This window comes from Trichechus manatus, unplaced genomic scaffold (genome assembly GCF_000243295.1).
Source record: "Trichechus manatus latirostris isolate Lorelei unplaced genomic scaffold, TriManLat1.0 scaffold00040, whole genome shotgun sequence".
Classification (NCBI taxonomy): Eukaryota; Metazoa; Chordata; class Mammalia; order Sirenia; family Trichechidae; genus Trichechus; species Trichechus manatus.
In genome coordinates this window covers 4120165-4192253 of record NW_004443976.1, presented here as the reverse complement: position 1 = coordinate 4192253, position 72089 = coordinate 4120165, and positions in this window count along the sequence as shown.

The window sequence follows — 72089 nt, the reverse complement described above, 5'->3', positions numbered from 1 at the left end:
AAAGTGAGTCACACGAGTTTTTTGGTTTCCCAGTGCATACAAAAGTTATGTTTACACTATACTGTAGTCTATTAAGTGTGCAATACTGTATGTCTAAAAAAATATACATACCTTAATTTAAAAAATACTTTAATGCTAAAAAATGCTAAGTATCATCTGAGCCTTCAGCAAGCTGTAATCTTTTTGCTGATGGCAGGTCTTGTCTCGATGTTGATGGCTGCTGACTAAACAGGGTAGTGGTTGCTGAACGCTGGGGTGGCTGTGGCAATTTCTTAAATGAAGTTTATCACATCGATTGACTCCTCCTTTCATGAAAGATTTCTCTGTAGCACATGATGCTGTTTGACAGCATTTTACCCACAGCAGAACTTCTTTCAAAACTGGAGTCAATCTTCTCAAACCCTGCTGCGGCTTTTTTATCAAGTAAGTTTATGTAATATTCTAAATCTTTTGTTGTCATTTCAACAATGTTCACAGTATCTTCACCAGGAGTAGAGTCCATCTCAAAAAACCACTTTCTTTGTTCATCCATAAGAAGCCAACTCTTCCTCCGTTAAAGTTTTATCATGAGATTGCAGTAATTCAGTCACGTCTTCAGGCTCCACTTCCAATTCTAGTTCTTTTGATATTTCCATCACATCTGCAGTCACATCCTTCACTGAAGTCTTGAACCACTCAAAGTCATCCATAAAGGTTGGAATCAACTTCTTCCAAATGCTTGTTAATGCTGATATTTTGACCTCCTCCTGTGAATCATGAATGTTCTTAATGGTATCTGGAATGGTGAATCCTTTCCAGAAGGTTTTCAATTTACTTTGTCCAAATCCATCAGAGGAATCTCTATCGATGACAGCTATACTCATGAAATATATTCCTTATATAATAAGGCTTGAAAATTGAAATTACTCCTTGATCCATGGGCTGCCAAATGGATGTTGTATTAACAGGCATGAAAACAATGTTAGTCTCTTTGTACATCTCCATCAGAGCTCTTGGGTGACCAGACGCATTGTCAATATTTTGAAAGCCATCTTTTTTCTGAGCAGTAGGTCTCAACAGTGAGCTTAAAATGATCAATGAACCATGTTGTAAACATATGTGCTGTCATCCAGGCTTTGTTGTTCCATTTATAGAAAACGGGCAGACTCGACTTAGCATAATTCTTAAGGTCCCTAGGATTTTTGGAATGGTAAATGAGCGCTGGCTTCAATTTAAAGTCACCAGCTGCATTAGCGCCTAATGAGAGAGTTAGCCTGTCCTTTGAAGTTTTGAAGCCAGACATTGATTCTCTAGCTATAAAAATCTTAGCATCTTTTTCCAATATAAGTCTGTTTCACCTACATTGAAAATTTGTTGTTTAGTGTAGCCACCTTTATCAATTATCTTAGTTAGATCTTCTGGATAACTTGCTGCAGCTTCTATATCAGCACTTGATGCTTCCCCTTGCCCTTTTATGTTATAGAGATGGCTTCTTTCCTTAAACCTCATGAGCCAATTTCTGCTAGCTTCAAACTTTTCTTCTGCAGCTTCTTTACCTCTCTCAGCCTTCATAGAATTGAAGACAGTTAGGGACTCACTCTGGATTAGGCTTTGGTTTAAGGGAATGTTGTGGCTGGTTTGGTCTCCTATCTAGACAACTAAAACTTTCTCTATTATCAGCAATAAGGCTGTTTTGCTCTCTTATCATTTGTGTGCTCACTGGAGTAGCACTTTTTAATTTCCTTCAAGAACTTTTCCTTTGCATTCACAACATGGCTAAGGGTATGGCACAAAAGGTCCGGCTTTAGGCCTGTCTCGGCTTTCAACACTCCTTCTTCACTAAGCTTAATCATTTCTAGCTTTTGATTTAAAGTGAGAAATGTGGGACTCTTCCTTCCACTACAACACTTAGAGGCCATTGTAGGGTTATTAATTGGCCTAATCTCAACACTGTTGTGTCTCAAGGTGTAGGGAGGCCCAAGGAGAGGGAGAGAGAAGGGGTGAACAGCCGGTCAGTGGAGCAGTCAGAACACACACATCTATCAATTAAGTTCACCATCTTATATGGGTGTGGTTTGTGATACCCCAAAACAATTACAATAGTAACATCAAAGATCACTGATCACAGATCACCATAACAGATATAATAATAATGAAAAAGTTTGAAATATTGCAATAATTTTCAAAATGTGATACAGAGGCACAAAGTGAGCACATGGTGTTGGAAAAATGGTGCCGATAGACTTGCTCAACGCAGAGTTGCTACAAACCTTCAATTTGTAAAAAACGCAGTATCTGCAAAGCACAATAAAGCAACGGGCAATAAAATAAGGTATGCCTGTATATCATAATTTTATAATGTATGAATATATTATCTTATATTTTATATAAAATATAGCACATTAAAATATTTGTTTATATAAGCTACCATGATTCAAACAGTGTGGCCGGGTAACAGAAATAGATCAATAAAGCAGAATACCAGGTAGATCACATTTAAACTTGTTTCTTCCTCTGCAAAATGGAGTAATTATAGCACCTACTTGAATGTGTTGTTGTAAAGATTCAATGGGAAATATATATATATTTTTTTAATGTGCTTAGCACAGAGCCTGACATGCTGTAAATTTATAAGCAACAAATCTCACCAGAAACAAGAAGGGGCATTAAGGTCTGTTATCTTCCAAGGCACTGCTAACAGGGAGGAAAAGCCAAAACACACTGGATGGACAGTGCCCTGGTACAGATCATACAATAAGATATTAGGAGACAGAGAAGGTGCCAAGTTACCTAGTAAGGGTGGACCAGCTCTCCACATTCAAACAATCAGGCCATAGCAAAATGGTTTAAAACAAACAGAACTGTCAAAGTGTAGTTCAAAGGAGTAAGATAAACTTAACCCAGGTTAAACATAAACAGGATAAAAGGAAATGGCATTCTAATTCTGAAAATAACTTCAAATAGAAGATAAAATAAAAGGGATAGAATGAATAAAAAATAGCAAAAATAGTACACAAAAAGCAGACAAAGAAAAAGTATGGAGAAAAACATAACCCAAGGAACCCGATACATTGATTTGTAAAATCAAAATGGTAATTGAGAGATAAGATGGAAAACCAAAGAATGAGACAAAAAGGGAGAACAAAGAAAACAAGTTGAGGACCACAATAATATTATTTTTAGTCTAATAACATTTTAGAAGACCAAGAAATACAATAGATAAGGCTAAATATTTAACTAATGGCATAGAGAAAAGACTCGAAGGATTCTCAAAGAGCAGAAAAGACAAAGAAGTTAAAGCAATTAGAGAGTACACGATGAATATACAAGATAAAAAAGATCCAACATAAAGCTAATTGGTATTTCTATAATTAAGAACCAACAAGTGAAAAATAAAAACTATTTAGAAATATAATTCCCGCCCCCCCCCAAAAAAAATCTACAAATTAAATGCATACAGAGACATGAGGGAATAACTGATAAAAAAAAATATTGACATCAAGACATAGCCTCATTAAGTTATTTACCTTCAAGGATAAAGAGAGAATTTTCAGGGATACTGACAAGAAATAATACTTCAGTGCAAGATAAAAAGTCAGGCTGACCTTCGATTTCACCACTGTAAAATCCAATGCCAGAGAAACCATGAAACAGTATCTAAAATGTTCTGAAAAAAATTTTCTGAGAATTTTTCTGTGAAAAAGATTTAAAAAGTCCGAGGGAAAAAAACATGAACCAAGAATATATCTACCCAAGTTAATTTTCAAGGAACTCAAGTAATATGTCACTCTCAAGCCACTGGTGGCGGGGATGGGAAGATTCCAGTCTTTTGATGATTTCCAGAAGGAATTTACTAAGATGTTAAATTTTGTGTGGTGAAAATTTCATCAGATTTACTCCAGTTTATCTTTCTTCAGTTAAATAAAAGTTAATACTTCTTATTAAAAAGTATGAGGAAGATTTATGTCTCCTAACAGTTGGCAGGACCACCACTTGGGTGGGACCTTTTAGCTAGCAAAAGCAAAGCAAAGTCATCACACTCACATACACACACACACACACGTGCGCACACACACACACACACATTGCCGTTGTATAAGACCTGAGTGCTATGAACTCATCAGACTACAGATCCTTCAGTCTGTAATTAGATGTTCTGTCTGGTAAAATAAATGTTGTTAGTGGCCATCCAGGAGGCTCCAACGCATGGCGACGTTATGTACAACAGAATGAAACATTACCCAGTCCTGCACCGTCTTCATGATCACTGATATCTCTGAGTCCGTGATTGTAGCTACAGTAAGATACAAAAAAAAACCAAACTCGTTGCCATTGAGTCAATTCTGACTCTTAGCAACCTACAGGACAGAGTAGAACTGCCTCATAGAGTTTCCAAGGAGTGCCTAGTGGATTGGAATTGTCAACCTTTTGATTGGCAGCCATAGCTCTTAGCCACTACACCGCCAGCGTTTCCTACAGTAAGATAGATAGAGTATATCTTTTAGCAGCTCTGTGTCTTTGCTAAACTTTTTCTGAGGTCAGTGGTTTGAAACCAAAATTGCATATTAGGATCACCTATATGTCCTCGGGTGGTACAAATGGTTAACACGCTCAGCTGTTAACCAAAAGGTTGGTGATTCGTGTCCACCCAGAGAGGTGCCTGTGCAGAAAGGCTTGGAAATCTACTCTCAAAAAATCAGCCACTGAAAATCCTGTAGATCACAGTTCTGCACCGACACACATGGGGTCATCATGAGTTGGAATCGACCTGATGACAACCATTTTTTAACGGAGATTTCATTTTTTGTAATATAGATGCCCTGGTGTGTGTTCTTTCTAGCATTGTTTCTCATCTCAGTGTGCTCAAAATTACTAATTTATAGCAAAGTCTCTTTCTTAGGTAGGAATTCAGACTCCCTCTACCTCCATAGGACTGCCAGCTCTTGCAGAGTTGTGTGTGTAGTGTTTACTCAGTTGTTCAAAAGCAGGCAGGAGAAGAACCCAAAAAGGCAGCAAAGCAATGTGCAGACCTGCTTTTTTTCTTCCCTTTAAAAAGAAGGAGACCAGGGAAAGAAACAGGAAGAACCACGGCATACCCTGATGGAATAGCCCAGGCCTCAAGAAACCTATTTACATAATTCTGTGGCATCTGATACATTTGTAGGTAGAGGTCGAGTTTCTCCCAAAGGAAAGGGACTGTCAATTGTCTTTAAAAGAGATCAGCCCTGGGATAGGAAAGGAAGATTCAATGGGTGGGCCTTAAAACCAGTTAAACCAGTTGCCATTAAGTTGACTCTGACTCATAGTGACCCCATGTGTGTCAGAGTGGAACTGTGCTCCACAGAGTTTTCGGTGGATGATTTTTCAGAAGCAGATCTTCAGTTCTTTCTTCTGAAGTGTTTCTGGGTGGATTCAAACCACCAACCTTTCAGCTAACAGCTGAACACATTAACCATTTGCACTCAAGGACTCTGGGTAGGCCTTCCTTTTGTGGGAAATTTGCAGCAGTTTGGCCTGAAATTAAACCCAGAAAAACCAAACCCATTGCTGTCAACTCAATTCCAACTCATAGCGACCCTATAAGACAGAGTAGAACTTCCCCGTAGGATTTCCAAGGAACAGCTGGTGGATTCAAACTGTTGACATTTTGGTCAGCAGCCAAGCTCTTAACCAGTACACCGCCAGGGCTTCCGGTCTGAACTTGAAGGCAGGAAATTGCATGGAGCTTTCTCGTGGAGAAGGAAAGAGTAGAGAGTGGAGTGGTTAAAAGACCCTGGAGTCTGACAGCCCAGATTCAAATCCCGCTCTGCATTTGCTGTGTGCCCTTGAGCGGGTTACTGAATCTATCTCGGCCTTAGTTTCCTTGTTTGTAAAATATGTGTAATTAATAATACATATCTCAGAGCATTATTGTGAAGATGAATGGGATAATGCACATAAAATGCTTAGAAAGGTGCCTGGCACATAATAAGTACCCAATAAACTTTAGCTGTTATTTTTATTGCATGGAGCAGGCCAGCAGCTAGCAAGAAGACAGCCTGGGAAAGACCCCGCAGAATTGGCCTTGCTGGATCTAGAGAGCCATGGTAAGTCTTTCAGGAAAGCCTCCATCAGAGTTCTAGTCTGATCTTTATATAATGAGGAGGGAGGGCTTATTCTGCATTCCCAGCCCTCTCCCCCTCGCCAAGGCCAGGTGGGAGCAGTGCGGTCACCAGCAGGAGATAGCTATGACCTCTCAGGGTGGTGGCACATTGAGGTAACCAGCATCTCATCAGATACAGCTAGGGCACACTTTCAGGAGAGCTAATTTCCCATATGAGTCCCTAGGTAGTACAGATAGTTAAGCACTCAGCTACTAACCAAAATGTTGGTGGTTCAAATCCACCCGGAGACACCTTGGAAGAAAGGCCTGGCAACCTACTTCCAAAAAATCCACCATAGAAAACGCTATGGAGCACAGTTCTACTCTGACACATGCAGGGTCCCCACGAGTCAGAGTCAACTGGAGAACAAGTGGTAAATTTCCAGTAATCAAGCCAGTGGGGGCGTTAGTCATCCAAATCTATATATTAAAAGCAAAAGAGATCTTTGTCGCGAAGTGGTAAGGTCTTCCCATCTGGATTATCCTAGTATAGATATTCCAGCACAGCAGATACCACAGACAGGGTACCAGTGACTAATGGCAGGCACGTAACACCTGGGTCTCCCAGCTCTGTGGGCCGGTGGCTGCAGGAATGTTCTGGGTCGACTCCGCCGCCCTCCCGCCCTGCGTCGCAGCTGTGGAGGTGCGAAACGCTGACACTCCAGATGCCGGGAGCACCTCCGTCTTCTAGATGAGTGTCCAAGGACAGTCACGGCCATAGGACAAATGAGGATGTGAGCAGAAAAGGGTGATTGTTCATGATGGAAACTCTGAACACTCTCCAGGCAGAGCTAAAACGATAAAACAATCACAAAAGGGATCTCCTTTTTGGTGGACAAGTTCCCCGTGACCTTTGCCACCAAACTAAAAGCCTTCGAAGGGTGAACAGAAGTGCCATAAATCTCAGAGGCGACGTTAAATATTTGTCACTGGAACGCTTAAGACTTGTTTCAAACCCATTCCTTTCTGAAAGTTTATAACAAATAACTGGGTGACTTAACCTCTACGAGGGCATCTCCTTTTTCACTACAAATGGAAACAAACGGTCTATAAAGAGCCGGACCCTGTGGATGGGCAATTCTCAGCCACTGTGTGGTCTCTGGGCCCTGCCCAAATGGGGACTCGCCCCTTTTGTTTAGATTAAACTGGCTCTTGGCTTCCATGACACAAGGGCAGCAAAGGTTTTAACTGGACTTTCTTTTAAACTGCCCATTAATCTTCCCTCCTCGCTCCCTGCTGAATGAGCAAGTAAAGTAAATTATTTACATTCTGGTGTTGCAAGAACTCTCCCCACAGAAGTTTTCCTTGGAGCTTTAAATGTATCTTTAGATGGTGCTTTCTTCACCCCCTTTGTCATTACTGCATCACTTCTCCAGAGAAATCACCTGTCGGACTGAAAACAGCACTGATTCAAATTTCCTCCCAACCACCTGTGAGTGCCCTGAGCCAAACATCAGAGAGAAACTGTTTGTAACCAAGTTCCCATATTACCAAATTCCACCCAAGAGCAACGTGGTCCCCAGCATTCTAGAGTCAGTTCACTCTCCAGTATTCCAGGATGAATGGTTTGCGTCCCTGGAGGAAGCTGAAACACGTGACACGTTTCCAAAGCTATCCATTATGTTTCCTGTCGGGGTGAGGGGCGAAGGCCTTGTTGGAAAGGATCATGCTGGCCCCTCTCTCAGCTCTCCCTGGCCCATCTGACAGCCTAACCACCTACACGGCAGGTTGTCACAAAGGGGGCTGGGCGATGGCACCCACATAAAATTCCCCTTCAGTCCTGCAATTCCACTGCAAATAATTCACTTCTTTAGTATGAGGGAGAGAAATTAGGAAACCCGTTTTTTTTAGAGCATCAGAGGAGAAGGAGCCAAGAAAGTTTACAGAAAGGAAATCAGTGAAGAATCTTAAAGCAGGAGAAAATCAAGTCAAAAGCACAGAACACCACAGGCATCAGGAAAACTTATGCCTACAGCATAAATAACCTTTTTCTATTAAATTAAAATTACTAAAGTAACTTTTAATTACGGGAAGATAAACCAAGTAATATCTTCTAGGACGAAGATGAGCTTATGGAGCATCCCTTCTTTCCCTCGCTTAACATGCTGCCTCACTCATTTATTTGGGTCTTTCTTTCTTTTGGCCTTCTTCACTGGTTCCTGTCCTCACCTACCATCACCCAGCCATCCGTTCGTCTTCCTGTGGTGCCTTACATGTTGCTGTGATGCAAGAAGCTACGCCAATGGTATTTCAAATATCAGCACAGTCACCCATGTGGACAAGTTTCAGCCGAGCTTCCAGAAATCAGACAGACTAGGAAGAGAGGCCTGGTGATCTACTTCCAAAAATCAGCCAATGAAAACGGTATAGATCACAACAGAACATTGTCCAATTAACTTTCTTCGGACATGACATCAGGACGGATCAATCGCTAGAAGAAGACATCATGTACGGTGAAGTAGAAGGTCAGCGAGGGTGAGGGAGACCCTCAGTGAGATGACTGGCACAGCGGCGCAACAATGGACTCAAACACGCTGGTGATTGTGAGGATGATGCAGGACTGGGCAACATTCCATCTATTGTACATGAGGTCTCCATGAGTCGGAGTCAACTCGACAGCAGCTGTCTATCTTCACCTAACAAGTAATTGGTATTTAAATTTGACACCTGGATAAGTCATATTTCGCTGGCTTTTGTCCAAACCTTGCCATTAACTGAAGACTTTTATCCCCTGAAAATGACCCTCAACTAGCAATTATTTCTGGAAGCTCTTAAGGAGAATAATGTCACATCTGGCCTTACAACTGCATGGTTGCCACCATTTTCTTCCTCTGATGCTTTGGCATCAATGACATCCTGAGGCACCAAGGTCCCCTCTGAGAATTGCTGCTGGCTTTGCTTGAAAACTGCTATCTCCCCCAGGCACCAAATCCAATGCACAATGCCAAGAGCTGCTGTCCTCTGGAGTCCCTAGTGCCCTGAAGTTCCCCGTAAAATTCTCTCTTCCTTTTGTAGCTCACTCTATCTTATGAACAACAAAGAAATGCCACTTGTGTTTCAATGTTTCACACAGTTATTAGCCAAATAGCTCTTTCAGCTTTTGCTCACAGACCTCTTCTTTCTGGATCCCAAATTAGCTACCAGGGTCAAGATACACCTCTGAGTGCAAAACTCTTGTCGGGAGTTCAGACTCATCTCTCTCTTCCACTGAATATGGGTTGGCTACTGAGCCAATCAAGGTCTGGTGGCCTGTCCCCCGTGTTGACGAGATATGTCTAAATTCCAGCAGTAGACACAGCGGAGACTCAAGCTGGAGACCATCACAGACTAATATCACTTAAGTTTTACTGAAAACCATCATGCCCCAGCTAGCTCTTTGTGAGCCTCAGGAGAAAATTTACAGCTGAAGTTAATTTCTCATTCAAAAATTTATACACCTATTGTTTTGGGATGTTGGTTATAATCCCCACAATGTGACAGCACGCTCCCCCTTTCCACCCCGGGTTCTCTGTGTCCATATGCCAAGTTCCTGCCCCTTCCTGCCTTCTTGTCTTGCTTTTGGGCAGGAGTTGCCCATTTGGTCTCGTATACTTGATTGAACTGAGAAGCACATTCCTCAGGTGTGTTATTGTTTGTTTTATAGGGCTGTCTAATCTTTGTCTGAAGAGTGGGCTTCGGGAGTGGTTTCAGTTCTGAGTCAGTAGGGTGTCCGAGGGCCACACTCTCAGGGTTTCCTCCAGTCTCTGTCAGACCAGTAAGTCTGGTCTCTTTTCATGAATTTGAACTCTGTTCTACATTTTTCTACTGTTCTGTCTGGCACTCTCTATTGTGATCCCTGTCAGGGCTGTTACTGACGGTAGCCAGGCACCATCTAGTTATTCTGGGCTCAAGCTGGTGGAGGCTCTTGATCATGTGGTCCTCTGGTCCTTTGGGCTGATATTTTCCTTGTGTCATTGGTTTTCTAGAAGCCCTGGTGGGGCAGTGGTTAAGAGTTCAGCTGCTAACCAAAACGTGTGCAGTTCGAATCCACCAACTGTTCCTTGGAAACCCTATGGGACGGTTTTACTCTGGCCTACAAAGTCACTATGAGTCAGAATTGACTTGACAGCAAAGGGTTTATTTATTTATTTTTTTGGTTGGTTTTCCTCATTCTCCTTAGCTCTGGACAGAATGGGACCAATAGATGTATATTAGATGGCCACTCCTAGGCTTTTAAGACCCCAGACGCTACTCACCAAAATGGTAAGTAGAACGTTTTCTTTATGAACTATGTTATGTTAATTGACTTAGATGTCCCCCAAGACCATGGTGTCCAGCCCCAAGCCCCAGCAACTCAGTCCCTCAAGATGTTTGGATGTGTCTAGGAAACTTCTATGTCTTTGCTTTGGTCAAGTTGTGCTGACTTCCCCTATATTATGTGTTGTCTTTCCCTTCACCAAAGTTGACACTTGTTTACTATCTAGTTAGTGATTTCCCCTCCCCTTCTATCCCCACCGCTGTAACCATCAAAGAATTTTTTTTCTTTGTATAAACCTTTTCTTCGGTTTTTATGATAGTGATCTTATACAATATTTTTCCTTTTGTGACTGACTTATTCCACTTAGCATAATACCCTCCAGATTCATCCATGTTGTGAGGTGATTTGCAGAGTCATCATTGTTCTTTATCATTGCGTAGTATTCCATTATATGTACCATAATTTATCAGTTCATCTGTTTATGGGCATATAGGTTATTTCCATCTTTTTGCTATTGTGAATAATGCTGCAATGAACATAGGTGTGCATGTCTATCCATGTGACAGCTTTTATTTCTCTGGTGTCTATTCCTAGGAGTGGGATTACTGGATCATATGGCATTTCTATTTTTAGTTTTTTAAGAAAGCACCTTATCGTTTTCTGTAGTGGTTGTACCATTTCACATTCCCGCCAGCAGTGCTTAAGAGTTCTAATCTCTCCACAACCTCTCCAACACTTGTTATTTTGTGGTTTGGGGGCTAGTGCCAATATTGTCCAGATGAGAAGGTATCTCAGTGTAGTTTTGACTTCTATTTCTCTAATGGCTAATGACTGTGAGCATTTCCTCATGTGCGTATTAGCCACCGGAATGTCTTCTTTGGTGAAGTGTCTGTTCATATCCATTACCCATTTTTTATTGGATTATTTGTCTTTTATTATTGAGGTGTTGAAGTAATTTGTAGATTTTGGAGATTAGACCCTTGTCAGGTATTTTCTGGCCAAAAATTTTTTCATAGTCTGTAGGTTCTCTTTTTACTCTTTTGGTGAAATCTTTTGATGCACAGAAATGTTTAATTTTTAGAAACTCCCAGTTATCTAGTTTCTCTTCTGCTGTTTGTGTGTTATTAGCTATGCTTTTTATTCTGTTTATGTCATGTATTAGCACCCCTAGCGTTGTCTCTATTTTTTCGTCCGTGATCTTTATTGTTCTAGATTTTATATTTAGGCCTTTGATCCATTTTGATTTATTTTTTGTGTATGGTGTGCATTATGGATCTTGTTTCATTTTTTTACAGATGGACATCCATTTATGCCAGCATCATTTGTTAAAGAGATTGTCTTTTCCCCATTTAACGGACTTTGGCCCTTTGTCAAATATCAGCTGCTCACGGATGGATTTACATCAGGGTTCTCAATTCTGTTCCATTGCTCTATGTGTCTGTTGTCATACCAGTACCAGGCTGTTTTTACTACCGTGGTGATATAATAGGTTCTAAAATTTGGTGGTGTGAGGTCTCCTACTTTGTTCTTCTTCTGTAATGCTTTATTTATCCAGGGCCTGTTCCCTTTCCCCACAAAACTGGTTATTTTTTGCTCCATCTTGTTAAAGAAAGCATTTATTGCTATAAATTGACCTCCAAGTACTGCTTTTGCTGTGTCCCAAAGGTTCTGGTAAGATGTGTTTTCATTCTCATTTGATTTTATGATTTGTTTTTATTCCATCCTTGATTTCTTCAATTACCTCCTAGTTTTTAAGCAAGATGTTGTTCAGTTTCCACGTATTTGATTTTTTTCCTTGCTGTTCCTGTTATTGGTTTCTACTTTTATGGCATTGTGATCAGAAAAGATGCTTTGCATTATTTCAATGTTTTGGATTTTGTTAAGGCTTGCTTTGTGGCCTAACGTGGTCTATTCTGGAGAATGTTCCATGTGCATTGGAAAAGAATGTATACTGTGCAGCTGCTAGGTTCATGAGCCCAGGAGTCTGTTCACTGCTCTTGTGGGGCTGTTGAAGTTGTAATCAGTGTTTTTGGTGAGGTGATGAATCTATCCTGCTGGTCACCTGGCCGTGGGTGCAGGGGGTGTTCTCCCTGGTCATTGGGTTGGGTCTTGTATGTGTGCTCTGCCGCTTACTGGTTGGTTGGGGCACAGATGCCCAGCTCATCAGTCACCGAGTGTGAGTGCAGAGGCTCTCACCGACAGACCTGGGTGGGCAGAGCTGTGTGGGGGTGTTCAAAGCAGGAACAGGTCTCTGGTTGCAGTGGGGGTGATGTGGGGGGCAAGCAAGGGGCTGTCAGCTGCCCCTGGGTGCCTGGATAGAGGGCATGCCTCTGTCTGCTAGAGCGTGTAGAAGGAGCGGTAGTGCAGCTGGTCTTTGGGTGCTGAGTGTTATTGACTAGAGGGATTGGGGGCGCTGCTGGTTCTCAGTCCCCCATTGTGGGCAGCTAGATGGAGTGGGTGGTACCACTGGCCCTCAGGTCTCTGGTGTGGGTGGGTGAGGCCCCTTCTTAGGGGGTGGGGTGGTGTCAAATGCCAGAAATCCGTAGCTCCCGCTTGGCTGCTGCAGGTGAAAATGAGCTTCAGCTGGAAGCCCCGTCCATTTTGTCCTCATGGGCGTGCCATGCCAGGTCAGTCAGCAAGGCACTGTTGCAGGTGATCTGCAGGGGTGAAGGGCACTGCAAGTCCATGGGCTTCCCTAAGCCAGTGGCTGGGCAAAGGGGTGGGTGCCTTCCAACCAGGGCCACGAGTTCCTGGCTTGGGGATTTGGCGATGTTGAATACCACTGGACTGGTGTTGGAGTGGGCGGGGGATGGAGGAGGGAGTGCTCCTCAGCCGGGGAGCTCTGGTGGAGGAAGGGGTATGGTGCATGTGGCAGGTTTGGAGCTTGCACTTAGCTTTCACAGGTCTGGTGTCCCTCCTGTTTTGCCTTGGAGGTACATGCAGACTCAGTGCTACTTAGCTGCTCCAGATGTGGTGGGTTTCGGCTTGGGATGCTGCTGTTTGCCTGAATATATCTACGCTGTGCGGGTTCAGCTAGCAGGACGCTGGCAATCCTGTGATCCATAATTTCCCATTTCTGCTGTTTTTGAATTGTCTTTCCTTCCATCTGTCACTCGGTCTGATTTTTCAGCTTCGTCTCTGATGCTTAGGGTTCCTAGATTGACATGCATATCTGATTCACTTGCTTTTTGGGGGCTTTGTTGTAAGAGGGATGACAGGAAGCATCTGACTCTTCTACCACCTCAGCCTCACCTCCCCCAACCCCGTTAGCTCTTTTATATTCCTCCCCCTTTATTTCTGGAGAAATTCCTAAATACTGGCTGTGGACTAGTGGCATCCAAAGTATCTTCATCGCTTGTTAAAAATGCAGACACTGTGCCCTAATCTATAGATTCTGAATGTGAATTTCTCTGCTAACACCCAAGATACCTGTTTTTTTTTTTTTTTTTTGAGTCCTCTCAAGTGATTCTTTTGAACAACTAAGTTGCTAAGAGCTGTTTTGTAGTCTAATTTCAGCCCTGTCTGAGCACACCTTCCGCTCATTGAATTTCACCTCTTCTAAAATATCACTCTCTCTGAGCTTCTCAGACTTGTGTGATTGAGGTGTGTCATGGCCTTCCCCACATCTCCTGTTTCTTGTTGAGTCTCCTGAGCTGCATCCAGGTGAATGCCTTTGTTGATCAGTCAAACACCTGCAAAGTGAAGGGAAGGGAGAGAACGAGGTAGTGTGGGTGATTCAGATATCAGGGTTCTGGTTCAGTGGTAGAACTCTTGAATTTTATGCGTGAGATCCGGATTTGATTCTCAGCCAGTGTACCTCATGCCCAGCCACCACCTGTCTATCAGTGAAACCTTATATGTTGCTATGATGCTGAACAGGTTTCAGTGGAGCTTCCAGATAAAATCGACTAGGTAGAAAAGCCTGGTGATCACTTCTGAAAATCGGTTGATAAAAACCGTATGGATCACAATGGTCCAATGTGAAACTGAACATAAGGCTGGCTCAAGGCTGGCTCAGGACCAGGCAGCATTTCATTCCATTGTGCATGGGGTTTCCATGAGCCGAGATTAACTTAACTACAACTAACAACAACAAACACCCCAGATCTAGCTTCAGAATATCTAGAGGTTGGGAAAGAAGTGGCAGTCTGCTTCCGTAAAGGTTTACAGCCTTGGAAACTCTATAGGGCAGTACTACTCTGTCCTACAGGGTTGCTAAGAGCCAGGATCGACTCAATGGCAGTGGATTTTCTTTTTTGTTTTTTGTTTTTGTTTTTTTAGAGGTGAGGTCCAGGAATTCTATTGTTTGTGTGGAGAACTTCCCAGGTTTGGGAACCAATGACTTAGCAGAATTTGGCAGGCTTGTTTTTTCGTTTGTTCATTTGTTCCTTTGTTTGTTTTGTTGTTGTTGATGATGGACCAATCTATGTTAGAAACAATTGTCTTATCATTCATATATAGCCAAAAGATCTCTTCATGATAAATATTCAGATTTTTTAAATTCACTGACTTTGAAATGCATCAGAAAGCAAGGTAGATTGATAGCTGTGTAGCTAGATGGGTAGACAAACAATAAGGAAATTCAGCAAAATGTTAATTGTAGAATCTAGGTAGTAGATATATGGGAATTCACTATACAATTCTTATAACTTTTCTGCATGTTTGAAAATTTTCATAGTAAAATGTTTGGGAAAAAAGCACTGGGATTGAACTTTTCCTCAGAACAAATTTTAACTTCATACCCCAACTTAATACAATGATTAATTTTGACAACTGCTTAATATAACTCCAGTGCCTCTAAATGTTGTATGTGCTATATCTGAAGTAATTTAATATCTAGGTCTATCAGGTAAGGGATATTGTTTAAGCAAAACTTTTTAAAATAAATGAAGTACTGACGTTTTTATCTTGAGAAAATGTAAAATTTCTCTTCCTCTTTGCATCCTCTTCCCTTCTTTATTTGCATGCGTATTTTCTAGTTCTAAAGTTATTTCAATCATATGAACAGAAAAATATATGTGAATATTACTCTGAAAAAATGATACTTTTCTGTTATTATAAATGTGTAAAAACAAGACAAAACTCCAGCTTCTGAGGTAAGTTATTACTGGGAATGCAGGTGAGGAAATTAAGCCTGAAGAAATTAATGACATAGTCAAGGTCACACACTAGTGGTCAACCCAGGACTAGAACTCTAACACCCCAACTCTTAGTCAAATGACCCTGTTGCTGTAATAAATTGTACTCAGCGACACAGATGTAAATAACTTTAAAAGTATAGGGGTAAAAATTACCTAGCTTAAAATTCATCTTTCCATTAGTCAATTAATGGTTTTGGGACTTTAGTAAAGTTGCATTTCTAACTCAGGCTTTTTGACACATCAAATCCCTCTTAGAAGGATTTTTAAAAATGAAACATAAGACCAGCTATAGACTTGAAAAAAATATTTTAAAACAACATATCTGATAAAGAACTTGTATCCAGAATATACAAAGAACACTCAAAACTCAACAATAAGAAAACAGACAACCTAATTTTTTAAAGTAGGCAAAAATTCTAAACAGAAATTTCACCAAAGAAGATATGCAGGTGGCAACTAAGCATACAGAATTCAAACCACAAGGAGACACCACTATTCATCTATTAAAATAACTAAAAATAAACACACTAACAAACAAATAACTTAAGACACCAGTGCTGGCAAGGATGCGGAGCCACTGCAACTCTTAGATTTCTGGTGAGAATACAAAATGGTACTACCACTCTGGCGAACAATTTGGCAGCTTCTAAAAAGTGAAACTTACAACCACTCCTAAGTATCCAAGTAAATTGAAAACTTATGTTCCCACAAAAAAGCTATATGCAAATGTTTGTAGAAGCTTTATTCATAATCGCTAAAACCTGGAAACAACCCAGACGGTCAGTAGGTGAATGGATAGACTAACTGTGGTATATCTTGCTGCCTTCTGTGCCTAATCTGCTCCTTTTATATTTTCCAAAGTGATTGGCTTAAGATACATCCTACATTGATATAGCCTCATTAACATAACAAAGAAGACCCTACCTCAAATGGGATCATATCTGAGGGTATAAAAACCAAAAAACCAAACCTGTTGCCGTCAAGTTGATTCCAATTCATAGCGACCCTATAGGATAGAGTAGAACTGCCCTGTAGGGTTTCCAAAGAGCAGCTGGTAGATTCAAACTACGGAACTTTTTGGTTAACAGCTGAGCTCTTAATCACTGCGCCACAAGTGCTCCTCCACAAGGATACAGAGGCTAGGATTTACCTCACATATTTTTTGGTGACACAGTTTAATCCATAAGATATGCCGATTCAAAAAAATGCAATTAAAAAAGAATAAGAAAGAGAAATATTGCTGAGAAGGGATCAGGTCCCCTCTCTTGCCCCTTCTCTCCTTCCAAGGCCCCTCCTCAGTCAGGCAGCCAACACGTGGCTGGCCAGAGGGGTGCTATGGATTGAACTGTGCCCACCAAAAAGATCTGTTGACGTCCTAACCCCCGTACGTATGAATGTAACCTTGTTTGGAAATAGGATTTTTCTTTTTTGTGTTAATGAGGACACACCAGAGTAGCGTGGGTTATAAACATAATCTCTTCTGAGTGGTTTTTTACAGAAAGGAAAAAGAGATGTGGAAACATGCATAGGGGAAAGATGCCATGGGAAGACCTGTCTATAAGCCAAGGAACACCAAAAAATACCCAGGGCTACAGAAGCTGAAGGGGAAAAGGGTCTTCTCCCGAGGCAGACAGAGAAGAGCCTGCTGGTGCCCTGAATTCAGATTCCTGGGCTCCAAAAATGTGAGACAATGAATTCCTGTTCTTCTAAGTAAAAAAAGAAAAACAAAAACAAAAAAAAAGTCAATTCTCCCACAAATGATCTAGGATTCAATTACATCCCATTCAAAATTCCAGAAGGTATTTATTTGAATAAATATATTTTTTAAAGGAAGGCAGTGTTCATCCACCCAACACCATGGATTAATCTTAAATGTACTTTGTTAAGTGAAGGAAGTTGAACCTAAAGGCTATATAATATATGATTCCAATTACACGACAGTCTTGAAAAGAAATGAAAATTAAAATATCAAATACATTCATTTTTCACTATAAAATTAACAAAGGTCAAAAACTGATAAAACACTGTATTGTTAGGGAACATGTAGGAAAAGAGGCTGTTGTTAGGTGTAAGGACTGGAATGACCTCTATGAAGTCTAATTAAGTAAATTCTCTCAAAATTATAAATATTTATACTCTATGACCTATAAAGAAAACAAAAATCCTCACAACTGGATCAATAAGTAACATCATGAAAAACAGAGAAAATATTGAAGTTGTCAAGGATTTCATTTTACTTGGATCCACAAGTAAAGCTGATGTAAATAGCAGTCAAGAAATCAAACGGCATATTGTATTGGGCAAATCTGCTGCAAAAGGCCTCTTTCGAGTGTTAAAAAGCAAAAATGTCACTTTGAGGACTAAGGTATGCCTGATCCAAGCCATGCTATTTTCAATCACATCATATGCATGCCAAAGCTGGACAATGAATAAGGAAGACCAAAGAAGAACTGACGCCTTTGAATTATTGTACTGGTGAAGAATATTGAATATACCATGGACTACAAGAAGAGCAAACAAATCTGTCTTGGAAGAAGTACAGCCAGAATGCTCCTTAGAAGCAAGAATGGTGAGACTACATCTCACATACTTTGGACATGTTATCAGGAGGGACCAGTCCCTGGAGAAGGGTATCATGCTTGGTAAAGTACAGAGTCAATGAAAAAGAGACCCTCAACAAGATGGATTGACACAGTGACTGCAACAATGGGCTCAAACATAACAACGATTGTGAGGATGGTGCAGAACTGGGCAGTGATTTGTTCTGTCACTGTGAGTCAGAACCAGCTTGACAGCACCTAACAACAACGACATGACCCAGCAGTTCTACTTCTAAAAATTTATCTCATATATGTGTGTAGAATGAAATAGAAATAAGGACATTCACTGAAGCATTGTTTGTAGTAACAAAAAATTAGAGACCATAACAGAGGAAGGAGACTCAGAAATAGGAGGAGGACATGGAAGGTGTGGCTAATTGTCTCCATGAACAACTGCCTCCTTTGCCATGAGACCAGAAGAGCTGGATGGTGCCCAGCTACCTCTACTGAAAATTTTGATCAAAGATTCCATAGAAGAATCCTGATCAAAAGGAGGAAAATGTAGAACAGAATTTCAAATTTTCATGGACTCCAAACTTCCTACAGCCGTGAAGGTTGGATGAAGCCCTGAGACAGTCTTTAAACCTTCAACCAAAGATATCCCCTGAAGTCTTCTTAAAACCAAACAATAGTTTAGCTTAGCTAGTAAAAAGTGTCTGCCTTGAGCATGATGCTCTTTTAAGAACTATCTATCTGGGATCAAATTGACAATAGCAACTCAAAAGATTAAATAGGAACCTTAGTGGGCAGTGAATTTAGGTTACTGAGGGAGGAACAACTCAGAAAAGGAGGGTAAGAATGGTTGCACAACTAGTAGAATGTAATCAATGTCACTAAATGCTACATGTAGAAAGTGTTGAATTAGTGTATGTTTTGTTGCATATATTCTCAACAACAACAACAAAATAAAGAAAATTATTTATACAGAAAATTAGGGACCATTTAAATGTGCATTGATAGAGGCCTGGCTAAATAAATTAGTGCATATTCACACAGGGGACTACTATGCAGCCTTTAAAAGAATGGAGTGGTATGAAACTATTTACAAGATGTATATAAGGTAGAGAACAAGGTGCATTGTGTGCTACCATTTATGCTTTTAAAAAAGGAGAAAGAAAAAGAAAAAATACATAGATATTGGCTTGTAATCCACCACCCATCTGTCAGTTTGTCATATCGTGGTGTCTTGCGTGTTGCTGTGATGTTGGAAGCTATGCCACCAGTATTTCAAATACCAGTAGGGTCACCTATGATGGATAGGTTTTAGCAGAGCTTCCAGACTAAGATAGACCAGGAAGAAAGTCCTGGCAATCAACTTATGAAAATTAGCCAATGAAAACCATATGAATCACAGCTAAATATTGTCAGATATAGTACTGGAAGATGACCCCTGAGGTTGGAAGGCACTACACAATAGCTGCCAACAATGGGCTGAAACATACATGAAGATGGTGCAGGATCAGGTAACATTTCATTCTGTTATACATAAGACCTCCATGAGTCAGAGCCAGTTTGATGGCAGCTAACAACAACAACATGCTTGTAACTGCACAGACTATCTTTGAAATAATAAGCCTTGCTGGTGCAATGGTTAAGAACTCGGCTGCTAAACAAAAAGTCTGCAGTTTGAACCCAGAGCCTCTCCACTGGAGAAAAGACCTGGTGATCTGCTCCAGTGAAGATTATTGCCTAGGAAACCTATGGGGGCATGTCTACTCTGTCATATAGGGTCACTATGAATAGGAATCAACAACACACAACAACAGCAATCTTTGCAATAATACACAAGAAATAATTACGGTGCTTGCCATTGAGAAGTGAAACTGGGTGACTGGGGGAAAGGGGCGGGAAGGAAGCTTATTTCGCATCACTGCCCTTCTATGAAGGCAGTGGTGGATCAGTGGTAGAATTCTCACTTTCCTTACAGGAGACCAAAGGAGACTTGGTGGTGCAGTGGTTAAGTGCTTGACCACTAACCAAAAGGTTAGCGGTTCAAACCCACCAGCTGCTCCATGGGAGAAGGATGTGGCAGTCAGCTTTCATAAAGACTAAACCTTGGAAACCCTGTTGGGCAGTTCTACTCTGTCCTATAGGGTCGCTATGAATCAGAATCGACTCCACGGCAGTGAGTTTGGATATACGGGGGACCTGAGTTTGATTCCCAGCCAATGCATCTCACGTGCAGCCACCACTCATCCATCAGTGGAGGCTTGTGTGTTGCTATGATGCTGAACAGGTTTTAGTGGAGCTTCCAGTCTAAGACAGACTAGGGAGAAAGTCTCAGTCATCTACTTCCAAAAATCAGCCAGTGAAAACTCTGTGGATCGCAACAGTCCGATTTCATTGTGCATGGGGTCACTATGAGTCAGGGCCAACTCCATGGCAGCTAACAAAAAAAAAAAAAAAAAAAATACCATTTTGAAATGTACCAACTGCATCTATTAACTATTCAAAAATATAATTACATCCTTAGATTGTCCTTTCCTGTATTGCAAACACAAAATAAAGAACAATTTAAAAATAATAGGAAGAATATATGTGACGTGTATTTGAGTTATCCAGGCAGAAGCCATAGCTAAAGTGAGAAGCCAAGGACTTAAGACTTTCTTTGAAGTCCGCAGCACAGCCACAGACTGGAGCCGTGAGATGTGCCTGTTAATAGAAACTCTGTCTCAGAGGTGCCATGCTGCCTTCCAACTGGCACTTGAGTCTGGCTTTATTGATAGATGAATAAGATTGAACATGACACCTGTGTCCAGTGAATCCCCCAGCGCCATTTAACTAACACTTAGAGCAGCGGCTTTTGAAAAATTACCTTCACGCAGGGCCCACCCTAGCAGAACAAAATCATCACCTAAGTACTTTTCCAGTTCCCAATAAATGAGAAGTCTTGCCCTGCAAGAGGAGAACTGAGCCATATTTTATCTGAAGTCACATCTGTCACTTTCTTTTTATTTCCTCTGGTGCCTGCCTTAGATCACAGTGCCTGTGCTATAGCAATGTCCTCCCAAGGGATTGTGGCAATCCCCTGTGTAAAACCTCCAGTGGTTGGTCTTTACCCCCAGAAAAAAGTCCATGCTGAGTCGTCTTCCCTAGATCTTTCACAATCTGCTCTCAAAATATCTGCTCTCGCCCATTCCAATGCTTCTACACAAAACTACTGGACTTTCTCCAAACACATCATAGTCTTCTACGTCTTCAGATTGTTGCTCATGCTCCTCTCTTCATTGCCTTCCTAATGAACCACCACTGATTTATCAAGATTCAAATCCAATGTCACCTCCTAGGGAAGGATTCCCCAGCCCTCCCAGGACAAATTGATGGATACCTTCTCCTTGTCCCAGAGCAAAGAAGCATTTGTGTGCACCTCTACTGTAGCATTTGTCACAGTGCCTGATGATATATGCTACCTACCTCTCCTCAACGTTTGTGATCTTTGCTAGGCACAGTGCTTATGGAACAGAACTTCTGGCACGTAGTAAAAGCTCAATGATTATATTAGCAGTGAATACATAGATTCTCTGCAGTTTCTGAATGTCTAATTTAACCCTCGCATTATTCCCAGCTCTCCAATTTGTAGCCTCTTGCTTCCACACATCACATGTGCCTTACCCCAGACCAGAAAGAGAGCCCTTAGGGTTTGTCACACTTTAACTCCTGCTGAAATATCTGCTTCCATTCTTCATCTATGAAAACATTTCAGCATAGTCAGTGGCTTTGATAAAGTTGTGTGTCGTCTTGGCTGGGCCATGAATCTCAGTGGTTTGGCAGTTATGATGTAGTTTGGCAACTAGGTAATGATGTAATCACCTCCATGATGAGATCTGATATAATGTAATCCCTTCTGTGATGAGATCTGCTGTGAATAGCCAATCAGTTGAAAGGGAGTTTCCTTAGGCAAGTGGCCTGCATCCAATATAGGTGGACTCTATGGCAATGCTCGCAGGTTTTTGCTAGCTCTGGATCCTGCAGCTGGTTCCTGTTTGTCTGACCTGCTGTTCTTGGAACTTGTGCTAGCAGCTTACCTGCCGTCTTGCCTGCCCATCTTGGGATTCATCGGTCTTCACAGCCTGTGAGCCAGAGCCCTGCTGTCTGACCTGCTGATCTTGGGTTCACCAGACCCTGTGGCTACGTGAATCAGGAGAAGCCTCCATCCTGACCCACAGATTTGGGACGTTCCAGCCTCTACAACCACATGAGCCATTTCCTTGATATAAATCTCTTTATATAGATATTTAGAGCCGTGGTGGCACAGTGGTTAAGAGTTTGGCTATTAACCTAAAGGTCGGCAGTTTGAATCCACCGGCCACTCCCTGGAATCCCTATGGGACAGTTCTACTCTGTCACATAGGCTCACTATGAGTTGGAACTGACTTGATGGCAATGGTTTTTTGTTTGTTTTTTTATGTAGATATTTATACATTTTACAGGCTTTCCTTCTCTAGAGAACGCAGCCTAAGACAGAGGCATAACAAAGGTATGGTAGGTAAGGCACGTGTTCTGGGCACTGCTTCAGGAGGGGAGCCAACGAGTGGTTTCTATCGGCCATCGTATCGCAGTTTCCACTGCCAGCTGTGAGAAATGATTCAGCAATTTTAAGATAATTGCCATAGGCACTATTTCTGCAGAGAGGCTCCTGACCGTAGTTAAGCTGTCCTAAATATAGTTTATACTTTCCCACCTCCCAATATTTGTTCATCCTATTCTGCTGGCCTGTGCACATTGAAACCAAGATGTGTTACCACCAGATACTCACCAGAATGGCTGAAATGAGAAAAACAGCTGAACTAAATGATGACAAGGAGGTGGATCGATTGAAAATCGCATTCATTGCTAGTGTGAGTGTAAACTTACATAAGCAGTTTGGAAATCTATTTGGTAAATACAAATTTCATGACCAAGAAATTCTACTCCTAGTTATATTCCTGAAAATATATACAAGACCGTGTCCCTGTGTAGCACAAACAGTTAAGCACTCAGCTGCTAACAGAAAGGCTGGAGGTTCAAGTCTACCAAGAGGCACCTCAGAAGAAAGACCTTGGGATCTACTTCCCCAAAAATCAGCCATTAAAAACCCTACAGAGCACTGTTTTACTCTGACACACGTGGGGTCACGATGAATAGGAGCCAGCTTGACGGCAACTGGTTGTTTTGTTTTGTTTTAATGTACAACATGTGTACAAGAATGTTCAGAACAGAACTCTTCATAAGAGTCCTAAACTGGAAGAAATCCAAATGTCCATCAGCAGAACAGATAAACTGTGGTATATTCTCATGATGGAATATAACACAGCAATCATTGCCATATACAACTGTCATGGATTGAATTGTGTCCCCCAAAAATATCTGTCAACTTTGCTGGGTCATGATTCCTAGTATTGTATAATTGTGTACCATTTTGTCATCTGATGTGATTTCCTTATGTGTTGTAAATTCAATCACTATGATCTAATAAGATCGATCAGCAGCAGTTATACTGGTGAGGTATACAAGATTGGATAGTGTCTTAAGCTAATTTGTTTTGAGATATAAAACAGAGAAGCAAGCAGAGACACATGGAAACTTCATACCACCAAGAAAGCAGTGTCAGGAGCAGAGCACATCCTTTGGACCTGAGGTTCCTGCACGGAGAAGCTTCCATACCAAGGAAAGTTTGATGACATGCGCCTTCCTCCAGAGCTGACAGAGAAAGTATTCCCTTGGAGTTGATGCCCTGAATTTGGACTTGTAGGCTACTGGACTGTGAGAGAGTAAACTTCTCTTTGTTAAAGCCATCCACTTGTGGTATTTCTGTTACAGCAGCACTAGATGACTAAGACAACAACAATATGGCTAAATCTCACAAACACATGTTGAGTGGAAGAAGCAAAAGACAAAAGAGTACATACACTATGATTCCATTTATATAAAGTTTAAAAACAGGCAGAACTAATTTATGGTACTAGAAGTTGGGATTGGGGCGGAGGGGGCTAGTAGCTGGTGATGATGTGAGGGCAATGTCCCATGGTGCTGGTAATGTTCTATGTCTTCATATGAGTGTGGTTATATGCCTCACTCGTAGTTCATCAATCTATATACTTATGATTCATCGATTCATATACTTATGATCTGTGTACCTTTCAGTACGTGTTATACTTCAATAAAACTTTTACTTAAAAAATAAGATCTCCACAGTACATAGCCTATGCCTTCACATAAGGTAAGTTCTCTAATGGTTGATGGCCAATTAACTGAGAAAATTCTACTGTCTGAGTGTATTTTGGAGCAGGCTCAAACTACACTGTTCTGAATTACACTGCCATAACGGAAGTGTTTAGTTTGCCCTTAATTTTTCTACATTTAAAGAGCTGAAACTAATATGTATAGAGATCAGACAATTTAATCTGAGGCTCCTAGACAATGGGGCCACACAGGTGTCTATTGATGGGCCCTGTTTGAGAAGACTTCCTCTACTCAGTGCATTTTCTGGGAGACAGCCATGCCATTCTCCAATCCTGTGAGCTGGTTAGAAATGCAGACCCCAGACCAATGGAAGCAGAATCTCTGTGGTGGAACCCAGGAGTTTGTATTTTAACAGGATCCTCAGGAGATTTGTACACACATTAAAGTTGGAGATGCAGTGCTTTAGAAACATTCTCCTACCTTTGGCAAAAGAGCTTCACAGGAAACAGTTGCATCCTGAATTCATCTTCCTTCCAGAATGGGGAATGAATCCTCTCAGACACGGAATTATCTTTTGCCTCAGACAAGGGCTTCAGTGTAATGGCAGCAGCGCCACACTCTGCCACCTCCACCCCTTGCCCATCTCTGCCAGCTCAGGTCTGAGCAGCTTTCTGGATTCATAGAGAAACAGAGACAAGGGGTCCTGAAAGAATTCCAAAGTGAAAATGGTCCATGAAGCTGCTCCATCTTGGAATGACTTGCTCCAGCTTTTTTCCACTCAATTGGTTATAGTTATGGTTTATGAAATTATTATTGCTGGACATCCAAATATTTTCTTCCAGCTTTTGAACTTCTTGCCCAACTTGGGGGCTGTATTCTCCCTATCTTTCCATGGGGCCTCCTTATCATTTTCTCTGTCCTCAGAACCTCCCACCTTGATGGTTCAAACATAGTTTTACAGAACATTTCCTTCCTCTAGTCATTAGCCTAGCTTCCAATTTATGCTTAATGTGCTTATCTGATATCCTCTGTGTGAGGAGAATATATGAGATTATATACAACACAACTCATGTAATTTCCATAAACTGACCAATAAAAGAGAATTCTTACTTCATAACTTTCTTCTATATTCGTAAACAATATCTTCCCTTAATATAGGGTGTGGTCGTTCTAAAGTGTTATGGGTAGAAAGATGGGGATGGGAGAAGACAGTGACAAGTAAGGGATTTCCCCAAACTTCTGTCTACATGTTGATGACTTAGATGGCCCAGGTGACCACACTCATGATCCCAGCCCAACACTGCAAAAAAATAATAATAATTAAAATTACCATTTGTTGAATGCCTTCTAAATGCCAGTAATGAGCTAAGTACTTCATGTAATTGTATTAAGCGATTAACCTCATGATAATTCCTTAAGGTAAGTATTTGTATCTCTATTTCTGGATAAGTCACCTGTCACTCAAAAATATTAAACAACTTTTGTTTATATACTGTATTAAACAGGGTTCTTCAGAAAAAGAGAACCAGTTGGAAATATATATGCATGTGTGTTTGTGCTGTGGCTGTTGTTAGCTGTTGTCAACTCAACTCCAACCCATGACAACTTTATATACAACAGAATGAAATGTTGCCCAGTCCTGCATCATCCTCACAATCGTCAGCATGTTCGAGTGCGTCCTTGCAGTTACTGTGCCAACTCATCTCACCAAGGATCTCCTCCACCCTCACTGGCCCTCTACTCACCTCCAGCTATTGATCCCTCCTGATGACGTGTCCAAAGCAAGCAAGTTGGACAATGTTATGTTGTGATACATAAGGTTCTCATTGGCTAATTTTCAGAAGTAGATCACAGGCCTTTCTTCCCAATCCATCTTAGTCTTGAAGCTCCATTGAAACTTATTCACCATGTGTGAGCCTGCTGGTATTTGAAATACTAGTAGATGTGGCATAGCTTCCAATATCATAGCAACATGCAAGCCACCACAATGTGATAAAGTGACAGATGAATGGTGAATACAGATATATTTATATATAGACAGAGAGACTGATTTTAAGGAATTGGTACACACAATTGTGGGAGCTGACAAGTCCAAAATCTGTAGGGCAGATGGCAGGCTGGAAACTGGCAGGATTTCTATGGTATATTCTTGAGGCAGAATCCTTCTACTGCGAGAAACCACAGATTTTGCTCTTACAGCCTTCGTTTATTGGCTGAGGACCACCCCCATTGTTGAGAGTAATCTCCTTTATTTAGAGTCACCTGATAGTAAATGTTAATCACATCTACAAAATACCTCCACAGCAATGTCTAGACTAGTGTTTGGCCAAACAACTGGGCATCATAATCTAGCCAAGCTGACACATAAAATTAACCATCACATATACCTTATAAGAAGTATGGACGTTATTTAAAACTCATTGCAGTCAAGTCTATTCCAACTCACAGCTACCCTATAGGACAGAGTATAACTGCCCCATAGGGTTTCCAAGGAGCAGCTGGTGGATTCGAACTGCCAACCTTTTGGTTAGTAGCTGAATCTTAACCACTGCACCACCAGGGCTCCAGATGGTCCATAAAAATAGCAGAGGAGCCTGGTGCTTAGAGTGTTCTGGTACTCGATGATCCTGAAGGTCATTGATTCTTCACTATCCATAGGGCCCTGTGTCTCCCAGTAAGCTTCACTGACCTTTACCTTTACTGAGGTCTCCAGTGTACTGACCAAGCCCTCCTCATAGGCAGTCTTGCCACCTCTGGGCTGCCGTACCAGGCAGACACTGCCCTGTGATACTCGTCTCCAAGTCAGGTTCCTCTTCACTACACCAGCCTCCACCCCCACCCCAAATCCTCGTCAACATTTTTAAACAAAGTCTTTTTAGAATTGATTCTTGGGTGGCCCACCCTTCTCCAACATTATAAACAAAAAACAAGGAAACTCAGAACTAAGAAGTGGGAGATAACTACCATATTTTTTTACAAATAACACACCCACATAAATAATGCACCCACGTTCATAACCCTTATGAAAATAATGTGTGGGAGGGAGGGCACATTACACGAATGGCAAAAAAATGTATGATGCACATGTTATTTCCATAAAAATATGGTACTTTTTTTTTTTTCCCTGATGCGGAAACAGTAGTTGCCATTGAATTGATTCAACTCGTGGCAACCTCTTGTGTCAGAATAGAACTGTGCTCTATAGGATTTTTCAATGGCTGGTTTTCAGAAGTAGATCACTAGGCCTGTCTTCTGAGGCACGTCTGGGGGACCTTGAACCACCAACCTTAGCAGCCAAATGTGTTAACTGTTTGCAGCACCCACAGTCTCCGATGAGAACATAGGGGGTAAAAGACAAAATACCAATTAATTTCCTCATAGTTTTCATTCTTACTCATGTTGCCATTAACTTGGGGTCAAAATATTGGCATTAAAAGCAAGACAACTTCTTTTTTAGCTCTTTCAAAACCCTCTCCAGGTCAGCAAGTAAACCGACAAGTCTCTATTTTTTTCTTTATCTTTCAAGGTCTAGCTCAAATGTCACTTCTTTCAGGAAGACTTCCTTGATTATCATTCTGATAAAAATCATTCTTTCCTTTCTCTGTTCTCACATGGATTTTCTGGTTCTCTCTCTTGTATTAATTGGATTCTGCTTTGTATTTTAGTTATTTGTTAAGTGAATTGAAAAAAATACCTGCCACACCTCCTACCTGGATATTTGAGAGCACAGAATATGGAATTTTTTTTTTTTTTCTGTAGGTGCTGAATGGATCAGTACTAACATTCATAGGTATAAAGAAGCTTTATCTAATCCAAGGAAAGATGGAGGGAAATAAGTTTTGGCTTGAGAATTTTAAGCATGTATCAAGAAGAGAAAATGATAAACATGCCCACAGCTTGTCAAATATCTTCCCCAAAACTTTATTAGGCAGAGTAGCACTCTCTAGCTTCAGAGTACTAACAGTCATTCAGGGTGATTTTATGGCAAGTTCTCTTACTTAGAAACTCAACCTGGACATCACCCAAATCTATAGAGTAGCACTGTTAGACTGTCAGAGCACCTCAACTGCTCTGGGAGGGGAGTCTCTCCCTAGGAAATGGTGCAGAACAGCCCAACGTAGGAGGCAGATTACTCATTCTGGATGTCAGAGGCTTCAAATTCAACCCTGAGCCTGCAAAGTGCATCCTGGGAATTCAGCCAGCCCAGAGATGCAATCTGGTACAGCACACACAGCCCTCAGCTGGGGAGCAGAAGCCTGGGATGTAATAAGGAGGAGTAACTTGGGGCTTTAGCCACCTGCTCTTTGGATGTGTCTAATGCATGTGTTAACTTTCCATTCCATAATGACTGCCTTGGCTCCTACATCTTATTTCCACAGTCATGGCTCCTTAACCTTTACCTAGAGGCTCAGCCCAGGTTCTATGACCATGAACTCTAAGTTATAAAGGAGGTAAGGTTTGATCTTTTCCCCTGGATGGCATGACTGTTGCTTGGCTCCTTGAAACCGAGATTCTGGCACCTTATAACTCACTTCTTATAGTCTGGTCTTGAACTATGTTTACCTCTTCCTGAATTCCTGAATAGCATTCCAGGACCCTGGAGGTTGTCACCCTGCTTGCTTTCACTCTTCTGTTCCTGAACACCAAGCTTAACTTTGAGGTCCACTTACCAGTTACCGTAGGGGCATTGGTGGTTCAGTGGTAGAATTCTCACCTCCCATGCAGGGAATTTAGGTTCGATTCCCAGCCAATGGACCTCAGGCACAGCTACCACTCATCTGTCAGTGGAGGATTGTGTATTGCTATGATGCTGAGCAGGTTTTAGTGCAGCTTCAAGACTAAGGTGGACTAGTAAAAAAGGCCGAGAAATCTAGTTCCAAAAATCAGCCACTGAAAACCTCATGGATCACAATGGTCCGATCTGCAACCGATCACGCGGATGGTATAGGACTGGACAGAGTTTCATTTTATTGTACATGGGGTTGCCATGAATCGGAAGTCAACTCAGCAGTAGCTAACAACAACATACCAGCTACCGAGCTGCTGTGGACTGCCCAAAGAATAAACAAACCAGTCTTAGAAGAAATACAACCAGAATGCTCCCTAGAAACAAGGATGATGAGACTTCATTCTTGCTTAGCTTAGCCACATCATCAGGAAAGACCAATCACTAGAAAAGGACATCATGTTTGGCAAAGTAGAGGATCAGAGAAAATGAGGGAAACCCTCAATGAGATGGATTGACACTATTGTCACAACAATGGACGCAAACATATGAATGATCATAAAAATGGAACAGGATTGGGGAACATTTCATTGTGTTGTATATAAGGTCATCATGAGCCAGAGCCAACCCAACAGGAACTAACAATTCCAGTATAACCTCATGTTAACTGACAACCTCTTCAAAGACACTATTTCCAAACAAGATCATGTTCATAGGTACTGGGAGTTAGGACTTTAACATATCTTTCAGGGGAACACTATTCAATCCATAACAACAACCCAATTTAAAAATGGGCAAAGGATTTGAATAGACATTTCTCCAAAGAATATATACAAATGCCCATTAAGCACATGAAAAGATGCTCAACATCATTAGTAATTTAGAGAAATGCAAATCAAAACCACAATGAGATATCACTGCTCACTAAGACAGCTATAATCAAAATAACAGATAATAAAAGGTGTTGGCAAAGATGTGGAGAAATTCCACTGCTGGTGGAGCTGTAAAATGGTACAGCTGTTTTTCAAAACGGACAATTCCTCTAACAGTTTAATATAGAGTTTTCCTATGACCCAGCAATTCCACTCCTAGATGGAAAGAACTTGAATAAAGTATGAATAAAGGCCAAATGAATTCAAGGCCCTGCATATTTTAGCTCTAACTAATCAACATTATTTCTCCTCCATCACTGTTCTCAGGTCATGCCAGTGATCTTGCCTTTATCTGGCTATGACAATAACTAGAATTCTTTAAAGAGTAAATTCTACTCTGAATATGGATAACCACTCAGGACTTGACATCTATTATCTCATGTAATCTTTAATATAACCCTGTATAGTAAGTCTTATTATCCATATTTTACAGATAAATAAAAATGAAGCTAGAGAGGATTAATAACTCACACCCAACTGCAATGAAATCCACTGGTACTATGACCCCACTAAAATATGTTTGCCCCTTGTCTTTTGGGTTGTGTCATGATTTTGGATATGATGAAAGGGTTAAATGCCTTTCTGCTTCTCTCTCCTGGCACAGAGTGAGGGCAGACCCCAAATACAAAGTCTCGTGAGCTCCTGGATCTTTCCTCTCCCTTGGTCAGTCACATCTTTGGCATTAGGATTTATTCCACTTTAGCAGAAATCCCACGAGACAGATGATTTCTCCAGATTCGTTAAGTTCTTGGCCTTGTATAAGTCATAGACTTGGTTCTGAGGGATATTTCTCCTATCTACCATTCTAGGCAAGGTTTCCATCCTTGAACTGTCAAACTCTAATTAGATTTAGCCAAGACAACATGGTGGATTCTGAGCATTGAGTTGGGAATAGTGTGGACTGATATTGATTCACAACAAACAATAGTGATGTTTTCTTTAACTCTCAGGATTAGGGAGGTAGACATTCAGATGGTAAAGCAACGTTAACTTTAATGCTCTAACTTGACACTGTCATCTGCCTTTGCTACTGGTTAGTGAGACAAGAGAAGGAGCTGCTCAGCCCTTATATAATTTAGTAAAACTGTAGCCCCAAATTCAAACAATAGCATGTACCATTGCAGAACAGAAAAAACAATATCTCCTTGTTTTTCTTCTTTCATCCATTTGCCTAACTTTAACCTTCAAATTTCATGTTGTATCACCATAATCCCTCAATAGTTCTTAGCTGCACAGCTCTTGATCCTTAGTCCTTAGAAGCATGGGCTTCCTCTTTCTATTCCCTCTCTTAGTCTCAGAGCCTACAGATTGTATGATCAAGTGGAACGGTATATGAATGCTGGCTCTTTGGTTTTCTGTCTACACTTGGAAAGCTGTCAATTCTTTAGTGTGTTGGTACAGAGCAAGCTCTGCTCTTTGCTTCATTCTCTTTCTCCACCTCCTACATTTGGCTTTCTGAACACCTTGGTCATCTTAAGAACATGAGTTACAAACGTAGGGACTCTAGAAGCACTGAGTAAGGGAAATAAGTCTAGTAGTCAGTCCTATGGATTTTGAGGCTCTGGCTTTGGGATCCTGCCAGCAAAGGGAGCTTGGGCTTTAGGGTTGGTTCTCTGTGGCTTCTCCCTCTCAATATTGAGTGTATCAAACTTTCTTGTTTTGGCTGCCATCTGGTCAGCTCCAATTCATGGTGACACCATGAACAATGGAACAAAACTGCCTGGTACTGCACCATCTGTATAATCAATTATGGATCAGACTGTTGGTGCATTTCTAACAAGTTCCCAGGAAGTTATACATAAGAATCACCTGGCAATCTTGTTAAAATGTAGATTCTGATTCAGTATATACTGCAAATTTGCAGTAGTGAACTTGTTACAAATGAAAATTCTCAGCAGGTGTTAGAACAAGAAAAACTGGTTCAAAGCCCTAGTTGTGATTCATAGAGTTTTCATTGGCTGATTTTTGGAAGTAGATCACCAGGCCTTTTCTCCTCACTAATCTTAGTCTGGAAGCTCCACTAAAACCCAAAACATTGAGATGATAGAAAGTATTTTCACTGGGTAATAGAAGAAATCAAAGATGGAATCAAAAAATTCCTAGAATCAAGCAAGAATAAAAACACATCATATCAAAACCTTTGGGACACAGAAAAGGCAGTGTTTGGGTTTTTTTTTTAAGTTACCTTTTTAATCTCTTCTCTTGTTATGGGTCAGTTCAGATTTTCAACATCATTTTGTGTTAGTTTGGGTAGGTAGTGTATTTCTAGAAATTTGTCCATTTCCTCTAGGTTTTCAAATCTGTTAGAGTATAGTTTTTCAAAATACTCTATCACGATCCTTTTTATTTCAGTTGTGTCTATTGTAATGTCAATTTATAGCAATAGATGCACACATCAGAAGAGAAGAAAGGGACAAAATCAAAACATTAGCCACACAACTTGAACAAATAGAAAAAGAACAGAAAAAGAAGCCCACAGCCACCAGAAGAAAGGAAATAATTAAGATCAGAGCAGAAATAAATGAAAGAGAACATAAAAACAATAGACAGAATCAAAAAAACCAAAAGTTGGTTCTTTGACAGGATCGACAAAATCAACAAACCACTGGCCAAACTGATGAAAGAAAAACAGGAGAGGACCCAAATAATCAAAATAAAAAATGAAATGGGGGACATTACAATAGACCCAACTGAAATAAAAAGGATCATGACAGAGTATTCTGAAAAACTATAACAGATTTGAAAACCTAGAGGAAATGGACCAATTTCTAGAAACACACTACCTACCCAAACTAACACAAAATGATGTTGAAATCTGAACAGACCCATAACAAGAGAAGAGATTGAAAAGGTAACAAAAAAAAACTCCCAACAGAAAAAAAACCCTGGCCCAGATGGCTTCACTGGGAATTCTACCGAACATTCAGAAAACAGGTTACACAAGTACTACCCAACTATTTCAGAACATGGAAAAGGAAGGGATACTTCCGAATTCATTCTCTGAAGCAAGCATAACCCTGATACCAAAACCAGGCAAGGACCCCACAAAAAAAGAAAATTACAATATCTCTCATGAATACAGATGGAAAAATTCTCAACAAAATTCTAGCCAATAGAATTCAACAGCATATCAAAAAAATAATACACCACGACCAAGTGGGATTCATACCAGGTATGCAAGAGTGGTTCAACATTAGAAAATCAATCAATGTAATACACCACATAAATAAAAGAAAAGAATCACATGATCATCTCAATTGACGCAGAAAAAGCATTTGACAAAGTCCAACACCCATTCCTGATAAAAACTCTCAATAAAATACATATAGAAGGGAAATTCCTTGACATAATAAGCGGCATCTATACAAAATCAACAGCCAACATTATTCTTAATGGAGAGAGGCTGAAAATATTCCCCTTGAGAACAGGAACAAGACAAGGACGCCCTTTATCACCACTCCTATTTAACACTGAGATCAAAGTCCTAGCTAGAGGAATAAAGCAAGAAAAAGAAAGGGCATCCAAATTGGTAATGAAGAAGTAAAACTGTCCCTATTTGCAAATGATATGATACTATACATAAAAAACCTACAATTCTTCATGAGAAAACTACTGGAACTAATAGAAAAATTCAGCAGAGTAGCAGGATACAAGATAAACATACAAAAATCAGTTGGATTCCTATACAGCAATAAAGAGAATGATGAAAAGGAAATCATAAAAGCAACACTATTCATAATAGCCCTTAAAAAAAATAAAATACTTAGGAACAAATCTAACCAGAGGTGTAAAAGACATATACAAAGAAAACTACAAAAGACTATTGCAAGAAATCAAAAGAGATCTACATAAATGGAAAAATATACCATACTCATGGATAGGTAGACTCAACACTGTGAAAATGACAATTCTACTCAAAGCATTCTACAGATACAGTGCAATCCCAATCCAAATACCGACAACAGGCCCCAGATAAGTAAAGCACTATTGAAGAAGAAGAATGAAGCAGGAGGACTCACACTACCTGACCTCAGAACCTACTATACAGCTATGGTAGTCAAAACAGCCTGGTACTGGTACAACAACAGATACATTGGCCAATGGAACAGAATTGAGAACCCAGATGTAAATCCATCTACCTACGGTCACCTGATCTTCAACAAGGGCCCAAAGTCTATCAAATGGGGAAAAGATAGTCTTTTTAACAAATAGTGCTCGCAAAACTGGATGTCCATCTGCAAAAAAAATGAAACAGGACCCATACCTCACACTATACACAAAAACTAAGTCAAAATGGATCAAAGACCTAAATATAAAACCAAAAACTGTAAAGATCATATGAGAAAAAATAAGATCAATGCTAGAAGACCTAATACATGGCATTAACAGAATACAAACCATAACTAACAACACACAAACTCCAGAAGAGAAGCTTGATAACTGGGATCTTCTAAAAAGTAAACACTTTGTCATGGTTTAAATTATGTCCCCCAAAAACTGTGTATATCAGTTTGACTGGGCCATGATTCCTGGTACTGTGTGATTTTCCTGTATGTTGTAAACCTGCCTCTATGACGTTAATGAGGGAAGATGGGTGGCAGTTGTGTTAGTAAGGCAGGACCTGATCTATAAGACTGGATTGTATCCTGAGGCAATCTCTTGAGATATAAAAGACAGAAGTGAGCAGTGAGACAGGGGGACCTCATACTAACAAGAAAGCAGTGCCAGGAGCAGAGCACGTCCTTTGGAATGGGGTCCCTGTGCCAAGAAGCTCCTAGGCTGGTGAAACATTGATGAGAAGGCCAAGAGAGAGAAAGCCTTCCCCTGGAGCCGACACCCTGAATTTGGACTTTTAGCCTACTTTACTGTAAGGAAATAAACTTCTCTTCGTTAAAACTATCCACTTGTGGTATTTCTGTTACAGCAGCACTAGATGACTAAGACACACTTTTACTCATCAAAAGACTTTACCAAAAGAGTAAAAAGAGAACCTACAGACTGTGAAAAAATAACTGGCTACTACAAATCTGACAAAGATCTAATCTCTAAAATCTACCGGAAAATCCAACACCTCTACAACAAAAAGACAAATAATCCAATTAAAAAATGAGCAAAGGAAATGAACAGACACTTCACCAAAGAAGACATTCAAGCAGCTAACAGACACATGAGAAAATGCTCGCGATCACTAGCCATCAGAGAAATTCAAATCAAAACCACAATGAGATACCATCTCGCTCCGGCATTACTGACATGAATTAAAAAAAAAGAAAAGAAAAGAAAATAACAAATGTTGGGGAGGCTGCAGGGAGATTGGAACTCTTATGCACTGCTGGTGGGAATGCAAAATGGTACAGCCATTTTGGAAAACGATACGGCACTTCCTTAGAAAGCTAGAAATAGAAATACCAGCAATCCCACTCCTAGGAATATATCCTATAGAAATAAGAGCTGTCACACAAATAGACACATGCACACTCATGTTCATTGCAGCACTGTTCACAATAGCAGAAAGATGGAAACAACCTAGATGCCCATCAACAGATGAATGGATAAACAAAACTATGGTACATACACACAATGGAGTACTACGCAACAAGAAAGAACAATGATGACTCTGCAAAGCATCTCGCAACCTGGATGAATCTAGAAGGCATTATGCTGAGTGAAATAAGTCAGTCAGAAAAGGACAAATATTGTATGAGACCACCACTGTAAAAACTCATGAAAAGGTTTACACACAAAAAGAAACAGTCTTGGACTTAATGGTCTGACTGAGACTGGAGGAACACCAGAAAGCATGGCCTCCGGGCTCTCTGTCAACCCAGAACTAAAACAATTCCCGAGGCCAACTGTTCAGACAAAGATTAGACTGGATTGTGGGACATAAAATGATACTCATGAAGAGTGTGCTTTTTAGCTCAAGTAGATACATGACGCTAAATGGGCAGCTTCTGTCCGGAGGTGAGATGAGAAGGCAGGCAGTGTTAGAAGCTGGTTGAATGGACACGGGAAATCCGGGGTGGAAAGGAGGCGTGTGCTGTCACAGTATAGGGACCGCAATTAGGGTCACATAACAATGTATATATAAATTTTTGTATGAGATACTAACTTGAATTGTAAACTTTCACTTAAACTACAACAATAAAAAAAAAGTTGAATTAAAGAAAATAAAAAAAGAAACAGTCTTGGATGGTTACGAGTGAAGGGAGGGGTGGGGATGAAAAAACACTAAATAGACTATAAATGGGTGGTTTCTTTGGTGAAGGGTAAGACAGTAAACAATACTGGGGAAGCCAGCAAAACTTGCACAAGGCAAGGTCATGGAAGCTCCATAGACACATCCAAACTCCCTGAGGGACCGAATTGCTGGGCTGAGAGCTGTGGGGATCATGGTATTAGGGAATGTTTAGCTCAATTGGCATAACACAGTTTATATAGAAAATGTTCTACATTCTAGACCAGATATTTGAAAGGGCAGACGATGGCTTAAAGTATAGTGTGCAACTTGTTTATACATTATTTTTTTGGGAACTTTTACCTTGGATGGGAAATTGAATCATGGATTCTCCAGGCCCAATAGTGGCACTCACCCTTCGCCCTTTCACCCAGGTTTAGTGCATAGTGTTTCTCCTTTCAGATATGTGATTGTACTAGCTCCTTATTTAAATTAAAAAAAAAGTTAAAAAAAAATAAAACTGAACATGCTTTCTCAAAAAAAAAAAAAGAAAGAAAACGTTCTACATTCTACTTAGGTGAATAGCGTCTGAGGTCTTAAAAGCCTGTGAGCGGCCATCTAAGATACTCTGCTGGTCTCCCCTTGTAGGGCACAAGGGAGAATGAAGAAACCAAAGATACAAGGGAAAGATTAGTCCAAAGGACTAATGACCACAACTACCACGGCCTCCACCCGACTGAGGCCAGTACAACTAGATGGTGCCCGGCTACCACCACTGACTGCTCTGACAGTGATCACAATAGAGGGTTCTGGACAGAGCTGGAGAAAAATGTAGAACAAAATTCTAACTCACAAAAAAAGACCAGACTTACTGGCCTGACAGAGACTGGAGAAACCCTGGGAATAAGGCCCCCAGGCACCCTTTTAGCTCAGTAATGAAGTCACTCCCGAGGTTCACCCTTCAGCCAAAGATTAGACAGGCCCATAAAACAAAATGAGAGTAAAGGGGCACACCAGCCCAGGGACAAGGACTATAAGGCAGGAAGGGGCAGGAAAGCTGGTAACAGGGAACCCAAGGTCAAGAGGGGAGAGTGTTGACTTGTCATGGGGTTGGTAACCAATGTTATAAAACAATATGTGTACTAACTGTTCAATGAGAAGTTAGTTTGTTCTGTAAACCTTCATCTAAAGTACAATAATAATAATAAAGAATCACCTGGGGAAAAAAAAGTCTAGAAATAGAAATACCATATGATCCAGCAATTCCACTCCTAGGAATATACCTGAGAGAAATAAGAGCCATCACACAAATAGACATATGCACCCCCCTGTTCACTGCAGCACTATTCACAATAGCAAAAAGATGGAACCAACCTAAGTGCCCATCAACAGATGAATGAATAAACAAACTATGGTATATACACACAATGGAATACTATGCAATGATAAAAAACAATGATAAATCCATGAAACATCTCACAACATGGATGAATCTGGAGGGCATTATGCTGAGTGAAATAATCAGTCACAAAAGGACAAATATTGTATGAGACCACTATTGTAAGAACTCAAGAAAAGGTGTAAACACAGAAAAAAGCATTCTTTGATGGTTATGAGGGTGGGGAAGAGGGAGGAGAGGAAATCATTAACTAGACAGTAGACAAGGATCAACTTTGGTGAAGGGAGGAACAACACACAATACACGGGAAGTGAGCACAACTGGACCAAAGCAAAAGCTAAGAAGTTTCCTGAACACAACCAAACACTTTGACGGACAGAGTAGCTGGGGCTGGGGCCTGGTGACCATAGTTTTGAGGAACATCTAGGTCAGTTGGCATAACAAAGTTTTTTAAGAAAATGTTCTACATCCCACTTTGGTTAGTGGCGTCTGGGGTCTTAAAAGCTTGCTACTGGCCATCTAAGATGCATCAACTGGTCCCATCCTACCTGGAGCAAAGGAGAATGAAGAAAACCAAAGACACAAGGAAAATATTAGCCCAAAGGACTAAAGGACCACATGAACCAGAGATTCTACAAGCCTGAGACCAGAAGAGCTAGATGGTGCCCGGCTACCACCAATGACCGCCCTGACAGGGAACACAACAGAGAGTCCTGGATGGAGCGGGAGAAAAGTGCAGAAGAGAACTCAAATTCACATAAAGAAAACAGACTTAATGGTCTGACAGAGACTGGAGGAACCCCCGAAACTGTGGCCCCCAGACTCACTGTTAACCCAGAACTGAAACCACTCCCAAAGCCCACTCTTCAGACAAAGATTAGACAGGACTATAAAACAAAAAATAATACTCCTGAGGAACGTGCTTCTTAGTTCAATCAGATACACAAGACCAAAGGGCAGCTCCTGTCCAGAGGCAGGATGAGAAGGCAGGAAGGGACAGAAACTGGTCATACGGACACAAGGAACCCAGAGTGGAAAGCAGGAGTATGCTGTCACATTGTGGGGATTGCAACTAATGTTATAGGAAAAAAAAATGTCACCACAGCCTAGTAATGTCTCAAGTTAGCTCTCAATGCATTCAGAGGAGAACCACTATGTGCAAGGAACTGTGCTCATGTTATGTTGTTTAATTCATCTGACAATTTTCTAACAATTTTATGAAGTAAATATGATTACTGTCTTTCCCAAAAAAAAAAAAAAAAAAAAAACCTGAGGATCACAGAAATTAAATAGCGACTAAGGCAGTGAGTGGTGTGTTGCAAATGACTTGCACCAGCTGAGGAGAGCTGATTGGGGAATGTGCATCTCTTCCCAAATCCACATGTAGTGATGTTAAGTCATTAGCTTGGAATCAGTCATAGTAAAGAGTATTTACCCTACAGAAATCATCAAATGCTATAAAATAGGTATTTGTTTTTGCTATGCTTTGTTTTGGAGAGCTAGTTGGTAAACATTTTATACCACCAAGACCAGGATTCAAAACTGAGTTTTTTATATGGAATATCAAGAATAGACAAATGTATAGGGACCTAAGTTTATTAGTGGTTACCCGGGGTGAGTGGGAGGGAGGAAAGGTGGAGTCATTGTTTAGGGAGCAGTGAGTACATGTTTATGGTGATGACAAATTTGGTGATGGTTGCACAACATGATTAATGGAATTGGTGTCACTGAATTGTACATCTAAAAAATGTTCAATTGGTAAATGTTGCATTATATATATTTTTACCACAATACAAAAAATTTAAAGCAAAAAACCTTTTAAAAACCCACGTCTTTGAGACACAGCACTCAGTGCCTGCTTCGAGGCCGACCTCAAGCCTTCAACAGGCTGAGACTCTACCTAATAGTTTTGTCATCCCGCTAGTATTTTGCCATCTTTCCAAAATGACTTCTCTGGTTACTGTGTAATTTTATATGTATGGCAGTGCTCCCAAGCTTTGCTAGACTTTGCACTGGTTTCATGCTGTTTGCCAAGCCCACATACCACCTGTGCCATTAGCTATTTAATAATTTTCTTTAAATTGCCTCCATTTCTCTTACATATAGAAAGATGTTTTTAAAAGGAAACTGATGGATAAGACAGAAAAGTGCAGAAAGCAGGAAGGGCCATGACCCCAGAGAAAATACATTCACGCGGAACTAGAGGACAGAGCTTGAAATTGCAAGAACCTGAAGAGTGAAGTGGGTCTGAAGTTCACGGTTTCCAGGGGTTTAGGAAAACAACAGGGTTTTTTTCAAAGAAGAGTGGGAAGGGTTGAAGGGCAGCCTGTGCGGAAAGAAGGAAGGAAAATGGCGGGCCAGTTGGGTGTGGAAGCTGGGGATGAAAAATCCGAGACTAGCGTGCAAGATCAGTGAACTACTCTGAGGCTGAAGCAGTGGGTAGCGAGAGGACAGATTCTGGGAAATGGAGAGTTATTGAGCAATTGGAGAGGCGGAAGGAGGCACTGAGTGGAAGCTGAGACGGTAAAGGACCAAGCTGAGGTGGGGGTGACATGGCAGGGGCAGAGGCTCGGGCAGGACTGCTCAGAAAGTCAAGAGTAGGAAGGCTGAAGGCAGAGATGAGCGTGAGGAGAGGGCGGCAAAAGAGCCACAGTGGGTGAGGGTGACACCAGAAGAAGAGCAGACGGCGGGAAGAGTGGGCAGGGGATATGACCCCGCGATATAAGGACGAGGAAGTTGTCCTTCTGAGCCTTGTTAGCGAACGCACGGTGAGTGACGGCGAGGAGCCCGTAAGTCACCTGAAGTGATCCCACATGCCACCAGCAGTACACACAACACACTCTGTGGAACATGACCTTCACGTGTACTAACTTGGTCATTATAGCCAAAAAAGAGACGAAGTCCATTTGCTCAATCGCTTCTTAGGGGAAGCTTGTTGGTCTCTAATCATCTCTGAATTCTTTTCTGCATGTTCAAATTTGTTTCATAATCTGATACAGAATTTTTCCAAGGATTGATATCAAACTTAACAGTGTGAAATTTCCTGGATCTTTTCTGTTTCCCTAAATTCAGATAGGAGTCCCTGGGTGATACAAACGGTCAACACGCTCAGCTGATAATCGAAAGGTTGGAGGTTCCAGTCCACCCAAAGGCACCTCAGAAGACAGGGCTGGTGACCTGTTTTAAAAAATCAGCCATTGACAACTATACAGAGCACAGTTCTGCTCTGACACCCGTGGGGTCACCATGAGTCAGAATCAACTCCACAGCAACTGGTTTTTGGTTAAATTGAGGTCATTCAAACTTTGCTGATTGCTATTTTAGTTCTCAGGACACATTCACAAAATAAGAAGGTAATGTACAAGGAGGAATTAGTCCAAGGATGGAATTTTAAAACAGGAAGGAAGAGACAGGCAACAGAGAGAGAAAGAGAAGAGAGAAAAAGAACCCCCAACAGATCAGGCCATAGTCCCAGGTGTTCTGCTTACAACTGACTCAGTTATTATTACAAATGGCAACAGTTACGATTGATTGAGCCCCTGTTACATGCCAATTCCTCTGCACCCATTCTTTCCGGTCCTGACAACCCTGAAAACTTTGTATTATCCTCATTTTAAATATGAGGCAAGTGAGGAACAACGAGGTTAATTAAGTCTTCCCCCTTAGTAAGTGGCAGATCTGAATTTCAAGTCCAGGTGTACCTGACATCAAAGCTGGTGATCTTTGCGCTGCACCACACTGCCTCCCCTTTTCCCATTGTCCTATGAACTCTACTAAATCTCAGCCTGGGAAAACCTGGAGTCTTGACAATACACGAACTATTTTGTTCCACTGGCTTTCTAATTTTACACAACTATCTATTCTCAGAGCTGTTTGGAAAGAGTAGTGGGCACTGTTGGCTGCTACCAAGCACCTCTCTCCCTCTGCCTTTCCAGGAGAGTGCCAGCTCCACGCAGGTTTCTATCTTTCACCCTTGCATACAACGGCCTTCAACAGAATGGGACCCCACCCTCAGTTCTAGGATGTGAGCCTGAATGGCGACGAGTAAATCCATCTTCCTTGCTGGCCATTGGTTCAGGGATGAGCTTGTGACCAAGTTCTGGAGGATGAAACATACGAGATGACTCCCAGAGCCTTTTGGAAAACTTCTCTTTGTTTTGAAGAGAGCCATAGGAAGTCGTTTTCTCTTCCGATGAAAACAGCTTGTAAGCTTGACGGCGACTGGCAGCCACCCCAGAACCACAAGAGGACCCAGTCTCAGGATGAAGCAAAAGGACGGCTTGCAGGGCAGAGACACAGGGACCTGGGCTGTTGATAACTTCAGTAGGCCACTGGTCAAGCAGCATCGAGGGCCTTTCTGCACCTGGACTTTCTCTCACTGAGATAATACACTGTGTTTATTAAATACAAATATATTTAATAACTTGTTATTACTTCCCATTGTTCACAGAAAACAACCTGATTGAATACTGACAACGATACAACCAATACGATAAACCCAGGGTGAAAAAAGTAGGTGGAAGTTGGGCAAGGAAAAAAGTTGGAAATCTGCTTCTGGGGTAAAGGATACCCCCAGAGGAAGGAGGGAAACTCTTTGGAATAAATAACCATCCTGTATTTTTGGCTTCAACGTCTTCACTAACTTAACTTAAATCAGTGGTTCTCAAAGGGTGGTCCCTAGACCAGCAGCATCAACAACAATTGGGAACCTGTTAAACGTGCAAATTCTCAGGCCTCTCCCCAGCCCTACTGAATCAGAAACTCCAGGGATGGGGCCCATGATCTGTGTCCTAACAAGCCCTCAGGGGATTCTGATTCTGATGCAGGCTCCGAGTTTGAAAACCACTTGCTTAAATGTACTGGGAAAAGTGAATTTGCCTGAGTGGGTTTCATTATCTCCTGGTTTAAAGTGTTACTAAACGAGCTTCACAGTTCAGAACCTGTTCTCTCTGTCCCCAAATTTGAACGTGAGCTCTCAGATCCTCATGCGTTCAGTCTGAAGCCATTGAGCAGCACTTCCAGCAAAACTGAAGCCTGTGCATGTTGACCTGAGGCCAGTTTTGGGTTGATTAAAATTCCTTTTACTGCTGTTAGGAAACCAAACTTTAAAAAGTGCTCGTCCACCCTGCAGAGTAAATCTGAACAATTTTATTTGGTACTAGAGGCACCTAGAGAAGATGGAGTTTTCTAACTCTTTAAATTGCTACTTCTGGGGCATTTTAAGTGTAGCTCTGGGCTGACTAAGGGTAAGTTTTTAATTAATGTGTTTTTTTCTTGCTCTGTAATTTTACAGTTTGAAAAAATTTTCTTTAATATGCAATCAGGGGCTTAATGTTCTATTCTCTGTGAATGTTTCTATACAGCAACCTGCTCAGAGACGGTGATTTTAGCAGGGTTCTGGAGATGACGAGTGTCATTAACACAGCATGATCGAGTTAGAGGAAACCGTCTTTTACCCAGGGAATCTAACGTGGTTAGAGTCTCAATAATTAACCTATTGCCTTTGATAAAAGAAGGTAATTAGAAGCAAATGCAATTAACTCCTTTTAAGTGATTTCCCTTGCATCTCCACTCCCACCCTAGAAAGCAGACTACAGAAGGGCTTGAAGGAAACAGGAGGGCAGAAACAACTAGATTGGATCAGAAGTGCTAATGAGGCCAGTGTTCCAGAGAGTTAGATGGTGCTGCTCAATGCATGGAGGTGCTAGCTCTTTCCATGACTCCACTTTATCCCTTTGACACCTCAGAAACTTCAGAAGCCATGGCTTCCAGGTCAAGGTCTACAACTAGACAGCCGCCTCAATGGCGACACTACCAGGCACTTAACTCAGTGGCTTCCCACTTTACCATCTGTAAATGGTGATGGGATAACACCTATGGGATCATTTCAGTGGGAAATGTCTATGCTATAATGCCTTCCTCAGAGGCTGTTATCAGGATCAAATGCAATAACTGTGAGTGGAAAAGATTTTAAAACTTACAGTGCTAGACTCACATAAGAAATTACTACTATTTTTACCAATCACTGCTTTGTGGCTTCTTCTTAGAGACTTCTGTTTCTTCCATCAGAGAACCTCAGCATGTGTGGTATGTCTTTAGCTTCTGCACATAAAATATAAAGATAATATTTGCTTTCTAGGGGACCAAATCCTATTGTATAGTTTTAGATCTAAAGGGAGTCACATTAAGTTCCTAAAAATTGCAATTCCAAGTGATTAGAGAAGTATGTATGCTCAGGGTACATCTCAACAGTCTTGTTAAGGGAGGTGGAAAATATCAGAGGGTATAAATAGGAATAAGCATTGAGCAATTTAGAGAGTTAACCAGGTGAAGGGGGAGGCGTAATAGCAAAGCAAACAGCATGTGCTAAGGAACAGATACTGTAAAAATAGCCCATTTTGGGAGATTCAAATAGTTCAACATGGCTGGAGTATAGAGTTGGGGCAGGGAGTAGCAAGACGTAAGATTAGAGATGGACATAGAGCTTGCTTTGGAACAGCTTTGTTTGCAAGCAATTTTAGGAGTCTATCGCACACACTAGGAAGCCTGGTAGTGCAGTGGTTAAGCGCTTGGCTGCTAACCGAAAGGTCAGCGGTTCAAACCCACCAGCCACCCTGTGGAAAAAAAGTATGGCAGTCTGCTTCTGTAAAGGTTTAAAACCTTGGAAACCCTATGAGGAAGTTCTGCTCTGTCCTACAGGGTCACTATGAGTGGGAATCTACTTGACGGCAACAGATTTGGTTTTGGTTTATCACATGCATGTAGAAGCACATTCATGTGTACACACGCACAAACACACATAATGAGAAGAACTTAAATAAATAATAGGCAATCCTAGAAATAGCTCAAATTTTTGCCGCATTGTCTATTTTCACTTGGCTTTTTATTACACTACATCTCTTTTGGATGGGAATCTTTGACTCTTGGGTTTACTGAGTCTGTTCTGGATCCATCTCTGACAATTTGGTTATCCCACCTCACCAACTCCTATCCCACTCATCCCCACATTGAAACAATGTGTGGTTAGAAAGGATTAGGGATGTTGTCTCAAAGGAAATAAGGAGCCACTGAAAAATTTTTAATCAGATTTGCAGGTTGCATGCCTCTGGAAGCTTTGTGTAAAAAGGATTGAAGGAGTTTAAGACAAGAGGCAGGCAATAGATTAGGAGGTAGTGTGAATCCTGCAAAGAATAACTCCCTTATTATTTATTTAGCTACTTCAGTGGGTGGTAGTACCCATTACAGAAACAGGTAGCATTGGAAGGTGAACAGGATATAGAGTTTCCGGTAAGTGGTAAAAATAATTTGTTTAGAAGTATTATACGTCAGATGCCTAGAGGTTACCCAAATGGAGACCAGTTGAAAGGCAAAGATAGAGATAAAGATTTGGAAATCATCATTATAGAGTTGATAGTGAATGCTACAAAGGTAAATTAGGTTGTTCAGAAGTCAGTGTAGCAAAGGGAATAAAAGAAAATGAAAGGGAAGATGAATGGGGATAGAATCCTGGGAAACACCAATATTGAAAGATTGAGTAGAGGAAAAGTATATCATTGAAAACACTGAAAAGGAATAGCCAAACATAGAAGGAAAGTCAGGATTTTTTTTAACTATCTCAGAAGTCAAGGGAGGAGAGAATTTAAATAAGTGAACAAGAGTACTAACACTAAAAAGAGATCAGTTAAGATAAGGACAAGGAAATGTCCATGGGATTTGGTCAGACCCAGTCACTGGTGTCCCTGATGAGAACAATTTCAGAGTCAGGAGGGTAGTCACCAGATTGTAATGCACTGAGAAATAAATAACTGAAGAAATAGAAGAGTTTAGAAAATTCTTTCAACACATTTTGCTGAGGAAATCATCTCTTGTGCAGTAAAGGATAACATGAATCCAATCCCCCAAATGTGGAGATTGATCCTGTCCTCACGTTCCCACTTCTCCATCTTTGTCACCAGCTGTGCCCACAGGGCCTTCTCACTGACACTAGCTACCTGCAGCTGGATCAGAGCTCACAAGTTAAAAGGGCACTGTCCTTCCAACTGCCAAATACAAAGACACCAGCCACAAGTTTGGGGAGTCTACCCAACACCCCAGCCTTCTGACCTTTTGGGCACAAATCTGGGGCTTTTTCCCACTACCCCTTCAGGATGTCAGCCACAAGCTTAGAAGTCCACACAATACCCTTACTTTCTGACTTGCTGGCTCCCACTGCCCCTTTGGGTTTGATAATTCATTAGAATAACTCACATAACTCACAGAGAGTATACCATACTTACAACTGCAGATTTATTATAGCCAAAAAGAATACAAACAAACAGAAGCACAGGGAGAGGTCTGGGAGGGTTCCCAACATGGAGCTTCTATGTCCCAAGGGACATGCTACCTTTGTGGGAGCAAATGTTCTCACCAGCCAGGAAGCTCTCTGAGTCTCCACGTTCAGGGATTTTATCGGCCGGTCCTACATGATAAGCTAAACCATGCCTCCTGAGGATAGTTGATATAGTCCTCCCAGGTGAGTCTTTTTTGGCCCGGCCAGTCCCTATTCACCAGCACAAATCCTTAAGTGTGGCCTAGAAGTTCCAGACCAAGGCACCCCAATTAGTCCAAGGGTTATTTCTCTGGAGCCAAGGACAAAGTCTACCTTATTTAGGATGAAACCACACCCTTTACCCCACATCTCTACATAACATTTTGTCCTTGGAGGTCCTTGTCATTAATGGATTTTTCACATGCTTCATGCTTGCCAAAATTTTTAGCATTATTGTCCCTCTTCCACAACTCGTCTCCAGGTTATATGATAAAGTTATAAGAAACAAAACCTGGATTTGTGAATAATTTTCCATGAGAACCCAGTAAGTCTTTCACACTTATTTTCCTATCTTTAAAATGAAGATGAGCAGAAATGCATTGATATCTGAAGAAATGGATACTGTAAATAGAAAACAGTAGGTATAATAAAAAACCAAGGTCACTCCTAGAGGAATCTGAGTCCTGAACAGAATCAGAACGCATACTCTACAACTTCCTCCAAGACAGATATCAACTTCAAACTTTATGTAGATACACCATAGCTAAAATAACATTAAAACTGTTCTGAATAACGCATTCTGAGTACAAACATCAGGGCAGGATGAGTTAATCCCTAAAGATGCTATTTTATGTGTGGATAATAATTGCCATGTTCCTACATCCTCAACAAAACTCCTTAGTATGAAAAGTTGAGGGCAACAGTCTACAACACCTCTGAAAGTTGTCTTACTTTTCAATTTAGCCTTTGACCAGCCTAGTATATTATTGTATCTGATGGTATATTACAGGGAGAATGAGTCTCAAAATTATGCTGGACTTAGAGTTGCAACTGGGTAAATAGGGTGTTTGCTATTTATTAAAATCTAGGATGGTTCCAGTTCCAGGTAAGATGGAGTAAGCATCCTCCATACTGACTCTCTCACTGAATGTAGCTTTTAAACCTTGACAGAATGAATGGAGCAACTCTTCAGGGTCTCTGAAAAGTAAATAGTAACAGGCAGATTGGGAAAGAAGAGCAAAATACAGAGAATCACTGAACTGGGGATATGTTTACCATTTTTCTACTTTTCTGGTATCCCCCAACCTGGACTCAAGGAAGTTTGAAACCAGAAAGTAGGGATCAGTTCAGACAGAAAGAGCTCCAAAATAAGCCCTTAGCTCTCTATTAAGGAGTAGAAATGAAATACCCTAACATTCAGAGAGAGTAGGGGAAATCTCCCCCCCTTTTCTTTTTGTTTCCATTCTCTTGTACCCTAGCCCCCAGGCAATCCAGTGGTGCCTGCAGTGGCAGTAGCAGTGGTAACAGAGGGGGCCCACAGGAGCCTAAAACTTTGAAGGAAGGGAACCTGCCTTTCTGACCAGAGGAGATGTGGTCTAAAGAAGGTGGAGCTCTTTCCCCATCGCTCTATTTCTCTTTGTTCTCTTAGCAAGCACAGCCACAGGAAGTGCATAGGAGAACAAGGTAAATATGCTCCCAGCTTTCTTTGCCATAGAACCTTGAGAGCCTCAGATAACTTAAAAATACTGGAGAGATTGCAAAGGAGAAGGAACTCGGGAAAGGGGCCTCAAGGAGTTGTTTATGAATTCCTGAGCTCACACGTAAGCTGTGCATGTGTAAATCTGATCCTGAGCAGCATAGTAAAGGCTTTGAGCACTAGAATAAGAGGTAGACCCCATCCAGTTCTGGACTGGCCGTAGGATGGCACACACATGGGACAGTTCCAAATAGCACTGCAAAGGCTTTGAGAATGTAACCAACATTAAAACCACAACCCACAGAAGGCTTGTCAGAATTTCAGTCTAAAACCAACTTGTTTGATTGCCTGCTAAAATAAATAAATCAACATTCTTCATAGGATTTAAATGAGACCCAGAATCTCATAAGATAATATTCAAAATGATCAAGATACAACCCAAAATTATATGACATACGAAGAACCAGGAAAATCTCAATTTAGATGGAAAAATACAATCAACAGAAATCAATGCTGAGCTAACTCAGATGTCAAAATTATCTGACAAAGATTTTAAAGCAGCCATTATAAAAATGTTCCAGTAAGTAAGGGTAAACAATCTTGAAATGAATAAAAGATAGAAAGTATCAACAAGGAAATAGAAGTTACAAAAAACAACCAAATGAAAATTTTAAACCTGAAAAATATAATAAACAAAATATAAAAATCCACTGGATGAGATCAATAGACTGGAGAACACAGTAGAAAAATTCAGTGAACTTGAATATAGAACAATAGTTATTATCCAATCTGAACAACAGAAAGGGGAAAAAAATTCAAAAATAAACAGGGGCTCAGGAAACTGTAGGAACACACTAAAGGGTCCAATATTTGTGTCATCAGAGTTCCAGAAACAGCAGAGAAAGAATGTGGTGGTGCAGAAAAAAAAACAAAGAAATAATGGCTGAAAGCTTCTCAAATTTAGCAAAAGATATAATTCTACAGATTCGCTAAGCTCAGACAATCCCAAACAGGATCAAGCCCAAAATCCATGCCCAGACACATACTGCCAAAAACTAAAGATAAAACGAAAATTCTTAAAAGCGGTCAGAGAAAAATGAAAACAAAGCAAAATACATAGGGTAACAATGATTCAGATGCCTGCAAATTCCTCATCAGAAACCATGGAGAACATATAAAGTAAAAGAATATCTTTTAAGTGCTAAAAGAAAAATAAGTATCAACCCAGAATTCCATATCCAGCCAAAAAGACTTCAGGAATGAAAGTACAATAAAGACATTCTCAGGTGAAGGAGAACTAAGAAAAATCCTTTGCAAGTAGATTTATCTTAAAAGAAAAAAGGTAGCTCTTTAAGAAGAAAAGAAATGATTCCAAAAGGAAACTTAAAATACCAGAAAGAAAGGAAGAGCAACAGAAATGGTAAATATCTGCATAAATATAATAAACTATCCTCTTAAGTTCTTTAAAATATAATTGATGACTGGAAATAAAATTATAATATTGTCTTATGGGTTTTCAATGTATGTAGATGTAATACATAAGACACCGAGAAGATAAAGGAGGAGAATAAAGGAACCTAAATAGTAGTAAGTTTTCTATATTCCATTTGAAACATTCTAAGTAGACTGAGAAAAATATATATGTGTATTGCAATCACTATAACCAGTTACTAGTTGCTTTTGAGCCGATTCCAATTCATGGCAACCCCATGTGTGTCAGAGTAGAACTGCTCTATAGGATTTTCAATGGCTGATTTTTCAGAAGCAGATTGCCAAGCCTTTCTTCTGAGGTGACTCTGGATGGACTCAAACCTCCAACCTTTCAGTTAGCAGCCGAGTGTGTTAACCTTTTGCACCACCCAGGGACTCCAGTGGCTATATTAGTATCAGACTAAGTAGACATCAGAGCAAATAAAATTAATAGGGATAAAGAATGATACTACATAATAATAAAAGAGTCGATTCATCAAAAACACATAGCAATCCTAAGTACGTATACTACACACTTAACAACAGAGATTCAAAACACATGAAGAAAAAATTGACAGAAGGAAAGAAGAAATAGATAAATCCACAATTATAGTTGGGGACTTAAGCATTCCTCACTAAGTAATTGATAGAACTGGTAAATAAAAAATCAGCAAGGATATAGTAGCAGTGAACAATACTATCAACTAACTGTATTTAATTTACATTTATAGAACATTCTACTCAACAACAGAATACACACTCTTTTCATGTACACATGAAACAGTCTCCAAGATAGACAATATCCAAAATCAAAAAACAAACCTTAACAAATCAGAAAGAATTGAAATAATAAAAGATGTGTTATCTGATTATAATGTAATTAACCTAGAAATCAAAAATACAAAATAAAAGGGAAATCTCTAACCACTTAGACATTAAACAACAAAATCTTTTTTTTTACTTTATAAAAATAAACCTTTTAATTAGAGGATACAGAAAAGTACACTCATTTCTTATGTTATTACATTTTTTACATTTACATTACTGATTTCTTACATTCAGAAAAATTTTTCCCAGAGTATAGCAACCACTTTGACTTTTTTTTTGCTTGAGTGTTTTTTTTTTTCTTTTTATTGTACTTTAGATGAAGGTTTACAGAACAAACTAGTTTCTCATTAAACAGTACACATATTGTTTTATGACATTGGTTAACAACCCCAAGGCATGTCAACATTCTCCCTTCTCAACCTTGAGTTCCCTATTACCAGCTTTCCTGTCCCCTCCTGCCTTCTAGTCCTTGCCCCTGGGCTGGTGTGCCCCTTTAGTATCATTTTGTTTTATGGGCCTGTCTAATCTTTGGCTGAATGGTGAACCTTGGGAGTGACTTCACTACTGAGCTAAAAGGGTGTCTGGTGGCCATACTCTAAGGATTTCTCCAGTCTCTGTCAGTCCAGTAAGTCTGGTCTTTTTTAAAACAGCAAAACTTTTAAATAATTGGTTGGTCAAAGAGGAAGTTTCAAGGGAAACTAGAAAATACTTTGAACTAAACAAAATGAAAATATAAAAATCAAAATTGGCAGAAGAGTCTCAAATCTATCATCTAAGCTTCCTCTTTAAGAAACTAGAAAAAAAAGAACAAAACAAACGCAAGCAAACTGAATATAGGAATTGAAAAACAGTAGAGAATACCAATAAAACTGAAAGTGAGTTCTTCGAAAAGATCAATAAAACCAACATACTTCTAGCAAGACTGACAAAGAACAAAAGAGAATATACAGATTACCGATATCGGGAGTGAAAGAAGGGATCTTTCAATGACCACAGAGTCCACAAGTTGTAGACTTACACTCTTAGCTGGAGGACTGGATCAACATAATCACAATTGACCCCTTTTCAGAGTATATACAATATTACGTAAAATTAGTTCAGATGTGAGAAACATAAAAACCCAGTACAACAGGGGCTTGAAGCAGATGGAAACCTGGAATTAGCTAGCCCAGAGATGGAGTGGTGCTCCATTGTATCAGTCATTGACCGCTTCCTTCTTGCTGCTCCACCATTCATAGCTTTCATTCTCAAGATCACCTCATGATTCAAAATGGCTGTGGGAGCAAATCATTAAATAATCATTCAGCCCGCAGGAAGGACAAAGCTAGAAAGAGAAGTAGCAATCATCCGTTTTGGACCCTTCCCAAAAGTTGCACACACCACTTCCAGTTAATTCCCATTGTCTAGAAATTAGTCATATAGCCACATATAACTATAAGGGAGGCTGGGAAATATAATTTTTATTCCAGGTGCCCATATATCCAGGTAAAATAATCAAGGAAGAGTGGATAAGGGATATGGGTGACAATTAGCAGTTTTTACCAAAGATACCTATAAAAGCTCTTCAGGATGTCATCAGAGTAGTTTGTTCATCTTTCAAAAACTGCACTGCCATTTGTCAATAAAAGATAGCGTGTTTTGTGAGACCAAATGGAAATTTCTACATTTAATTCAAAGTCCTATCCTGCACTAAGTTTCTGTGAGCAGGTAATGTCTGTTAAACTACTCCTCTAAAGTCTTGAGTTCTTTCCCGATAAAAGTAAGCCCCCACACTCACCCAGAGCCATCCCCACCCACTGATCTTAATACCACCCCTCAAGGGGCACATCAACAGAGATAATTTTAATCTAAAAACAAGACAGTAGCCACCTAGATAAGGCTCAAAATGGGGCAAGCTAGGGGTCCTTCAAGAGTCCAAGACTCTGTGGGATTGGGTCCCACACCATGAGCCTTTCCTTACCCTTCCTGCCACTTTTTTTCTTTGTGACTTCACCTTTCCTCATAACCCTCTTCCAATATGCCAGGAGCTCCTTTGGAGTAAACCTTCAAAAAAATCCTGAATTATAACACTTTTCGCCTTCTCTACTGTACACCTTAGTTCAAAATATCATCACTCTTTTATAAAAAAAATAATTTTATTGTAGTTATATATATACATATAACAAAAACATCATTTTAACAATTTTTAAGGGACATTAATTACATGGGATATTCACCATGACATAGAACCAAAATCACTATTTTCAAAAGTTCTTCAACACACGAAACAGAAACTCAGTATCCCTTAAATAATAATTCCCCATTCATCCCTTCCTGTAGCATCTGATAACCACTAATGAACTTTTGTCTTTATTCATTTACCTATTCTAAATATTTCATATAAGTGGGATCATACAATATTTATCTGTTTGTGTCTGATTTATTTCACTCAACACTTTCAAGATTCATCCATATCACAGCATGTATCAGAATTTCATTTCTCTTTATGGCTGAATAATAGTCCATTGTATATAAATACTACATTTTGTTTATCCATTTATCTCTTGATGGATACTTGGGTTGTATTTACCTTTTGGCTATCGTGAATACTGCTACAATGAACACTGATGTACAAGTATCTGTTTGAATCCCTGTTTTCAATTCTTTTGGGTATAGGAGTGGAATTGCTGGATAATTTAAGGAGCCCTGGTGATGCAATGGTTAAATGCTTGGCTGCTAACTGAAAGGTTGGTGGTTCTAATCCACCCTGTGGCTTAACGGGAGAAGGAACTGGTGATCTGCTCCTGCAAAGATTACAACCTAGAAAACCCTATGGGGCAGTTCTACTTTGTCACACGGAGTCACTATGACTAGAAAATTAGCTCAATGGCATACAACAATAACAAACCAAAAAACCAAACCCATTGTGATCAAGTCACATTTCAACTCATAGCGACCCTATAGGACAGAGTAGAACCGCCCCATAGGGTTTCCAAAGAGTAGCTGGTGGATTCCAACTGCCGACCTTTTGGTTAGCAGCCAAGCTTTTAACCACTGTGCCACCAGGGCTACAACAATAACAACATAGTAATTTTATGGTTAGCTTTTTGAGGAAACGTCAAACTGTTTTCCACAGTGGCTGCACCATTTTACATTCTCACCAGCAATGGGTGAGGATTTGAATTTATCCACATCCTCACCAACATTTATTTTCTATTTTTCTGATGATAGCCATCTTAGTGGTTGGACATGGCATCTCATTGTCATTTTAATTTTTATTTCCCTAATAAATAATGACCTAAGGACCCCTTGAGGCAGAGCCAACTCATCAGCAACTAACAACAATGACTAATGTGACTTTGAGCATCATTCCATGCACTTCTTGGCCATTTATATATCTTCTTTCATGAAATGTCTATTCAAACCCTTTGCCCATTTTTTTTTTTTTTTTTTTGCTGTTCTATAATTTATTTTAATTTTTTGTTATTGAGAATATACACAGCAGAACTTACGCCAATTCAATAGAAACTACAATTTAGTGACATGGATTATATTCTTCAAGTTGTACAACCATTCTCACTCTCCTTTTCTGAGTTGTTTCTCCCCCATTAACATAAACTCACTTCTCCCAAAGTCTCCTACCTAATCTTTCACATTGCTGTTGTTCGTTCAATCCCATATAGATAGGCAGACATTCTGGACTAGTTAAGCTATTGTTTGGTTTTAAGAAGACTTCAGAGGATATTTTTCATTTAAGGTTTAAAGATTATCTCAGGATAATAGTTTCAGAGGTTCATCCAGCCTCCATGGCTCCAGAGAGTCTAGAGTCCATGAGAATTTGAAATTCTGTTCTGCATTTTCCCCCTTTTTATCAGGATTCTTCTATAGACTCTTTGATCAAAATGTTCACTAACGTATACACACCCATGTTCATTGCAGCATTATTCACAATAGCAAAAAGATTGAAGCAACCTAAGTGCCCATCAACAGATGACTGTATAAACAAATTATGGTACATACACACAATGGAATACTGTGCAACGATAAATAAAAATGAAGAATCTGTGAAACATTTGACAACTTGGATGATTCTGGAGAGCATTATGCTGAGTGAAATAAGTCAGTCTCAAAAGGACAAATATAGTATAAAACCACTATTATAAGAACTCATTAAAAGCTTTACACACAGAGAACAACAATCTTCCATGGTTATAAGAGAGAGGAAGGGTGGAGAGGGTAAATCACTAACTAGATAGTTGACAATTGTTAACTTTGGTGAAGGGAAAGACAAAACACAATATAGAGGAAGTCGGCCCAACTTGACCACAGCAAAGTCATAGAAGTTTCCTAGACACACTTGAGGGACCAAGTTACTGGGGCTGAGGTCTGGGGACCATGGTCTTGGTGGACATGTAGGTCTATTGGCATAACATAATTCATAAAGAAAATGTTCAGCATCCTACTTTGACGAGTAGCATCTGGGTCTTAAAAGTTTGCAGGCAGCCATCTAAGACACATCTATTTGTCCCATTCAGTCCAGAGTAAAGGAGAATGAAGAAAACCAAAGACACAAGGAAAATATTAGTCCAAAGGACTAATAGGCCTTCACCAGCTTGAGCCAGAAGAACTAGATGATGCCCAGCTACCACAACTAATGACTGTGACAGGGATCAGAATAGAGGGTCCCAGACAGAGCAGGAGAAAAAGGTAGAACAACATTCAAATTCACAGAAAAAGACCAGACTTACTGGTCTGACAGAGACTGGAGGAATTCCCAAGACTATGACCCCCAGACACCATGCTAACTTAGAACTAACTTAGAACTGAAGCCACTCCTAAAGTCCACCTTTCAGCCAAAGATTAGACAGGCCTATTAAACAAACAGTAACACAAGTGAGAAACATGCTTCTTAGTTCAATCAAGTATATAAGACCAAATGGGCAATACCTGCCCAAAAGCAAAGAAGAGAAGGGAAGAAGAGACAGGAAAACTGGATGAATGGACATGTGGAACCCAAGGTGTTAAAGGGAAAGGGGGAGTGTGTTGACACATTGAGGAGATTGCAACCAATGTCACAAAACCATTTATGTATAAATTTTTGAATGAGAACCTAATTTGTGCTGTAAAGTTTCACCTAAAACCAAAAAAAAAAAAACAAATCCGTCACTGCCGAGTCAATTTCAACTAATAGTGAGCCTATAGCACAATAAAATTAAAGCAAAATGTTCACTAATGGTAGCCAGGCACCATCCAGTTCGTCTGGTCTCATGGCAAAGAAGGCGGTTGTTCATGGAGGCAATTAGCCACACGTCCCATTTCCTCCTCCTTTTCCTGACTCCCTTCTTTCTCTGTTGCTCCAGGTGAATACAGACCAATTATTGTGCCTTAGATGGCCACCTGCAATCTTGTAAGACCTTCGCCCTTTTTTAGATTGGGTTGTTTGTCTTTTTGTTGTTGAGTTGTAGGAGTTCTTTATACATTCTGGATATTAAACTCTTAACCAAATTTACAATTACCAAATGTTTTCTCCCATTCTTAGATTATCTCTTCACTTTCATGATAAAATCTTTTGATAAACAAAAGTTTTTACTTTTGATGAAGTCCAATTTATATCTTGATCTTTTGTTAGTTGTGTTTTTGGTGTCATATCTAAGATTCCACTGTCAAAAACAAGGTCTTGAAGCTTTGCTCTTACGTTTTCTTCTAAGAGTTTTGTGATTTTAGTTCTTATATTTAGGTCATTGATCTATTTTGAGTTAATTTTTGTATATTGTGTGAGGTATGGCTCCAACTTCATTCTTTTGCATATGGAGATCCAGTTGTCCCAGCACAATTTGTTAAAGAGACTATTCTTCCCCCATTGAACAGCTTGGTATCTTCCTCAAAAATTAACTGGCTGTAGAAGTAAGGATTTATTTCTAGACCCCCAACTCTATTCCATTGGTCTGTATGTCTGTCCTTAAACCAGGACCAAATCATTTTGATTACTGTAGCTTTATATTGTTGTTGTTAGGTGCTGTTGAGCTTTATAGTATATTTTTAAATCAGGTAACATAAGATCTCCTACTTTGTTCTTCTTTTCCATACTGTTTTGGTTATTCAAGGCCCTTTGCCATTCCATATGAATTTGGGGATCAGCTTTTCCATTTCTGCAAAAAAAGCCATTCCAGTTTTGATAGAGATTATGCTGAATATATAGATCATTTTGGATGGTAATGACATCTTAACAATATTAGGTCTTCCAATCCATAAACATGGGATGTCTTTCCATTTATTTAGATCTTTTTAAATTTATTTCAGCAACGTTTTATAGGGTTGAGTATACAAGGGTTTTATCTCCTTGGTTAAATTTATTCTTAGGTATTTTATTCTTTTATATGCTGTTGTAAAAGGAACTGTTTTCTTTATTTTCTTCTCAGATTGTTTATTGTTGACGTATATAAACAACAGATTTCTACGCCTTCGTCTGGTACCCTGAAACTTTTCTGAAGTCATTTATTAGCTTTAATAGCTTTCTTACGAATTATTTTGCTTTTCTGTATATAGGATCATGCCGTCAATGAAAAGGAATAGTTTAACTTATTCCTTTCTGATTTAGATGCTTTTTATTTCTTTTTCTTGTCTGATTTCCCTGGCTAGAACTGCAGATATAAAGCTGAATAGCAGTGATGAAAGCAGGCATCCTTGTCTTGTTCCTGATGTTGAGGAGATGATGATAGCTATGGGTTTATCATGCTGAGGAATCTCTCGTCTATTCCCAGTTTGCTGAGTGTTTTTATCACGAAAGGGTGTTGTATTTTGTGAAATGCCTTTTCTGCATTAAATTGTAGATTCATGTCTTTCATCAAACTTGGAAAGTTTTCAGCTATAATTTCTTCAAATATTCTTTCTGTCCCTTTCTCTCTCTCTTCTCCTGAGACTCCCATAATGTGTATGTTGTTCACTTTTCTTCATTTATTTTATTTTTTCTCCTCTGAATTTTCTCCTCAATAATTTCAGTTGTCTTATCTTCAAATTTGCTGATTTTTCTTTGGCAGCTCAAATTTGCTGTTGAACCTCTCTATGCATTTTGTGTTTCAGTTACTGTGCTTTTCAGCTTCAGTATTTTTGTTTTGTTCGTTTTTATAATTTCTATCTCTTTATTGATTCTCATTTTGTTAATGTATAATTTTCTGGACTTCCTTTAGCTCTTTGTCTGTGTTTTCCTTTTGTTCTTGAAGCATATTTAATACTGTGTTTTAAAGTCTTTGTCTAGTAAACCCATTATCTGGGCTTCCCCAGGGACAATTTCTGTCACTTTATTTTGTTCTTTTAATAGGTCATCCTTTTCTGTTTCTTTTAAGCCTTGTGAGTTTTGTAGTCGTTATTGAAAATGGGACATCTTAATACTATAAATTGTTGAATCTGGAAATTAGATTCTCCTCCTTCCCCGGGATTTGCTCCTTTGTTCTGTTTTGTAATTGTTGAAGGCTGCAGTAATCCATTTGGTTACTGAATTCCCCTAACTCCTTTTGTAAGAGCTGCTCTTCTGGATGTCTGTGGACACTGACATCTCTGTAGTTTGTGTTCAGCTATATTTTCACAGATTTCCTTGAACATTGCAGGAGGAAGAGGCAAAATAAAACCTCTCCTAGTCTTTGTAAATTGGTTCTGTATTGGGCCCTTCTTCAACCCTTAGCCAGGCTTGCACTGAGTCTACTGATCAATCCGAGATGAGAATATAGGGTCTTCTCAGGTAATTTCTGAGCATACATCTTCTCCTGGGCATGCATGTTGCTTTTTTTCTTTTCTTTTTTAATTTTATTTATTTTGTTGTTGTTGTTGAGAATATACACAGCAAAACATACGCCAATTCAACAGTTTGTACGTATACAATTCTGTGACATTGATAACATTCTTCGAGTTGTGCAACCATTCTCACCCTACTTTTCTGAGTCGTTCCTACCTCATTAACATAATTCTCATGTGGCTTTTTCAATTCCTCCATAAACATGATGCTTTCAAAAGCCTTATTTTCTGAAAGAAATTCTCTTTCTGGCCTCTCTTGACAGTGTTTATGCATCCATTGTATGTCCTAATGGCAGTAATGACACTCTCCAGTCCTAGGCAGCCAGCTGTGATTACAGCTGTGCAGCATTACTTGCTGCTCCTCCATCCATGTGGTGTGAATCTGAGACAGGCCAAACCACAATGAACACCTTGCTTCAGTCCTTCAGGTGGGACACACAACAATGCTTTGCAAATAGAGTCTTCTCTTCTTTTCCTAGAGCCAAAGACCCGGTTCCCTCTCTGGGAGTGTGGACTGCCACCTTTTTAAGATGGCCATGCTGAGCATGGCAGGAATGAGATGGGGCATTTAGAAAACCAATGCTTTCTTACCATTTAAATATTGCCTTTGGTTGGTTCAGCATTTGCTTAGTTGCTGTGGTTGTTTTACTGCTTTCTAGAGTTATGGCAGAGTTGGTTCTTCCAGCTTCTGCTTTCTGTGCGTGTGTGGTATTTGTGAGGGGCTGGGAGTATCTAGGGGCTAACACTGACATCTTGCTCCAGATCCTTTACCTGCCTCTTTTTGACACATCTTTTTTCTGTATGTCTAAAATAAAACCTTAACACTCTCATCCATATAGACTCGAGAAAAAAACTTATTGCTGTCAAGTTGATTCCAACTCATAGTGACCCTATAGGACAGAGCAGAACTGTCCTATAGGGTTTCCAAGGAGCAACTGGTGGATTCGAACTACCAACCTTTTAGTTAGCAGCTGAGCTCTTAACTACTGCACCACTAGGATTCTCTATAAAGGACCAGATTTTAGGCTTTATAGTTCTATTAGTTTTCTAGTTTTAGTAGTTACTATTGCAACTATTTAACCTGCCATTGTAACACAAAAGCAGTCGTAGACAATATGTAAACAAATGGTCATGGCTGTGTTCTAATAAACTTTATTTTCAAAAACCAGCAGTGGCCAGATCTGGTGTTTGCAACCCCCAGCATGGGTTCCTTCCGTGGGAAGTCACTACAGCATGTTTCACATTTCTTAAAACACATTCACTATCTTCATCTTTATTTATTGTAAATAAAACCACATTTTTAGATCATTATTCTATCTTGTATTATATATTATATTCCACTTAAAGTCATATGTGTTATTTCATTTACTGAGAGATCTGATAACAAATTAAAAGACTTTTTCCACACAGTGCTGCCGTGTAATCTTCCCAAACACCTGAAATCAATATTTCTTCATGTCTGACCTCTCCAGGTAATGATCTATGTGAGGGAATTGCTCCACAGATACCCATTTCATCCCTATAGGAAATCTAAACACTCTAATTAATGAATTCTCTAATTAAACCTTTTCCTGCATCCTGAACTTTAGCAAGACTATAAGGACAGTCAAACTGAAAATGAATCAAGTTTGCATTTTTCTTTCTCTTGGAGAATATGTCATGACTCAAAATGTGATTGTTTTCCAGGATTCACACAGTGAATATTGAATGCATATTTATGGAAAAAAAGAGAAGTGGCAAAATGATGGCCAAGGCTGAATCCAACCCTGAGATATGTTTCTTGGCCTTCAAAGTAGTTTTCAGCTATTTTAGCCACTACTAAAAAATTCAGATTCCCAGCTTATCTCAAAAAATAGGTATTTCTAGCAACCAAACCAAAAAAACAAACTTGTTGCTGTTGAGTCAATTCCTATTATTGGCACTGCATGTGTGCAGAGTACAATTGCACTCCATAGGATTTTCAAAGCTGTGACCTTTCAGAAGCAGATCGCCAGATTTTCTTTCTGAGGTACCTCTGGGTGAATTTGAACTGCCAACCGTTCGGTTAGTAGTCGAGTGCATAAGCATTTGCACCACCCAGGGACATTTCTAGCAACACTGGGTCCAAATTCTTAAAGGGCAATAATCATATGGAGCTAAATAGTGGCCTGTTCCTTTTAGATGGAGAGTGTTCTCCCAGTTTTCCACAATCCCTACCACTCCGTATTGTACCTAATACAGAAGTAAAATGTCAGTTGCCAATTATTATTGTCTTTGCAGTGCTACATTTTTTTGTAGCAGAGAGATATTTTTCTGTACCCTTTTCCCTATTAAAAGCAAAAAATAAGAGACTATGTAATTCAAGAAAAATAGATGAAAGTATTTCATTAATATAACCTGTCTGGCCATGGTAGGCGTTTGAGTTTTTCCCCGTGGCACAGGAGAAAGAGCCTTACCAGGTTCTAGTCTTAGTTCTAATCTAGTGCAAGAGGACTTTTGAGCAGGGCAGTACCCTATCTAAGCCTCAATTTCTTCCCCTATATAGTAATAGGACTTAAATAACTTAGGGCCTTTTGGTTGTATGAAAAATTAATTAACTGGAAGTGTATCAGATGTCCATGGAATTGATTTGAAAACTGAAGAACATGGCTAAAGAAATTATAAGAAACCAGGGCACTGTCAGCAACAACTACAGGAAAAGCTGTCCCCATAACAGAAGCCATCAGGTAGGGCAGTGATGCTGAGATACATGAATTCCAACCATTTCTTTTACCGTTGCATTCTTTGTTCACTGTTCAACATTCTAGCATTTAATTGGCCAAACCTAGGGCAGGTGGCCTTTTTTCTGGCCGCAAAAGGCCAGAAAGCAGTAAGATCTGGAAAAAAAAGGAGCTCCAGAGACCCCTTTTATCTTCCACTGCAGAATAGAAACCTGGATTTATAGTCCCACTAAGGCTACGCATAGCAGGGGAGAGGTAATTATTCAAAAAGAAGTTGGGCTGCTGTTGGGAAACAATAATACAGGATGCCCATGCCAAAAGCAAAAATAAATCTTCCCTATTGGATTTAAAAAAAATCTTACACGGAACCTAAATATAAAAGGCACAGAAAAGTGTAGCGATTCTGATGGGAGCAGTGGTGGGAGTCCAGGAGTCCTATCTGTTCTGCGACCCCTCATCCTCTGCCTTAGCCCCTGAAGTACTTCTGAACCCAGATCTTCCTGCAGCTCAGAGTAAAAACCACAGAACTAGATAGCCTATAAGATCCCTTGAAGCTGTGATTTTGTGGTTTGAATGGCAGAAAAATTAACGGAGTTTCCACTGGTTGACTCGGTTCAGAGACTCTAACCAGAGGATGTCTGCAAGATAAATCTTGACAGCCAACTGAGCCATGAGAACTGTTCCCCTGGGAACTGTCTATCACCAGTAAATCATTCTCGTTTACTGCTGATGAGAGGGACTGGCTTCTTGGTTACTACCATCAGAGGCAGGCTTGGAAACAATGACATCAGTGTTAACAGCTGAAGGGCTGATGATCATCGACCCCTGAACCATTGGATCCTCAACCATATGGAATGCCTCTGCTATTGGATTACTGAAGACATCTCTGCAGCCCACCTCTCTCATGCACATTAATATGTCTTCATCCTTTGTTTAGCATGGGAATGGGCAAGGGGAGGAAAATAGGCCCTTGTGGACTCTTGACATGGGTGATCAGCAGGAAGAAATGAGGAATGTGAGAAAAAAAGGATATCATCTTTACCAAAGATTCGTTTTTAATAACCAGCCACTCAGGGTAGCAGGGAGCTGGAACCACATTACGAAACTATTACAATATTTAAACAGAGCTTTGCTAATGGCACACACAATAGTACAGAAAGTCCAGTTGAAGAAATTGTTAACTCTTCAGACGGATTATTATTTTTTTTTTTTTACATTCTAGAAATATCCCAACCTCACACCACTCTGTCTACTAAGTCTCTGATGGGACTGGTGTTTATATGCAAGGATACAGGAAACTCAGACACCAGATCAAAGTTTTCTTATTGCAAAAGGGTCCTGTTTATTTCTTCATTTTAATTTGTTCTTCATGTGTGATTGTGCCTTACTCTTCTGAGTGAATTATCTGTAAGAAGCTCCACCATCTCAGAGTTAACCGAGCCATTGGAGAAGCTCAGATGTAATGTTACAAGAAACGCTGTTTATTACCCTGTAATGGTTAAAGTTGTGTGTCAACTAGGCTGGGCCATGATTCTCAGTGAATCTGATAGTCGTATGATGGTATGATTACTTCCATGATGAGATCTGATATTGTGTGATCACCTCCATGATGGGATCTGCTGTGAGTAGCCAATCGGTTGAAAGGGAGTTTCTTTGGCCGTGTGGCCTGCATTGAATATAAGTGGATATTCTGGCAAGGCCTGTGGGCTTTTGCTCATTCTGAATCCTGCAGCTGGCTCCTGTTCATCTGATCTCCAGTTCTTGAGACTTGAGCTAGCAGCTTACCTGAGGTCTTACCTGCTGATCTTTGGGATTTGTTGATCTTCATAGTCTGTGAACAAGAGCCCTGCTCTCCAGCCTACCAATCTTGGGTTTGCAAGCCCCTGTGGCTATGTGCATCAGGAGAAGCTTCTATCCTGGCATACAGACTTGGGACGTCCCAGCCTCTACGATCACGTGAGCCATTTCCTTGGTATAAATCTCTCTATATATATATACTTATATGCTTTACTGGTTTTGCTTCTCTTGAGAACCTAGCCTAAGACAAGCAGGCTTGGCATTTCTGATGCTGAAAGAACTGAAGAAACAATTGAATCCTCCAATTGCAACATTGAAAGATTCACTGGGCAAAATTGAACCATACAAGAAGCATCAAAAGAAGGTGGAAGGAATAAACAGTCACTGTATCAAAAAGAATTGGTTGACATTCAAACATTTCAGGAGGTAGCATATGATCATGAACTAATGGCATTGAAGAAGTCCAAGCTGCACTGAAGGCATTCACAAAAAACAAGGCTCCAGGAATTGACCCTGTATCAACTGAGATGTTTCAACAAATAGATACAACATTGGAAACACTCACTTGTGTATGCCAAGAAATTTGGAAGACTGCTACCTGGCCAACCAACTGGAAGAAATCCACATTTGGACCCTTTCCAAAGACAGGTTACCCAACAGAATGTAGAAATTATCAAACAACATCACTGATATTACATGCAAGTAAAATTTTGCTGAAGATAATTCAACAACAGTTGCAGCAGCACGTTGACAGGGGACTGCCAGAAATTCTAGCCAGATTCAGAAGAGGACATGGAACAAGGGATATCATTTCTGACGTCAGACGGATCTTGGCTCTAAGCAGAGAATACCAGAAAGATGTTTACCTGTGTTTTATTAACTATGCAAAGGCATTCACCTGTGTGGATCATAACAAATTATGGGTAACACTGAGACGAATGAGAATTCCAGAATACTTAATAGTGCTCCTGGGAAACCTGTACACAGACCAGCAGGCAGTCTTTCCAACAGAATAAGGGGATACTGCATAATTTAAAATAAGGAAAGGTGTGCTTCAGGGTTGTATCCTTTTACGATACTTATTCAATCTGTATGCTGTGCAAATAATTTGAGAAATTGGACTATATGAAGAATAATTCAGCAACAGGATTGAAGGAAGTCTATTTAACAACCTGTGATATGCAGATAACACAACCTTGCTTGCTAGAAGTGAAGAGGACTTTAAGAACTTACTGATGAGGATCAAAGACCACAGCCTTCAGTATACATTGCACTTCAACATAAAGAAAACAGAAATCCTCACAACTGGACCAATAAACAACATCAAGATAAATGGAGAAAACATTAATGTTGTCAGGGATTTCATTTTACTTAGATCCACAGTCCACGCCATGGAAGCAGCAGTCGAGAAATCAAAGACATTGCATTGGGCAAACCTGCTGCAAAAGACCTCTTTAAAGTGTTAAAAAGGACAGACGTCACTTTGAGGACTGTCATGGATTGAATTGTGTCCCCCCAAAATATGTGTCTACTTGGCTAGGCCATGACTCCCCGTATTGTGTGATTGTCTACCATTTCGTCATCTGATGTGATTTTCCTATGTGTTGTAAATCCTATCTCTATGATGCCAATGAGGGAGGATTAAAGGCAGTTATGTTAATAAGGCATGACTCAGTCTACAAGATTAGGTTGTGTTTTAAGCCAATCTCTTGTGAGATATAAAAGTGAAGCTAGCAGAGAGACAGGGAGACTTCATACAACCAAAAAAGCAATGCCAGGAGCAGAGCATGTACTTTGGACCCAAGGTCTCTGTGCTGGGAATCTCCTAATCCAAGGGAATATTGATGACAAGAACCTTCCTCCAGAGCCCACGGAGACAGAAAGACTTCCCCTAGAGCTGACACTCTGAATTTGGACTTCTAGCCTTCTAAACTATAAGACAATAAATTTTTCTTTGTTAAAGCCATCCTCTTGTGGTATTTCTGTTATAGCAGCACTAGATGATTAAGACACACCCAAAAGAGTTCCAGTCTCCAAGAAGAAACACTCCTATCTTATTAATCTCTTCAGGAGTCAGAAAGTTCTGACTTCACCATCAGTAAGGGATATTTCATATGCCTTCAGAGGACAGGTCACTGTGATTGGTTCTAGGAGTCACAATAACACATCAAACCTTCCTTCACACGGTTGAGAGCTTGGTCTGCCTGGCAGGATGTGTGCATGAAATGGAAGAACCTAAGTAACAAAGTAGCTGAACAGCCTGTCCAGGAATAATGCCTTTAGATACTGGCCTATTGACCTCAGGCCCACATGCTGTCCCCATGGCTATAAAGTCACTAAAGTGGAATGCATAGCAACATGGACTTTCGAGATGCATCAAGATCTGGATGTGACAGTGGAATACTATGCAACGATAAAGAACAACGATGAAGCCATGAAACATAACATGGAGGAATCTGGAAACCATTATGCTGAGTGAATTTAGTCTGTCACAGAAGGACAAATACTGTATAAGACCACTATTATAAGAACACAAGAAAAAGGTTTAAACACAGAAGAAAACATTCTTTGATGGTTACAAGGGTGGGGAGGGAGGGGGAGGGTTATTCACTAACTAGATAGTAGACAAGAATTATCTTAGGTGAAGGGAAGGACAGCACACACTACAGGGGAAGTCAGCACAACTGGACTAAACCAAAGCTAAGTAGTTTCCTGAATACAGTCAAACACTTCGAGAGACAGAGTAGCAAGGATGGAGGTCTGGGGACAATGCTTTCAGGGGACATCTAGGTCAACAGGCATAACAAACTTTATTAAGAAAATGTTCTGCATCCTACTTTGGTGAGTGGCGTCTGGGGTCTTAAAAGCTTGCAAGCAGCCATCTAAGATGCATCAATTGGTCCCAACCACCTGGAGTAAAGGAGAATGAAGAACACCAAAAACACAAGGAAAGTATTAGCCCAAGAGACAGAAAGGGCCATATAAACCAGAGACTCCATCAGCCTGAGACCAGAAGAACTAGATGGTGACCGGCCACCACCAATGACCACCCAGAGAGGGAACACAACAGAGAGTCCCTGATGGAGCAGGAGAAAGGTGGGGTGTGGTACTCAAATTCTAGTAAAAAGACAAGACTTAATGGTCTGACTGAGGCCAGAGGAACCCTGGAAAGCATGGCGCCCGGATTCCCTATCAGCCCAGAACTAAAACAATTTCCAATGCCAACTCTTTCGACAAAGATTGGACTGGACTGTGGGACATAAAATGATACTCGTGAAGAGTGTGCCTCTTAGCTCAAGTAGTTACAAGAGACTAAACAGGCAGCTTCTGTCCAGAGGTGAGATGAGACGGCAGAGAGGGTTCGGAGCTGGTTGAATAGACATGGGAAATCAGGGGTGGAAAGGAGGACTGTTCTATCACAGTATAGGGAGAGCAATTACGGTCACATAACAATGTATGTATACATTTTTGTTTAAGGGACTAACTTGAAATGTAGACTTTCACTTGAACCACTACAATAAACAAACAAACAAAAAAAGATCTGGATGTGAATCCCAGCTCTGCCATGTAGAAGGTGGGTTATCTTGACAAGACTCAATTACCCACTTTTATCATGTGTAAAATTAGAATAACAATTCATTAGACAATATGAAGGATTAGAGGTGTGGGACAAAGAACTAAGTTTGGCTTTTTTTCTCTGGTTTTTGAAAATAACCTGAACAATTAAGGTCCTCTTTGTTGTTGTAAAATAGCCAGGCAAGTAGGGGCTACACAGGCCCCAAATCTGGTAAACTTACTTCAGGAAGGGAGGGTGCATGATACAGTCAGTCATGCATATTCATGCATGTTCACTGAGGTCCCGATGACTACAGAACACAGTACCTTGGAGCTCTCTCTTTGGGGCTTCCAGGATTGGTGAGAATATCCATGCATGGCAGAGGGTGGGCATGTCCCTGGGGACAATGGGAGCTTTGTGCCAGGACCTTTCCCAGATCTTGTCTGATCCATCTCTTTGCTTGTATCCTTTCTGGTTATAATAAATGAGTAACTGTAAATTTAGGTAACAGTCTCTGTGAATTTTGTGAGCTGTTCTACAGAATTAATGAACCAAAGGAGCAATGAGCCAGTGCAGAGTCGATTTGTGTAGACCCAGCTCTGGGTAGCTAGGTGATAAGGAAAGGCTGCATGGGCAGTGGATGAAAAAGGATAGAGTCCTTCTAGTTTATAACCTAGCACCAGAGGACTAGAGAGAGAGAACAGCTGGTCTGCAGTGCAGGGAGTTATACAGACTCCTGAACCTATGGCTTCTGACAAATGACCTGGCCTCAGGGGGGCCAGAGATGTTTTGACCTGCCTCAGGATAGCCGAGGATGGGGTCTGATCTAACTCTGGGTGGTTAGGATCTAAGAGAGAGTTTTTGCAATGCAAGTGACTGGCGACGAGGAATGAAAATGTGAGAAGATGAAGCCTGGATCCATTTCCAGGTGGGAATTGGACTCATCCTGATCTTTGTCATGCAGTTAGGGATAAGGTGGAGTTTGTCCATCTTGCCCCTCTTATAGTGCATTTTGTAGCATCGTTCTTGCAAAAAGAGCACACATTGTAAAGGCACCTCACAGTGCTTCACACAGAATGTATGCTCAGTAAATGGTCACTTTCATCATCATCAATCTTCCCCAATGCAGATAGTCTAGTGTTTCTCAAAGTTAAATGTGTATTAGAGGCACCTGGGGAGATATTTTCAATTACCTGCTTGGGCTCTACCACAGATCTACTTCATCAAATTGATGAGGATATAGGGTGTGCATGGTGTCTGTGTGTGTGGGTGTGTGTTTATTACATTTTTCAGGTGATTCTGATATAGCTCATCTTTGGATTAGACTTTGTGATCCACTGTGTATAACTGGAGACAACCTATAATGTAAAAAGAATCCCTGGGTAGTGCAAAAAGTTAATGCACTCGGCTGCTAACTAAAAGGTTGGAAGTTCCAGTCCATCCAGAGATGTCTTAGAAGAAAGGCCTGGTGATCTACTTCCAAAAAATCAGCCATTGATAATCTAATGGAGCACAGTTCTACTCTGAGAAACCCATGGGGTCACCATGAGTTGGAACTCACTCAATGGCAACTGGTTTTATATGTGTAAATGTAGGTGAAGCCAAAGGAACGGTCACATAGTCCAACATGATCCAAGACAATGCAGACAGCAGAGGAACAGGAAAGGGGAGACACAGGTCAACACACAGTGACCATCCGGAAGCCTATTTATCCTCAGGTCAACTGAAGATATAATTTACCAAGGCCTTTGAAAACACAGTCTACAGATAACTTGCAAATTTCTCATGATTAAAATGCTTAGCAGAAAGTGTTGAAACTGCATAGCTAACACATGTAGAAAATAAAAGATTCTTCTTGTAAATTTAAGCTAAATAATAATTTAACCATGTTCCCCACCTTTTTTGGCCTTTCAGGGAGGATTCTTTAAGGGCATTCATTTGTAAAAATTACACTCCAGCTACATTTGCCACCTTGTATTGGAAGAATCATTCTGAGGGTGATTTCTTATCAAAGTTATCAGTGTGTTCTATGGACCTGAAACCATCTTGTGGGTGGCAGAGTGGAGGACTGGCTACTAGTGTGATTTTAGGAAAACTGGGAAAGGCTTTCTAGACATCTTTATCTCTGTTTTTTAATGTCAGAAATTACCTTCAAAAAAGTAACACTTCTGTGCCATGGTTTTTGATCCAAGCCATATACTGGAATCTCCAAGGAAACCTTGAAAAATTTTAAGCCTGGATCTTAGCCCTGGATATTGTGATTCAGTGCATGTGTGGGACCTAGTCATTGGTATTTTTAAAGCTTCTTGGGAGATTCCACTGTGCAGGCAAAGATGATGAACACTGATACAATGAAAGCCCTATTTGAAAAACAAGAACTCATATTGAGGGACTATTTTAATCTATTAACAACGTTTTATAGGGTTGCCAGATAAACTGCAACATGTCCAGTTAAATTTAAATTTCAAATAAATAACAGTCATGGGACATACTTATATTAAAAATATATTTGCTGTTTATCTGAAGTCAAATTTATCTGGGTGTTCTGCATTTTTATTTGCTAAATCTGTCAACACTATCCTAACGGCCTAAGAGAAATGGAGGTAAAGTTTTAGCAGAATTGAGAGAGTAAAGGTACTATGGATATCTGCTGGTTTTGCCTGACATTCATCCTTTATTCTCCTTGTAACTGCACTTTAATTTTCCTTAAGGAACACCCCCATCTCCATGCTCAGCCTATGAGGTTTGGGTGGACAATGAACTAGACCTGCCAATCAGAGCTGTCCATCTCCCTGACCATAGTGATTATCTTGGGCGTGGTTGGCATTTAAACCAAGCCAAGTCAAAGAGATACCAATGCAGAACTTGTGTGTAACTCTAGGGGAAGAGGTGTTCTTTCTACTAAGGTAGCGGAGATGCTGGACTATAAACCTGGAGCTACCGGTGGTCCTATTATCACCATGTGTGAAGAGCCTCCTTGAATAAAGTCAGCAAGGAAGAAAGCAGAGCTGAGAGATGCAGACCAATGGGCCCTTGGAGCCAGTCAGACCTGAAATCTATATCTTGCACTTTTTATTATTTCAGTCAACTAATCGCCTTTTAGCTAACACCAATTTGAGTTCTTTTTCTGCCTTTAGTCCCCAGAAGAGTCTTGAGTAATACATGTAATAGTACTGAGTTGAGAAGCTGCAATCCAAAGATAAGCTTTCACCTGCCTTACCATGCTGTTAGCCCTAAGAAACAGTTCTTCCAAATGCACCAGTGTTCAGTCCCTCTCCATAACCTTCACTGACCCCACTGTTCCTAGTTCAATATTCCCTCATCCGTATCCCCCTCATAGCTGGTGCCTTCCATCATGGCGCATCTCACGTGTGGTAGCTCTCATACACGTGGTTTCCCCGCGTGTTTTCTTTGTGTTTGCATTTCCAGCCAGGATCTGGTACATAATAGGTGTTGAATCAATGTTTGTCAAATTAAGTGGACAGTGTAGACAAGCTGTGATGATGATATCTTCAAAAGCTATGTAGAGCCACAAGTTCCACCGAGTCCAGAAGGGAGGGGAGGCTGTGGAGGAGAGAGCTAACCCCAATCACACAGAACCACTGCTTCCATCCATAGCCTTCCATGTGCAGATTGGGGATTAAACTCTAGGTTTTGTGTTTATCTACCTCGGCTCGTCCCCCACTGTCATCACTTTTTTTACCAGATAAATATTCCCACATGCACTTTTCAATCTACACTTTCATTCTAGACTTCAGTAACCAATAGTCATTTCTAGGTTCTTGCCTCTCTTTGGTGTGATTCCCACAAGTTGAATAAAATAGAAAATGGGCTTTTTCTCCCCCCATAGAAATAGTCCTTAGTTATTACCAGTTATTACCGATTCCAACTCAAGGCAACGCCACAAGTGTCAGAGCAGAACTGCACTCCATACGGTTTTCAGTCACTGATTTTTTGGAGATAGATCACCAGGCCTTTCTTCCAAGGTGCTCTGAATGGACTCAAACCTCAAACCTTTTGATTAGCAGCACAGCTTGTTAACCATTTACCCCACCCTGGGACTCCCCTTAGTTATTGAGATCTACTATATGAAGAGACACAAACAGATTTATTACACAGGTGATACATGATCGGGTGGAATCTGATATTAAGTGGGCTGAAACGAGATCCTCGAGGGATAAAATGCTGCCCAGAGTTTGGAGATCTCTTACTCATGAAGAATCAAGGAGTCCTGAGCCTCCTACCACCCAGTCGCAGGAATCTCAGTCTGTCTTCATGGCTGTGTCTGCAGTGGTAAAGATAAAAGGCAAACCTCAGTCATGCTGAAGAGTTTTAAACGATGTGGTTATTTGCTTCTCATTCTGATTCGATGCCATGAGGACAGTCCCCTGAAGCTTGACATCTGACTTGGTGTCTCAGTGTGCATCTTTGCAGACTGGCCCAGAAATTTCTTTTGAACTCCCCTGTGCTTATTTAACTGTGATGAAAATCACTGACCACTCAAATTAAACTCACTACAAGAATCGTGCACTCTGCAGGGGGCCTCTGCCACGGCCTCTAAGAATTCCACACTATCAGTTCCTGTGAAGTGCTTCCAATAACGAACCTGGCTCTTAATCTAGCAAAACTGACTGGTACTTTTACAAGTTATCAATTAACAACAACTGAAGACTTAATCTGGCAGGAATCTTTCTCCATCAGGCATATCAACACTTTGAAGTGCATGCAGGTGCCAGGGAGCTCAGGCTCAGAAAATTCCCTTTGAGGGGGTAGCCTGTCATCTTAGGGAGGGAGACCTTACAGACAACGTCAATGACTGTCTGAGGATCTTGGCTGAAAGCTGCCATCATTACAGCCCCAAGATGAAACGTCTCCATATTTCCCTTTAGAACTGCCCATCATCCAGTTTCTCTCGGAGATCTGCTTGCCAGTTAGTAAACCATCCTGAGCAATGGTGACGGGAGTAATTACAGAGGAAGAAAGCTCCTGGCATAATTCTTTTAAACAAAGAAGAGGGGAAACCACGAGGAAGAAAGAATGATCCAGAGGCTTGACTTCAATAGCATTAAGGGAGGACAATTTTAATTTCTTGCTTGAGTTTACCTAGCACCCATCTCCTGATCTGAAGGAGATATCAGGATAAGATAAACCCCAACTCTTGGAGATAGCCACCTCTGACAGTGGCAATTCCACAGATCCTGGGCAGATTTCAGGGAATCTGAAGACCTTGTGGAAGTGGAGAGCATTTGCTTGAGATCTTCCCCTTTCTTCACAGTATCAAGTGGTTTTAAGTACTGGGAGCCCACTCAAAGCCACACAGTACAACCTTCTATCCCTTCATCACTTGGTCTTGCTTTAACTTGAGTATTTCCAGTGATGAGTAGCAGTCTACTTTCTAAGGGAGTATGATCTTTTCATGATCTCTTTGAAATAACTCAGTTTGCTGAGAAGTTCTTTACTGGAGGCTACCATCTGATTCACTGTGACACCCACACATCGGTCCTAGTTTTACTGTCTAGAATCACAGAACCATTTTAACCCCTCCTCTACATAGTCATGCTTCAACTAAAGAGTGTTAGCATGTCATCTTCGCTCTAGGATAAACAATCCCAGTATCTCCAATTGGAGATATCTCTAATAGCTCCTTGAATTGGTTGTTTTCAAAGCTGTTCTTCGTCATGATAACTCTTCCCGGAAGAGCCTCAGTGTGGTAACTACTGTTTTCGACATCTATGGCAAGCTTCTGTGGCAGGTGTGGTTCTTCCCTGGACCTGCTTGTATTTGCTTCTTAGGGCTGACATAACAGATTACCACAGATTTTGCTGCTTAAAACAACAGAAATGCACTCTCTCACAGTTCTGGAAGCCAAACATTCTAAAGCAAGGTGTTAGCAGGGCTGGATCCTTCTAGAGACTCTGAGGGTGAATCAAGTCCATGCCTCTCTCCTAGACTAGTGGTTGCCACCAATCCCTGGTGTCCCTTGACTAGTAGACCCATCCCTCGAATCTCTGCCTCCATCTTCAAGTGCCTTCTGCCTTGTGTGTCTTCACCTCCTTTTATAAGGACATTAGGCGTGGGATTTTAGGAACACCCCAAATCCAGGATGGTCCATCGCAAGATCCTTAATTTACTTACATTTATAAAGTCCCTAGTTCTAAATAAAGCCACATTCATAGATACCAGGGGTTAGGACTTGGTCATATCTTATTGAGGAACACTATTCAACCCACTACACTCCCTTAACCCTGAGAGGAGTTGCTGTTTGTAGTCATGCACTCATGGGGGTTTTGTGAAAATTGTACAAGTATTATAATTGTGTGTGAGTATTACAAGTATGAAGTACAGTGACCAACTTCATTCCTTATTCAATAAACTTCCAAAGAAAATAAGTGAAAAGAAAGAGCAAGAAATACTCCACCGGACATTTAATCCCTATTAGTGACAACAAAAACTACTCATTCAGTTAATAATT